This window comes from Triticum urartu, chromosome 2A, assembly GCF_056163025.1.
Source record: "Triticum urartu cultivar PI428250 chromosome 2A, HENAU_Tu73, whole genome shotgun sequence".
Lineage (NCBI taxonomy): Eukaryota > Viridiplantae > Streptophyta > Magnoliopsida > Poales > Poaceae > Triticum > Triticum urartu.
Window position 1 is genome coordinate 40,970,301 of NC_141874.1, and position 54,178 is coordinate 41,024,478.

Here is a 54,178-nt window from a genome sequence, read left to right on the forward strand (position 1 = left end):
TATCTTCTACCTCAGATCCGAAGGCAAGATCTTTGTTGCCAAGAATGGATCCTTTCTGGAGAAAGAGTTTCTCTCGAAAGAAGTAAGTGGGAGGAAAGTAGAGCTTGATGAAGTATTACCTCTTGAATCGGAAAATGGCGCAACTCAAGAAAATGTTCCTGAGGTGCCTGCACCGACTAGAGAGGAAGTTAATGATAATGATCAAGATACTTCTGATCAAGCTCCTACTGAGATTCGAAGGTCCAAAAGGACACGTTCCGCGCCAGAGTGGTACGGCAACCCTGTCTTGGAAATCATGTTGTTAGACAACGGTGAACCTTCGAACTATGAAGAAGCGGTGGCGGGCCCGGATTCCGACAAATGGCTAGAAGCCATGAAATCCGAGATAGGATCCATGTATGAAAACGAAGTATGGACTTTGACTGACTTGCCCGTTGAACGGCGAGCCATAGAAAATAAATGGATCTTTAAGAAGAAGACAAACGCGGATGGTAATGTAACCATCTATAAAGCTCGGCTTGTCGCTAAGGGTTATCGACAAGTTCAAGGGGTTGACTACGATGAGACTTTCTCACCGGTAGCGAAGCTGAAGTCCGTCCGAATCATGTTAGCGATTGCCGCATTCTATGATTATGAGATATGGCAAATGGACGTCAAAACGGCATTCCTTAATGGTTTCCTTAAGGAGGAATTGTATATGATGCAGCCGGAAGGTTTTGTCGATCCTAAGAATGCTGACAAAGTATGCAAGCTCCAACGCTCGATTTATGGGCTGGTGCAAGCATCTCGGAGTTGGAACATTCGCTTTGATGAGATGATCAAAGCGTTTGGGTTCACGCAGACTTATGGAGAAGCCTGCGTTTACAAGAAAGTGAGTGGGAGCTCTATAGCATTTCTCATACTATATGTAGATGACATACTTTTGATGGGAAATGATATAGAACTCTTGGACAACATCAAGGCCTACTTGAATAAGAGTTTTTCAATGAAGGACCTTGGAGAAGCTGCTTATATATTAGGCATCAAGATCTATAGAGATAGATCAAGACGCCTCATAGGTCTTTCACAAAGCACATACCTTGATAAGATTTTGAAGAAGTTCAAAATGGATCAGTCCAAGAAGGGGTTCTTGCCTGTGTTACAAGGTATGAAATTGAGCTCAGCTCAATGTCCGACCACGGCAGAAGATATAGAAGAGATGAGCGTCATCCCCTATGCATCAGCCATAGGTTCTATTATGTATGCCATGCTATGTACCAAACCTAATGTAAACCTTGCCGTAAGTTTGGTAGGAAGGTACCAAAGTAATCCCGGCAAGGAACACTGGACAGCGGTCAAGGATATCCTGAAGTACCTGAAAAGGACTAAGGAAATGTTTCTCATTTCTGGAGGTGACGAAGAGCTCGTCGTAAAGGGTTACGTCGACGCTAGCTTCGACACAGATCTGGATGACTCTAAGTCACAAACCGGATACGTGTATATGTTGAATGGTGGAGCAGTGAGCTGGTGCAGCTGCAAACAGAGCGTCGTGGCGGGATCTACATGTGAAGCGGAGTACATGGCAGCCTCGGAGGAAGCACATGAAGCAATATGGGTGAAGGAGTTCATCACCGACCTAGGAGTCATACCCAATGCGTCGGGGCCAATCAAACTTTTTTGTGACAACACTGGAGCTATTTCACTTGCCAAGGAGCCCAGGTTTCACAAGAAGACAAGGCACATCAAGCGTCGCTTCAACTCCATTCGTGAAAATGTTCAAGATGGAGACATAGAGATTTGTAAAGTACATACGGACCTGAATATAGCAGATCCGTTGACTAAACCTCTCCCTAGGGCAAAACATGATCAACACCAGAATTCCATGGGTGTTCGATTCATCACAATGTAACTAGATTATTGACTCTAGTGCAAGTGGGAGACTGTTGGAAATATGCCCTAGAGGCAATAATAAAAGCATTATTATTATATTTCTTTGTTCATGATAATTGTCTTTATTCATGCTATAACTGTATTATCCGGAAATCGTAATACACGTGTGAATACATAGACCATAATATGTCCCTAGTAAGCCTCTAGTCGACTAGCTCGTTGATCAACAGATAGTCATGATTTCCTGGCTATGGACATTGGATGTCATTGATAACGAGATCACATCATTAGGAGAATGATGTGATGGACAAGACCCAATCCTAAGCATAGCACAAAGATCGTGTAGTTCGTTTGCTAGAGCTTTTCCAATGTCAAGTATCTTTTCCTTTGACCATGAGATCGTGTAACTCCCGGATACCGTAGGAGTGCTTTGGGTGTATCAAACGTCACAACGTAACTGGGTGACTATAAAGGTGCATTACAGGTATCTCCGAAAGTGTCTGTTGGGTTGACACGGATCGAGACTGGGATTTGTCACTCCATATAACGGAGAGGTATCACTGGGCCCACTCGGTAATGCATCATCATTATGAGCTCAAGGTGACCAAGTGGTTGATCACGGGATCATGCATTACGGTACGAGTAAAGTGACTTGCCGGTAACGAGATTGAACAAGGTATTGGGATACCAACGATCGAGTCTCGGGCAAGTAACATACCGATTGACAAAGGGAATTGTATACGGGGTTGATTAATCCTCGACATCGTGGTTCATCCGATGAGATCATCGTGGAGCATGTGGGAGCCAACATGGGTATCCAGATCCCGCTGTTGGTTATTGACTGGAGAGTCGTCTCGGTCATGTCTGCTTGTCTCCCGAACCCGTAGGGTCTACACACTTAAGGTTCGGTGACGCTAGGGTTGTGAAGATATGTATATATGCAGTAACCCGAATATTGTTCGGAGTCCCGGATGAGATCCCGGACGTCACGAGGAGTTCCGGAATGGTGCGGAGGTAAAGAATTATATATAGGAAGTGCTGTTTCGGCCATCGGGACAAGTTTCGGGGTTATCGGTATTGTACCGGGACCACCGGAGGGGTCCCGGGGGCCCACCGGGTGGGGCCACCTGTCCCGGGGGGCCACATGGGCTGTAGGGGGTGCGCCTTGGCCTACATGGGCCAAGGGAACCAGCCCTACTTGGCCCATGCGCCTAGGGTTTCCATGGGGAGGAGTCCAAGTGGTGGAAGGCACCCCTGAGTGCCTTGGGGGGGAGGGAAACCTCCCCTGGCCGCCGCACCAAGGAGATTAGATCTCCTGGGCTGGCGCACCACCCCCCTTGGTCCTCCTATATATAGTTGAGGAGAGGGAGGACTTCATACCTCAGCCTTTGGTGCTTCCTCTCTCCCCGTTACGTCTCTCTCTCGTAGTATAGGCGAAGCCCTGCTACTGTGACGCCCTGCATCCACCACCACGTCGTCGTGCTGCTGGATCTTCATCAACCTCTCTTCCCCCCCTTGCTGGATCAAGAAAGGAGGAGACGTCATCCGTTCCGTACGTGTGTTGAACGCGGAGGCATCGTCCGTTCGGTGCTTGATCATCGGTGATTTGAATCACGTCGTGTTCGACTACATCATCCCCGTTCTTTGAACGCTTCCGCTCGCCATCTACAAGGTACGTAGATGCATCTAATCACTCGTTGCTAGATGAACTCCTAGATGGATCTTGGTGAAACCGTAGGAAATTTTTTGTTTTCTGCAACGTTCCCCAACAGTGGTATCAGAGCTAGGTCTATGCGTAGTTCTCTTGCACGAGTAGAACACAAAGTAGTTGTGGGCGTTGATTTTGTTCAATATGCTTGCCGTTACTAGTCTTATCTTGATTTGGCGGCATCGTTGGATGAAGCGGCCCGGACCGACCTTACACGTACTCTTACGTGAGACAGGTTCCACCGACTGACATGCACTAGTTGCATAAGGTGGCTAGCGGGTGTCTGTCTCTCCTACTTTAGTCGGATCGGATTCGATGAAAAGGGTCCTTATGAAGGGTAAATAGCAATTGGCATATCACGTTGTGGTCTTTGCGTAGGTAAGAAACGTTCTTGCTAGAAACCCATAGCAGCCACGTAAAACATGCAAACAACAATTAGAGAACGTCTAACTTGTTTTTGCAGGGTATGCTATGTGATGTGATATGGCCAAAGTTGTGATGAATGATGAATGATCTATATGTGATGTATGAGATGTTCATGCTATTGTAATAGGAATCACAACTTACATGTCGATGAGTATGACGGTGACAGGATGATCATGGAGCCCCAAGATGGAGATCAAAGGAGCTATGTGATATTGGCCATATCATGTCACTATTATTATTTGATTGCATGTGATGTTTATCATGTTTTGCATCTTGTTTGCTTAGAACGACGGTAGTAAATAAGATGATCCCTCATAATAATTTCAAGAAAGTGTTCCCCCTAACTGTGCACCGTTGCTACAGTTCGTCGTTTCGAAGCACCATGTGATGATCGGGTGTGATAGATCCTTACGTTCACATACAACGGGTGTAAGACAGATTTACACACGCAATACACTTAGGTTGACTTGACGAGCCTAGCATGTGCATAGACATGGCCTCGGAACACAGAAGACCGAAAGGTCGAGCATGAGTCGTATAGAAGATACGATCAACATGAAGATGTTCACCGACGTTGACTAGTCCGTGTCACGTGATGATCGGACACGGCCTAGCCAACTCGGATCATGTTATACTTAGATGACTAGAAGAGGGATGTCTATCTAAGTGGGAGTTCATTAATAATTTGATTAGATGAACTTAATTATCAAGAACTTAGTCTAAAATCTTTACAATATGTCTTGTAGATCAAATGGCCAACATTGTATTCAATTTCAACGCGTTCCTAGAGAAAACCAAGCTGAAAGACGATGGCAGCAACTATACGGACTGGGTCCGGAACCTGAGGATCATCCTCATAGCTGCCAAGAAAGATTATGTCCTACAAGCACCGCTAGGTGATCCACCCGTCCCACAGAACCAAGACGCTATGAACGCTTGGCAGACACGTACTGATGACTACTCCCTCGTTCAGTGCGGCATGCTTTACAGCCTAGAGCCGGGGCTCCAAAAGCGTTTTGAGAGACATGGAGCATATGAGATGTTCGAAGAGCTGAAAATGGTTTTCCAAGCTCATGCCCGGGTCGAGAGATATGAAGTCTCCGACAAATTCTTCAGCTGTAAGATGGAGGAAAATAGTTCTGTCAGTGAGCACATACTCACTATGTCTGGGTTACATAACCGCTTGACTCAGCTGGGAGTTAATCTCCCGGATGATGCGGTCATTGACAGAATCCTCCAGTCACTTCCACCAAGCTACAAGAGCTTTGTGATGAACTTCAATATGCAGGGGATGGAAAAGACCATTCCTGAAGTATTTGCAATGCTGAAATCAGCAGAGGTAGAAGTCAAGAAGGAACATCAAGTGTTGATGGTCAATAAAACCACTAAGTTCAAGAAGGGCAAGGGTAAAAAGAACTTTGAGAAGGACGGCAAGGAAGTTGCCGCGCCCGGCAAGCAAGCTGCTGGGAAGAAGAAGTCAAAGTATGGACCCAAGCCTGAGACGGAGTACTTTTATTGCAAAGGGAAGGGTCACTGGAAGCGGAACTGCCCCAAATACTTAGCGGACAAGAAGGCCGGCAAAACAAAAGGTATATGTGATATACATGTAATTGATGTGTACCTTACCAGTACTCGTAGTAACTCCTGGGTATTTGATACCGGTGCCGTTGCTCATATTTGTAACTCACAGCAGGAGCTGCAGAATAAACAGAGACTGGTAAAGGACGAGGTGACGATGCACGTCGGGAATGGTTCCAAGGTTGATGTGATCGCCGTCGGCACGCTACCTCTACATTTACCTACGGGATTAGTTATAAACCTCAATAATTGTTATTTCGTGCCAAGTTTGAGCATGAACATTGTATCGGGATCTCGTTTAATACGAGATGGCTACTCATTTAAATCTGAGAATAATGGTTGTTCTATTTATATGAGAGATATGTTTTATGGTCATGCTCCGATGGTCAATGGTTTATTCTTAATGAATCTCGAACGTAATATTACACATATTCATAGTGTGAATACCAAAAGATGTAAAGTTGATAACGACAGTCCCACATACTTGTGGCACTGCCGCCTTGGTCACATAGGTGTCAAACGCATGAAGAAGCTCCATGCAGATGGACTTTTGGAGTCTCTTGATTATGAATCATTTGACACGTGCGAACCATGCCTCATGGGTAAAATGACCAAGACTCCGTTCTCAGGAACAATGGAGCGAGCAACCAACTTATTGGAAATCATACATACTGATGTGTGCGGTCCAATGAGTGTTGAGGCTCGCGGTGGCTATCATTATGTTCTCACCCTCACTGATGACTTAAGTAGATATGGGTATGTCTACTTAATGAAACACAAGTCTGAAACCTTTGAAAAGTTCAAGGAATTTCAGAGTGAAGTTGAGAATCAACGTGACAGGAAAATCAAGTTTCTACGATCAGATCGTGGAGGAGAATACTTGAGTCACGAATTTGGCACACACTTAAGAAAATGTGGAATAGTTTCACAACTCACGCCGCCTGGAACACCTCAGCGTAATGGTGTGTCCGAACGTCGTAATCGCACTCTATTAGATATGGTGCGATCTATGATGTCTCTTACCGATTTGCCGTTATCTTTTTGGGGCTATGCTTTAGAGACTGCCGCATTCACTTTAAATAGGGCTCCGTCGAAATCCGTTGAGACGACACCGTTTGAATTATGGTTTGGGAAGAAACCTAAGCTGTCGTTTCTAAAAGTTTGGGGATGCGATGCTTATGTCAGGAAACTTCAACCTGAAAAGCTCGAACCCAAATCGGAAAAATGCGTCTTCATAGGATACCCTAAAGAAACCATTGGGTATATCTTCTACCTCAGATCCGAAGGCAAGATCTTTGTTGCCAAGAATGGATCCTTTCTGGAGAAAGAGTTTCTCTCGAAAGAAGTAAGTGGGAGGAAAGTAGAGCTTGATGAAGTATTACCTCTTGAATCGGAAAATGGCGCAACTCAAGAAAATGTTCCTGAGGTGCCTGCACCGACTAGAGAGGAAGTTAATGATAATGATCAAGATACTTCTGATCAAGCTCCTACTGAGATTCGAAGGTCCAAAAGGACACGTTCCGCGCCAGAGTGGTACGGCAACCCTGTCTTGGAAATCATGTTGTTAGACAACGGTGAACCTTCGAACTATGAAGAAGCGGTGGCGGGCCCGGATTCCGACAAATGGCTAGAAGCCATGAAATCCGAGATAGGATCCATGTATGAAAACGAAGTATGGACTTTGACTGACTTGCCCGTTGAACGGCGAGCCATAGAAAATAAATGGATCTTTAAGAAGAAGACAAACGCGGATGGTAATGTAACCATCTATAAAGCTCGGCTTGTCGCTAAGGGTTATCGACAAGTTCAAGGGGTTGACTACGATGAGACTTTCTCACCGGTAGCGAAGCTGAAGTCCGTCCGAATCATGTTAGCGATTGCCGCATTCTATGATTATGAGATATGGCAAATGGACGTCAAAACGGCATTCCTTAATGGTTTCCTTAAGGAGGAATTGTATATGATGCAGCCGGAAGGTTTTGTCGATCCTAAGAATGCTGACAAAGTATGCAAGCTCCAACGCTCGATTTATGGGCTGGTGCAAGCATCTCGGAGTTGGAACATTCGCTTTGATGAGATGATCAAAGCGTTTGGGTTCACGCAGACTTATGGAGAAGCCTGCGTTTACAAGAAAGTGAGTGGGAGCTCTGTAGCATTTCTCATACTATATGTAGATGACATACTTTTGATGGAAAATGATATAGAACTCTTGGACAACATCAAGGCCTACTTGAATAAGAGTTTTTCAATGAAGGACCTTGGAGAAGCTGCTTATATATTAGGCATCAAGATCTATAGAGATAGATCAAGACGCCTCATAGGTCTTTCACAAAGCACATACCTTGATAAGATTTTGAAGAAGTTCAAAATGGATCAGTCCAAGAAGGGGTTCTTGCCTGTGTTACAAGGTATGAAATTGAGCTCAGCTCAATGTCCGACCACGGCAGAAGATATAGAAGAGATGAGCGTCATCCCCTATGCATCAGCCATAGGTTCTATTATGTATGCCATGCTGTGTACCAGACCTGATGTAAAACTTGCCGTAAGTTTGGTAGGAAGGTACCAAAGTAATCCCGGCAAGGAATACTGGACAGCGGTCAAGGATATCCTGAAGTACCTGAAAAGGACTAAGGAAATGTTTCTCGTTTATGGAGGTGACGAAGAGCTCGTCATAAAGGGTTACGTCGACGCTAGCTTCGACACAGATCTGGATGACTCTAAGTCACAAACCGGATACGTGTATATGTTGAATGGTGGAGCAGTGAGCTGGTGCAGCTGCAAACAGAGCGTCGTGGCGGGATCTACATGTGAAGCGGAGTACATGGCAGCCTCGGAGGCAGCACATGAAGCAATATGGGTGAAGGAGTTCATCACCGACCTAGGAGTCATACCCAATGCGTCGGGGCCAATCAAACTTTTTTGTGACAACACTGGAGCTATTTCACTTGCCAAGGAGCCCAGGTTTCACAAGAAGACAAGGCACATCAAGCGTCGCTTCAACTCCATTCGTGAAAATGTTCAAGATGGAGACATAGAGATTTGTAAAGTACATACGGACCTGAATATAGCAGATCCGTTGACTAAACCTCTCCCTAGGGCAAAACATGATCAACACCAGAATTCCATGGGTGTTCGATTCATCACAATGTAACTAGATTATTGACTCTAGTGCAAGTGGGAGACTGTTGGAAATATGCCCTAGAGGCAATAATAAAAGCATTATTATTATATTTCTTTGTTCATGATAATTGTCTTTATTCATGCTATAACTGTATTATCCGGAAATCGTAATACACGTGTGAATACATAGACCATAATATGTCCCTAGTAAGCCTCTAGTCGACTAGCTCGTTGATCAACAGATAGTCATGATTTCCTGGCTATGGACATTGGATGTCATTGATAACGAGATCACATCATTAGGAGAATGATGTGATGGACAAGACCCAATCCTAAGCATAGCACAAAGATCGTGTAGTTCGTTTTCTAGAGCTTTTCCAATGTCAAGTATCTTTTCCTTTGACCATGAGATCGTGTAACTCCCGGATACCGTAGGAGTGCTTTGGGTGTATCAAACGTCACAACGTAACTGGGTGACTATAAAGGTGCATTACAGGTATCTCCGAAAGTGTCTGTTGGGTTGACACGGATCGAGACTGGGATTTGTCACTCCATATAACGGAGAGGTATCACTGGGCCCACTCGGTAATGCATCATCATTATGAGCTCAAGGTGACCAAGTGGTTGATCACGGGATCATGCATTACGGTACGAGTAAAGTGACTTGCCGGTAACGAGATTGAACAAGGTATTGGGATACCAACGATCGAGTCTCGGGCAAGTAACATACCGATTGACAAAGGGAATTGTATACGGGGTTGATTAATCCTCGACATCGTGGTTCATCCGATGAGATCATCGTGGAGCATGTGGGAGCCAACATGGGTATCCAGATCCCGCTGTTGGTTATTGACTGGAGAGTCGTCTCGGTCATGTCTGCTTGTCTCCCGAACCCGTAGGGTCTACACACTTAAGGTTCGGTGACGCTAGGGTTGTGAAGATATGTATATATGCAGTAACCCGAATATTGTTCGGAGTCCCGGATGAGATCCCGGACGTCACGAGGAGTTCCGGAATGGTGCGGAGGTAAAGAATTATATATAGGAAGTGCTGTTTCGGCCATCGGGACAAGTTTCGGGGTTATCGGTATTGTACCGGGACCACCGGAGGGGTCCCGGGGGCCCACCGGGTGGGGCCACCTATCCCGGGGGGCCACATGGGCTGTAGGGGGTGCGCCTTGGCCTACATGGGCCAAGGGAACCAGCCCTACTTGGCCCATGCGCCTAGGGTTTCCATGGGGAGGAGTCCAAGTGGTGGAAGGCACCCCTGAGTGCCTTGGGGGGGAGGGAAACATCCCCTGGCCGCCGCACCAAGGAGATTAGATCTCCTGGGCTGGCGCACCACCCCCCCTTGGTCCTCCTATATATAGTTGAGGAGAGGGAGGACTTCATACCTCAGCCTTTGGTGCTTCCTCTCTCCCCGTTACGTCTCTCTCTCGTAGTATAGGCGAAGCCCTGCTACTGTGACGCCCTGCATCCACCACCACGCCGTCGTGCTGCTGGATCTTCATCAACCTCTCTTCCCCCCCTTGCTGGATCAAGAAAGGAGGAGACGTCATCCGTTCCGTACGTGTGTTGAACGCGGAGGCATCGTCCGTTCGATGCTTGATCATCGGTGATTTGAATCACGTCGTGTTCGACTACATCATCCCCGTTCTTTGAACGCTTCCGCTCGCCATCTACAAGGTACGTAGATGCATCTAATCACTCGTTGCTAGATGAACTCCTAGATGGATCTTGGTGAAACCGTAGGAAATTTTTTGTTTTCTGCAACGTTCCCCAACAAGGTGCTCATCAACCTTCCGAACTGGACGCCTCCGCCTCCTCCTCCTCCTCCTCCGGCGAGTCAGGGCACTCCGCCTCCTCCACCGCCTCCTCCTCCGGCGAGTGACGATCAGGGCCCTCGGCCGGCTCCTTCTCCGGCGCGTGGCGGCACTCCGCCTACGCCGACGCGCTCGAGCAGCCAGCCTCCTCCTTCTCCGCCTCGTCAGCAAGGGCGGAAGAGACCTGCCGCCGCTCCAGCTGCTCCGGCGCGTCGTAGTCCTTCTCCTCCGCCTCGTAAGCAAGTAAAGAAGACAAACGCTCCGTCTGCTCGGTCGGCGTCTAGCAGTACAACCAGAGGCGGGAGGACATACAGATTCGGTCCTTCTCTGAAGACTCCAGAGAAGTTACCATATGAGAGGACCCCGGAGGAGAACACCGGGATCGCGCGAACCGAAGTGGATGACTGGTTTCAAGGGTTGAGAGCAAAGAGACATCCACCTCCGGAGGATAAGGTAGATCCGGTGAAAGTGAAGCGCACTTTGGCTGCCCTGGCAAAACCACCCAAGTCTCCGCCGAAAGGCTACTATGAGCGCATTATTGCAAAGACATGGGCCGAAGCGGAGCGGTCGGGAAGTACAGTCAGTGATCAAAGGCTGAAAGAACGACGAGCAGCTGGGAAACAAATTGCCCAGCTCGGCGAACAAGCGAAGCAATCGTGCCCCCCCCTCAAGGTGCCTAGCGACATCGTCGATCCGAGGATGGTGCCCGGTTATGGCAATGTTCACGATTACCTGTCCGACGATGTACATTATGATACCATGGAGGTGCAGATACACAGATACGAGTACGGGAAGCCTCTCGTCAAAGATGAAAAATCTTTAACAACGATGATGCGAAGATTACATGATTGGTACTTGAAAATCTGCAGAGAGTCTGGGGGAGGAGTACTTTGTATGCGAGAGTTAAACCGGAGCATGACCTCGTGGAAATTGAACTGTTGCCTATTCCATTTGAGGAGTTCTATCAGTTTTTCAATCAATCGGCCCTCAATAAAACAACGATCACCTGCTACTGTCTGTAAGTACTACTACTTCTGTCATTAAGTCTCTCTATATAGCTCATCTCTTTCATTGCATGTATTTATAATTATCCTCACTATATTATGCAGAATGAAGATCGCCGAATTGAAGAAAAGACAAATCGGTGATATTAGGTTCGTTAACACATATCTCATAGATGCAACTGAGGTTCAACATCGTCCCGGAGATACCGAGGCCAACTTGCTACGATCATTCAAAAAAAATGAAAACAAAGATATAATACTCTTTTCTTACAACTTCAAGTGAGTGTTACTGTCTTGTGCATATTCGGTTTCCCTTATATATTAGTCCAGGTTATAGTAATGTAATTGATGAGTTATGCATGCGTGCGCAGTTTCCACTATATTCTCCTAGAGATTAGGCTTGAGCAGGGAGTAGTAACCGTCTTGGACTCTAAACGAAAAGATCCCCAAGAGTATGCGGACATGACTGAAATCCTCAAGAAGTAAGTTAAATCGATCATTATCCACCATATCAGCAACTTTGTTCATTTCCTGATATCAAGTAATTGTTTTCTTTGTCCGGCAGGGTTTGGAGAAAATTCACCAGAAAAGTTCCGGGACTGCCGAAGGAGCTGGAATTTAGACACCCGAAAGTAAGTACTATAGTAGCATGTTCCGCGCATCTCCTAGTGATTCAAGCGCTAGTTTCATCAATACCATTTAGCATTCTTGCTTATCAGTTTGATTGACCTCTATTTCTTGTAAAGTGGTTGTGGCAGGAATAAGGGAATGATTTCTGTGGATACTACGTCTGCGAGTCCATCCGCCACACGACATGTGAGCGGGGCGGGTACTCTGACGAACAATATGAAGTATGTAAATAACAACATTCACAATTTTATTTTATTACCATCATTTGTATTGAGTTTCATTCATTCATATATATATGTATTGACCCCCTTCTTCAAATTAGATGTTTCGAAAGCGGGATGAACTCCTAGCACCAGCTCGCATGCGAGCAATTCAAGAGGAATTGGCGGCATTCTTTCTTGACCACGTGATCGCTGAAGACGGAGAATACTATGTGGACCATGAGTCCGTATGATTATATTTGTAAGAGATAATTATTGTATATATGTAGCCGGTAGTGTCGGATAGATATACGAGAACTTGTTGTTCGACCAATCTCTCGGAGAAGGAGAGGTGGTCGATATCACTTCTCTCTGTATGCATATATGTTCATGACGATCTTCTGTTTCCTTCGTTTGCTTACTAGCTAACTAGCGTGTCTAGTCCTTTCTATACGTATGTATAGTACGTGGCGTTGACCAAGCACGGACGTAAGAGAGGACACTTCTCTCTATTAATTATAGCTAGCTAACATAATATATGAAACACCTAAATTAACCCCCCAAAACCCCCAAACCCCCCCCCCCTTCAAAAAAAACAAAAACCCCAGCCACAGAAATGCTGACACGTGGATGCCTATTGGTCCCGGTTGGTGCCACCAACCGGGACCAAAGGGTCTCCTGCCTGGACTCTGCGCACTGCCCACGTGGAGGCCCATCAGTCCCGGTTCTGGATTGAACCGGGACTAAAGGGACAGGGCATTAGTACCGACACTTTAGTCCCGGTTCAGGAACCGGGACTATAGGCCCTTTTTCTATCAGTGATTAATAACATTGCATGCAATGAACTTACCATTGCATGTCGTGTTTGGTAGTCTCGAGTCATTGAAAGCATACACACCCCACATCTCTTATTGGTTGGTTCCTTTCTTTTATTTATGTCAAGAAACAAGAAACGAGATGAGAGTTAATGCACCGCGCCTAAGTGTTTTGGGATTATTTGGTTTTCATAAGGCTATTTACAGTGAGGAGCATCATATACTAGTATCATGCATGTATGATACTACATCTCTCTCAGTTTACAGGGCGTGCGCGTGCCCCTAGGTCGTCAATTTGGCCAACCTAATACAAGTCATATATTACAAAAAATATACCAATATAAACTTCAGATGTTTTATTTTCAAACCGTATAATTTTTATGTTATGTAGTTTATATTAAGGTGATAAAATTGGCAACCTAGGTATACGCGTAGGACTTGTAAACTGAAACGGAGGTAGTACTACCTTCATAGTGCATAGTATCATAAATGATCTTATTTATTTCATGCATAACACAAAATAGCATAGCATTTAATATGATACAGTATCTACCTATGTTACTAACCCTCTCTCTCTTCTTTAATTCTCGGCCTATTCCCAAGTGCATGATACTAAGATACCACCACTATGTTCAGCCTAAGATGACTTGTACACCTAGATAGAGGGAGTAAGGGGTAGAATGTGTTACATATGAGCAGTTTCTAATTATGTTTAATAAAAGAAAAAACAGATAGAAGATGATCAACATAGTTTACATGATATTTGAACAAGAGAAGTTTTTTTTAACACGGTATAGACACAGACGCTCATACATACGCATATACACTCACTCTTATAAACGCACAGACGCACACTCTATCCCTATAAGCACCTACGAGAGATTGAGCCGGCACATCATCTTGAGTTTGACGCCATCGTAGTCAACGGGAACGTCTCCTCCCACTGAACACACATCGTCAGAAGGCCTAAAATAAAATCAGAAAAATGCGAGCACCAATGTTAAGTCTAGGACTTGAACTTTGGTGAGATTTGTATATCACTATCCTCATAACCATCCGACCATAGATTGGTTCGCTCGAACAAGAGAAGTTAGTAAGCAAAACAGAAATGCTATTCAACGGGAATGGTAAACATGGCATGTCCAGATCAAATGCTAATGTAGTAAGGAACCGGAAGTAATCCTTAATGGTAAGGGGAAATAATGTATGACGTGGCGGATGAAGAAGCGTTCGCAGTCAATGCATCGCCGACGGTTGACATGGCGTGGGGGGATGGGGAGTCGTGTCGGGGAAGTAGTCTCCGTTGTATGCCGCAATGTCGGTCGCACGAGAGCTCTCCCCAAAGATCATGATCTCCTCTCTCTTATGCATGATCACAATAGATGGGGTACCGGAGTCCTGTTGTTCCACATCGTGGTGCATGGAAGTGGAATGGGAAAGATGCGTGGCGCAAAGATCTGGAACTGAAGGATGGTCTCATGTACATTTCTATGTGGCATCATGTATTGGCAGAGGAGCAACCTCTAATAGGCTCTAACGAGTCGGAGATGAAGAGTCTACAAATGTTCGGTTTCATCTTCTACTAGTGCAAAATAATGTTTTCAATCATGTCACGCACGACAAGAGGAGTGACACACATGTGACATAGGTCATAGTCCAGCTTATTCACGAAACACAAAGCGCGTCAGGCAAGGTGATGTCATGCAAATGCATAGAGTTTAGTTGTAGTTTTTTTTTTAAGTAAGAGTATTGATCCCACAAAGAGGTGAGCAAATGGTATTTTACCCCTTATGGAGGATTATCTGAATTTGCTTGCAAGTTATTTTGTGTGTGTGTGTGCGCGCGCGCGTGTGTGTGCGTGTGCGTGTGTGTGTGTGTGTGTGTGCGTGTGTGTGTGTGTGTGTGCGTGTGTGTGTGTGTGTGTGTGTGTGTGAAAGCAAGAATTAAAGTGCACAAGAATAAGAGAGTAATGATAATGATAAAAACTCCAGTAGGGCTAAAAGGCGTTCTATGGAGTCTGTATTCACCACTTGTATTTATTATACTTAATTGTGTAGAAGCACAACCTTTGGTTCAAATACGTGATCCATGTTATATATGTATTGTGTGGGGAGAGCCAATAAAAAGATACGTGCATATTACCGCAGTTATGTATCATGCACACCATCACTGTCACTCCAATGCATATCGGCAAAGTACAATGGTGATTGGGGGTCTCTTCAACGATGTGGAATAAAACACACGAGTCTCCGTTGTTCCCTTACCAATGATTCAGTAAGGAGAAAGATAGTTTTCGTCATTGTTGTACCTCTAACCCCACATCACAAAGATAATAATATCCGTCAAGTCCCGATGGGCCAAATATTGTGCAATCGGTGTTCGCACAATATCATGAAGAACATTAACACAATTATATAATAAAGATTGTATATATTATCGTCATTAGGATCATATAAATGCTAGTGCTCCCATGTGTCCACAAGAACTGGTGAATTACTCTGACATAGAGGCACAAGACATCGTCGAGGTGTCCATGGCAATGGAAGATGAATTGTTAATGTAACACATGTATAAATTTAGACCAGGGTTTGGGATTACAAGAAGATGAATGAGGGATATTCAATGTCAAGTATGTGGATGATGTTGTTGATGATGATGGTTGATGTTGTGGCCTCGGTGGTCGAAGCTTTGGCGAGGTGGTGCCCTTCTGCTGATTCGCACTTCGGATTCCTTTTGGAGATGAGGTTTTCTGCTTCTATTCTGTGGTCAGTGATCTCTATGTTGGTCATGTCTGAGATCCGATTGCACGGGGTGGAAGTACTCCACCAGGGAGAGGTGGCACCATGCAGTACGATCGCTGGTATGAGCAGTCGCGCTCGCACTGTGCGTCATCTTCTCTCCTAGATAGCTGGACGCGGCTAGTTTTCCTCCCACCTTCTGGTCTCATCGTATAGAAAGTCTTAATTATGTCTAATCAGCATATTTTCCAAACCAAAAATTGATGTTTTACATTTAGTGCTCAAAATATCACAAGATCTTGATGAAATCAAGCAAAAGGGCAAGCAACCATGATAAAGTACAGAAAATTATGTGGTTATTGAGGCCAAGTTCTGACCCCAAGTGCGGTTGAGCCTCGCCCTGATCTAGCGTTGTTCCTTTGGTGTGTTGTCGTGCTCATGGATGATTGCTTTGACGATGCTACCAGTGTTTCTTTTTTGTCTTCAGAATGTTGTTATCTGTGTCATAAGCACTGTGTATCCGCCATCTTATTTTCTTGCTTGTTGTAAGTGTGCTCGATGTAATTACTAATTGGTTAATGACTTTGTTAATTCAAGGTCGGCTCTCCTTAAACTTTTGCTCTGAAAAAAAGGAAAATTTAACAAAGAGAGAATGTCGGACGAGTACTTAGGGAGCAAATTTGAAGGACATGATTGGATGACATCGGACAGGCCGGATGTCCGCGGGCAATTGGTGGCGTCCGTTTGGTGATCGCTCGGGAAAATGAGCGTACTTGGTTGATTCATACTCCCTCCGTTCTGAATTACTTGTCACAGGTATGGATGTATCTAAATGTATTTTAGTTCTAGATACATCCATTTCTGCGACAAGTAATTTGAAACGGATGGAGTATATAGGAACCTCTCATTACAAAAAATCACACCGATATTACAAACCTTGTAAAAAAAACTGACCCATCACCCGTACATTTGCCTGACACACATACTTATCCCTCACAACTGTTATTCTGAATGATAGAAGATCAAGCTAAACCGTGACATAAATAGCAACGTCGCTCACTCACTGACAGCAACAAGCTATGAAATTTCACTGCTAGGCCGGACGGTGGCAGATCGAAGTCAATGGTGTCCGTGGTATCCACCACCGCCGCCGCCATAGGTGGGCGTGGGAGGGACGGGGTGGTAGTCGGGGTGGGGCTGCGGCTTGGGCTCCGGCTTGGGCACGGGGCCGTAGTCAGGGTGGGGCTCCGGCTTGGGCTCCGGCTTCGGTGGCACGGGCTTCTTGTGGTGGAAGTGCTCGATGATGTGCTTCTTGATCGGCCCGCACAGGGTCGCTGACGTGCACTCTGGCGATGCCGCCGCGTCTGTCTTGGCGCCGGCGACCACACCAAAGGTGGTGGTGCCCTCAGACACCGGCACGATCTTAGATGGCTCCTGGCTGGAACACGGTGCGTTGGAGGCGGTGCTGTGGAGCTGCGCGACGCAGTCGGCGCCGTGGAGGTCGGCGGCCAGGGGAACGCTGAAGGCTCCGGTGCCGTCGAGGCCGCCCACCGCCTTGCTCTCATAGTCGCCGTGGAGATTCTTACACTTGATCGCCACCTGGAGACCTGAGGTACGTTGATGGCAATAGGAGTAGGACAACCATGAGCTGGTCTCCATCGTCTATGCATTGACATTTATATAGTACTACTACCACTGAGCTTCAAGCTAGCTTACCTTTGAAGGCCTCCTCGGCCTTGATGTTCTTCCTGGTGCAGTCGGCGCACTTGGCCAGACCGACGACGACGGACGCCGCCTCAGCGTTGGCGACGGCGATCGCCAGCAGGAGGCCGAGGACGAGCGCTCTCGGAGCTGCCATGTCTGAACCTCTACCACTCGCTTGCCTGTGAAGTAGCTGGTCGATGAGTGGATGGATGAATGGAACAGGCGACGCATGGCTTATATAGGCCTCGGCATTGATCGATACAGCTTGATGGATGATCTGGCTGCATGCATGCTCGAAGCTCCACGGGTGGTGGTGGGCGGCGAAGTGATGCGTGACAAGGAGAGGCCGGCTAACTCGCCGAAATTTCAGATGGCGAAGTTAATACGGTGATGGACTTGGTAGGCACCACACGCAGACGCAGGCACCGTGTCTCGCGGCATGCACTTGCGCGCGCGTACATCCACGGCATGCAGCGTGAGTTAGAAGCAGTAGTATCCTATTGGTGCTCTGTGGTACATCTGGTGTTGGATCGACATCAGAATGGCTGTAAAGTGCATGTCCGTTTCGGGGAGTAGTGTGAGTGGTACTTTGTTGTTCATAATTGGAAAGACGGTAGGAGTACTCCAAACGGACTGCTGTTGGATGGATCCACCGATCCACGGTTTCTTCTCAACCCACACTAGCATACCCCATGCGTCCGCATTCACGCAACGTCTACTGTAAACTACTCCCTCCGTTCCTTTCTAGAGATTTCAACAACTGACTACATACGGAGCAAAATAAGTAAATCTACACTCTAAAACATACGAATGTAGACATGTTTTAGAGTAGACATGTATGTAGACATGTATGTAGCCATCTCAAATGGACTACAATATACAAATGTATGTAGACATGTTTTAGAATGTAGATTCACTCATTTTGCTCCGTATGTAGTTACTTGTTGAAATCTCTAGAAAGATAATTATTTGGGAACGGAGGGAGTAACTGGAGCCGTGGAGCATCGGTGTTGATGGAATCACCCATGAGTTTCGGTACAACCGTCCAACCAACGGTTGATTCTTCCGTAAACGTAAATTTGGATTTGGGCTTTGCGCGAAAATGTCTCTTCTAAATTCCTCAAAAATAGCTATTTCCACATGTTGAAAATTTTATTCAAGTGCGTGAGTATTGGGTTTGGGTGTGGCTAGATCTCAGTTGACTGAGACTTAACCCATAACATATAATAAAGAAAAGAGAAATAACTGCAAAGAAAAGGTGCACGGATCTCAATGTAAGATGTCACGGGTACAGCATCGACTGAGACACACTACTAGAAAAAGGCTATAGATGAAATTAACACTAATGGCGCACCAAAGAAGTGGTGCGTCACTACTATATACTAATGGCGCACCATGTGGTGATGTGCCATTAGTGTGGAAGACATTAATGGCGCACCAGACACAAGGTGCACCACTAGGAACATTTTTTTTCATTTTTCCAAACATACTAATGGCGCATCCAGGCAAAGTGCGCCATTAGTATTTCTAACTAGTAATGGCGCATCAGCCACAGAGTGCGCCATTAGTTGTTTTGAAAAAAAATAAAAAAAATTTGTTAGTAATGCCGAGCTCCACCTCCCCTCGCCCCTTCGCCCCCCTTCCCTCGCCCCGTCGCCCCCCTTCCCTCGCCGCCCCCTTGCCCCACCTCCCCTCGCCCCGTCGACGCCCCATCGTCCCAACCACCCGCCGCCGCCGCCACCCACCACCACTACCTAGCTAGCTACTTTAATAATAAATCTCTTGGCAAGGTCTTATGCTCTGGAACTTTTTTTACTCATGGATTTGTCCAGCCGAGAGAGAGAGAGAGTTCGGATCGTGGTTTTTTGATTCATGACTGCTTGTTGATCCAATATTTACTCAAATTAATGTTGTCCAGTATATGTCTACAATATATGCTAATGGTGGATAATGTTGTCCAGTACGAGCCTCCTCTGCAGCAGAGCTCCGGCTGTGTTGGTAGTCACACCGTGGCACTGGTGTGGCTGAGTTTCTGCTACGGCTACAACCCCTCTTGGTGAGCTCCTCCTTTCCTCTCTCTGTTCTCTCTATGATCTAGCCCTAGTTCATGTTTTAGACGCTTTGGTAGTCCTGCTAGTTCTGGCTGTATGTTTCAGATGAGCATCAATTAATTTTGGTGCTCTCTGTGATAGCTATATCTTGATATAGGGTTGCCAGTTGTTGTGATCTAGATCATTTGTGATGGCTCTCTGTGGTGGTCATCTTGCTCACTGAACTTGCTGCATACATGCTGTTTTTCTGCCTATAAGGGCTGAATTCGTTCTACCATGCTGCTAGACATTACTAATGTTTGATTAAATAAGCATGGGAAACATTCAGATGTTAACTTCTTTTCTTTCTACCATGCTGCTAGACATTACTAATGGCATGTTCAAGCTTCTTGGCAGCATGTTAATAAATAATACGGCATCTGATTGAATAACTTTAAACGCATGCAAGATTGGATAAGCATGGGGGGAAGCAGCCACCGCCGCTCTGCCTCACCGGAGTACGAAGTTGGATGCTTTCGAGTTCTTCAGTATCATACTTTCTTCTTCAGTATCAGCCATGAGGCAGGTATATAAAACGAGAGATCTCCCCTTCACCCATCTCATTATGATAACTCTGTTGTTTGCTACATCACTCCTTGTCCCAAATTGCAGAGGCTGCCTGACACTTTTACGAAGATGCTGGGTGAAGATCCGCCAGATAATGTGAAGCTCCGACAGGCCGGCAGCGGGGTTCGCAGGCTGTGGGACGTGGAGTTGGTGATCAAGGAGGGCCACATGTACCTGTGCCGTGGCTGGGAGAAGTTCTACAGTGCCTACGACCTGCGACCGGGTACTTTCTTCTCTTCAGGTACGACGATGACGCCACAATGCTCATCGTGAAGGTTTTCAACGCGACTATGTGTCGCATGCGCTATGCTGACGACGAAGATGCCAATGCGTTCTGCCTCTTCTTATTCCTCTACATTTGGCTTTGTCTCACATCGATTGTTAACGGTCATTGTTGCATTTGGACAGGCAATGGGAGTAGCAGCAGCGACAGTGGCTACAGCCAGAGCAGCAGCGATTATGGCTGTAGCAAAAGCAGCAGCGATTCTGGCTTTAGCGAAAGCAGCAGCGATTCTGACAACAAGAAGGATGATCCGGACTGGAGTGGGGGAGAAGAGGAGCAGAGTGGGGATGAGGAGCTGCATGATGACGATGGGCATCAGGCTGAGGATAACCTAGCGCTGGTGGTGGCTGACCAAGGGCAAGAGATGGTGGTGGCTGACCATGGGCAAGAGATGGTGGTGGCTGACCATGGGCAAGAGATGGTGGTGGCTGAGGATGACCTAGCGATGGTCGTGCCCGTCCTGCCTGAAGGTGGCCTCGCGATGGTGGTGGTGCCTGACAATGATCTAGCGCTGGTGGTGGCACCGGCGGTCCCACAGCTGGGCGACATGACCACGCCAATTGTGGTAGAAGACTACAACCCACAGCTGCCTCCACCGCCTTGCCGCTCTTGGCGCATCAGGCTGAGGAAGGAGAAGGAGAAGAACAATGAGAACTGAACTATGTCAGGTATGTCAGATCTCCAAAATGATATATATATATATATATATATATATATATATATACTTAGTTACCTATGTTATCTCTAATATGCTTAGTTTCCTATAGGTTAGCTCCAAAATAACTTATGTTAGCACAAAATGATCAAGTTTACATAATAAGCTTATAGTCTTCTTCTTATTCTTCTTCTTTTCCAAAATGACATAGGTTAGCTTCATTTTACCTAAGTTGGCTCTAATATGCTAACTTAGAGCTTATATGCTTAGTTTCCTATAGGTTAGCTCCAAAATAACTTATGTTAGCACAAAATGATCAAGTTTACATAATAAGCTTATAGTCTTCTTCTTATTCTTCTTCTTTTCCAAAATGACATAGGTTAGCTTTATTTTACTTAAGTTGGCTCTAATATGCTAACTTAGAGCTTATATGCTTAGTTTCCTATAGGTTAGCTCCAAAATAACTTATGTTAGCACAAAATGATCAAGTTTACATAATAAGCTTATAGTCTTCTTCTTATTCTTCTTCTTTTCCAAAATGACATAGGTTAGCTTCATTTTACCTAAGTTGGCTCTAATATGCTAACTTAGAGCTTATATGCTTAGTTTCCTATAGGTTAGCTCCAAAATAACTTATGTTAACACAAAATGATCAAGTTTACATAATAAGTTTATAGTCTTCTTCTTATTCTTCTTCTTTTCCAAAATGACATAGGTTAGCTTCATTTTACCTAAGTTGGCTCTAATATGCTAACTTAGAGCTTATATGCTTAGTTTGCTATAGGTTAGCTCCAAAATAACTTATGTTAGCACAAAATGATCAAGTTTACATAATAAGCTTATAGTCTTCTTCTTATTCTTCTTCTTTTCTAAAATGACATAGGTTAGCTTCATTTTACCTAAGTTGGCTCTAATATGCTAACTTAGAGCTTATATGCTTAGTTTCCTATAGGTTAGCTCCAAAATAACTTATGTTAGCACAAAATGATCAAGTTTACATAATAAGCTTATAGTCTTCTTCTTATTCTTCTTCTTTTCCAAAATGACATAGGTTAGCTTCATTTTACCTAAGTTGGCTCTAATATGCTAACTTAGAGCCTATATGCTTAGTTTTCTATAGGTTAGCTCCAAAATAACTTATGTTAGCATAAAATGATCAAGTTTACATAATAAGCTGGTAGTCTTCTTCTTATTCTTCTTATTTTCCAAAATGACATAGGTTAGCTTCATTTTACCTAAGTTGGCTCTAATATGCTAACTTAGAGCTTATATGCTTAGTTTCCTATAGGTTAGCTCCAAAATTACTTATGTTAGCACAAAATGATCAAGTTTACATAATAAGCTTATAGTCTTCTTCTTATTCTTCTTCTTTTCCAAAATGACATAGGTTAGCTTCATTTTACCTAAGTTGGCTCTAATAAGCTTATAGTCTCCTTCTTATTCTTCTTCTTATTCTTCTTCTAGTATTCTTCTAGTGTTCTTCTTCTTCTAGTATTCTTCTAGTCTTCTTCTTCTTCTTCTTCTTCTTCTTCTTCTTCTTCTAACTTCTTGTTTATCATTTTGCAGATTTGATTTAATTCACGGAAGCTTGCATGGATTGAGTGCTTCTTTTCCATTTGTGTTTTTATTTTGTATCAATGTGAAACTTTTGTGAATTGATGGATAACGGTGTTGGATGATGAACAATGTGAAACTTTTGTAATATGTAACGATGGAACTATGTGTTGGCTATGTATATATATATGATGAAACTTGTGTGTTGGATATGCTTGTTGTATATATATGTGTTGGATATCTCATATGTGAAATAGTGACCTGAGATTAAGAAAAAAAACGAATTTTTTTTAAAAAAATGTTACTAATGGCACACTTCCATGTGATGCGTCATTAGTATACCAGATACTAATGGCGCACCTGTGGGATACTAATGGCCCACCTGTGGTGCGCCATTAGTATACCAGATACTAATGGCGCACCTGTGGTGCGCCATTACTAAAATATACTAGTGGCGTGGTACTAGTGGCGCAACAGTAGTGCGCCATTAGTAGGCAAAACTGGTGCGTCACTAGTAGCCCTTTTTCTAGTAGTGACATAACCAAGTCTTAGTTGACTAACATTTAGCAAGACTGATTGGGTTTAGTACACCCACCTTATTACTAAAATGTGAAGGTCCTCTCAAATATTGAGCCTAATTTTGGCTACAAATTTTACTAGTAACAAATAGCGACTTAAATGCCATACAAATATAGCATTGGAAACTTTTTTCCAAAAGCAAATCTGGTCGCTTACTTTTCTGCCATACAGCTCATATTTTGTGAGTCAAATTGTGATCAAAATTAGGCTCCAATTCAGAAGGGCCTCGCATTTCAGAAACGAGGGAGAGTACCATATATACTGATTGCTACTTTACGTGCAGACCCCTCAATGTAATACACTACTAAATGTAGAGAAGGAAAAGAATCCACTACTTAACCTCCTGAACTATAACTATAGTGGTCCACTTAATCCACACAGGGGTTAGGGAGGACACGGGATTGCACGGCAGTAAAGCCATCTAACTGCACTGGATACGGGAAATCAGATCGACCCCAGGCCTGGGTGTTTCTCACTGGAGGAACGTTTGGTACCAAATAATCCTTGCTTGATCTCATAGGTCCATACTCACGTGGAATTAAAAGCTAGCTGCATGTGTCTGTAGTGTAGATGTGTAGGTCTTGGCTATGAAGACATACAGCTCAGCCCACTTCACCTCCTCCTTATCTCTTCCACACGGCAAGATCTATCAAGATCTGCAGCCATCAAGGCCTCATACATCCACATTGCTGTATGTGGCAGTGGTATGCAGGGCCATCAAGCTCTACAGCTCAGCTCCCCTCCTCCTGTCTTTGACACGGATAAGAATGTCAAATGGATGATCTACCCTTTTCGACGCTCGCGTTTTAATGAGCCAACGCCATTCCACAGAAGAGAGGGGGGGGGGGGGGGGGGGGGGGGACATGTCCGTGATTCGAACCTAATAGATTCATGAAGTGCCTTCAGCTGGTTTTGTATTCGCCGCGGTCGACAATCTGACTCTTCAAGAGTGAAAACATTCTCCTCAGAGCACAGTTAGCATATAGATACAGGTAAGGATTGAAACCAATCACACACTGTCACTACAATGGGATTGGCTAACACACTGTCACTACAATGGGACTATTCAGACATCTTTATCTTTTACTTCTTTTACTCCTATAAAATACTCATTTGGTGATTATGATGTGCCTGCAATCCATCATTTCTGACCAACAGATCTGCATCTAACGATTGTGATGTAAGTTGTGGCATTTTTGCAACAAGACCCCACTTCTCTACTCCAATTTGCAGAAACCCCTTGGTATCTTGAAACCAACCACATCCCTCTCTTACCTCATCAAAACAGCCACGAGAAATATATTTTGATTGAAACCTAATAGGAGTATATTTTTAGTGATATATATATCAAAACTAGAGTGTTTTTCTTTCAAATTTGTGAACATGTATTATTCTACTTTGGATCCGTTGCAACGCACGGGCACATTGCTAGCTAGTAACAACTAACAAGGCAGTGCACTCAGTAGACAGTGCAGTAAACAGTAAGTACCTAAGGGCTTCCTCTGTGTAGTTAGCATCGGAGCAGGAGAGCCAACTAATGTGGCAGGAAGCTCAAGCACCTGTTTTCTCAAAACAAAAAATCAGACTTAATATCTAAAAATGGAGATGTACACAACATGGAAATCCAATAGAACGCTTATAATATAAGATGGTAAAAAAAATAGGAGCTAGCCAGAAAAGATTTAAGTATAACGTTATGAAAATTGATCTGGTATATTAACTGTTGTAGGATACTGTTCTCCTATGGAAAGCACACATAAGACATAACAGAGCAAAAAACAAATGAGGCAAGACAATATCTTTAGGTTGCCGCTGTCTTTTTATTTTCCTCTCCAAGCATGCTTCTGTTTTGTCGAACCTAAAGCAGGACCACTGTCTTTAGGTTCTCTTTTGCATGTACTCCCCCTGTCCCTCAATATAAGATGTTTTTGCAGTTCAATTTTTGAAAGCACATCTTTTGCTTGGACACACCCAGAACCAAAAGTTCAAAGTGAATTTCAAATTCAGTATAAATCAGGCAGATATTCTAAATACAAGGTCCTTACCAAATCTCCAGGAACCATCAGTACATTTCCCAGTAAAATAACTCCATGTACATTTTGAAGAGTTATATTCAAATCTGTCGGACAACTCATAAGCACAGCAGTAAGGGCCCGTTCGGTGTCACTCCGCTCCCGGAGCGGACGGAGCTGTAGTTAAAAATCTTGGAGCGAGCAAAAAGCTGCTCCGCAGATCCTAGGATTTGAAGCTGGTGGATTGCCGAATGGGTCTTAAGTGATTGTGTTTTTCATCTCTTGAAAACTGTAAGTATGGTTAACTGATTGTAATGATCCATTCTAAATAATTTCACATAATTCATTTAACAAAGATAGCTAAAGCATAAAAAACTAGAATTACAACAAGACTTTTATGTTTAAATAAAATCGAAACGTAAAAAGAGAGGCTTCAACAGGAAAAAAAAGAGACTGGCCGTTCAGGACCCGGGTGTCCCCGCACCCTTCTATCTTTACCGTCCGTGTAAGAGCCAGCGCATTGAGATCTGCACCAGGTCCTGAACCGCTGTTTGATTAACAGGTCTATGAAATTGCTAAGCGCAGGAGGCAGGAATTGTTTGAATCGCATGTGAGCCTAGTGTCGCACTGTTCATTTTAGGCAGTATCAGCCGCGTCTGTGAGCGGCAAGTCTACATCAGAATTGTCACATCGTCCTTGTCGCATGTGAGCCAACGAGTAAAACACATGCTAGAGTGTGTGTGTCTGAAGCAACAAGACTAGAAGAGCAGAGTAAAAAGGCCATTTACTTTTTACTACTTATAGTGGGATCTTCTCTGAGCAATGCATATACACTGTTTACAAAATATTGATCAGGAAATAGATATAGGAGAGGACACTGTTTATGACTTGTCTGGTTCTCACCTCTTTGCTGCTCTACAAGATGGTTTAATAAAGAAATGAGAACCGGCAGTGGTGTGAAACAGCTAGGGACCCATATTGTCTGTGAATTGTCCCTTCAACCTGGGAGACGCGTCACCTCCTGCCAGGCTGATGCTACATCCTACTAGCTGCACCGTTTGTATGGGTAAATAGGCTGCTTAATTAAACCGAGACTGCAAATAGACCACTGCTGGACAGAGAACAGCAAGGGGGTGCCGGGGCTCCCGGGTGCTATCACACCTTTCCGGAAAAAAAATGTGTTCTGTTTTCAAGAAAAAAGAACGCACTGGCACAAGTAACAGAAGTCAATACTATCCATTGGCAAACAAAATAAATATAAACATCGTAAAGAAGTAAATGGCATTCATATAAGAAAAGAAGGACCTCAAGCTCTTCCTCAGCTTTACGCTTACAAGCTGTAGTTTCTGTTTGTCCCAGATTACTCCCAGGGATATGCTTCAGCGATAATATTTGACCTGAAACAGTTAAATCTTACTGATTTGTCTTCACTTGATGAGATGCCATCCGGTGAACTCCATTAGATACTGTTAGAAGAGCTGAAGAGGAAACAGTGTGATTATTTAAAGCAACCTCGGCAGGTTTCTGAAGTGAACTATATAAATAAGAGTCCAATCGATTTGCAGGTGGAAGAACAACAGTTGAATTGGGAACCATGCACCCTGTCAATTTAAAAATATCATACGCGGCATGCTTCTCAGCAACATCTAGATAGTTCCCCAGAAGTCCCCATTCAACCAGTTCTGCGTGGCGATTTGTGCACACTTCTGAAATATGGCTAGTTTCTTCACCGGGCAAAGTAAAAGCCACTACAGAATTTCTTTCAGCAGACGAGGATCTGAAAGAAGTTGCCTGGCATCACTGGGCACACCTCCTGCTTGAGCGTCAGTGGAAACTGTATTTCTTTGCCAGTTGTTCTGGAAGAACAAGGACCCACACCACCAGGAAAAACGAACAATGGTACTGTATTTTTATTTTCTTTTTATGTGGGACACCTGAATTCCCATTCCTTCTTTCCATTGATACAACTTCTAAATTCATCCACAATTACTCTGATGTCAACATTCTCACCTTCTTGAGGTTGGGTGATTCCAGTTCTCCAAAACCCCAAAGAGTAAAAACAACGAACTGGCCTTTAGTAGTCTAAGAAATAACTAGGATTAGGGCGTACAAGAACCTTCTCACGTGAAAATTGCTCCAGCTGAATCAACAAGGAAATTATATATTACTCCCTCCATCCCATAATGTAAGACGTTTTTTGACACTAGTGTAGTGTAGTGTCAAAAAACGTCTTACATTGTGGAACGGAGGGAGTACAACACAGCTCACTGTGTTAGAACTTAGAAGTACTAAATGTATCTGTCAATCTCCTTAATACAAGTGTACGAAGTCGAGATTCGACCCATCCTTTATAAATCCTGAGGTCATCTTCGTTTCTTGCTATGATCTCATCTTTAGATAGTTTTTATAATATTTGAAAAGTGGAAAAATGGCTCAAACAAAGCTTTCCAGTCTGCCCTCATTTCATCTATGGCCTAGAGTGAGTCATTGAATTGAACTGACATTTGAAGCAAAACAAACTAAACAAGCAGAGTTGAGTAAAAGCACTTCTGTTTATATCTGCAAATAGCTCAAGTTCTAAATAAATAATTTCCTTTCTGGGAAAATAAATAAATAAAACAAGTTCACAACTCATTATACAGACAAGAATGCAATGTTCTAAAGAAACAGGCAGACTTAAGACAACTTTGAATGCCTTCGCTCCCTACAAACTCATGATATACATTAAACGCTCTTATATTGTGGGATGGAGGGAGTACTTAACAAGTGAACAGTAGTAAAAACATTTACCTGCCAGATTATATAAAGCAATTTTGTCCATACTCGATCTTAAATTATTTAAGGTTCTTTGCCCACTAACAGTAGCAGTTTTAATTAGTTGACTAAGTCACTAAGCAAATGTAAAACAAATCTACCTATCAGATCATATAGGCCTGTTCAAATTCTTCAAGGATCACATGCTTAGTGCTGATTGATACATTATAGCTGGAATTCATACAAGGATAACCAGGTGCATAATTATAGGCATAAGATAACCCCTGTCCTCATCCGAGCCCCGACCGCGGACAAGTTGGTGCACATTGTGCAGCAGGATGATTATCTGCCCCATGTCCTCATCAGAGCACCTGGAGAGCTTAAGCATATCTATTCAACCTGCTGCTATGTTCAAGCTTGTAGTCTAATATAAAGGACACGTAACCATATGATCCTTGGAGTGTGGAATGGGGCAAGAAACAATTGTGACCAGCTTGCGGAACCAAGCTGACTCGCCGCTGTTGGAGCAAACTGGACCACTTTCCGCCGTGGCAACTCAAGCGATTAAAATTTAGTCTACAAAACTGTGCTTAGAATATATATATAAGAACCTTCTGTTCTGACACTCACTAGCAGAGTCAATCACGCTAGCTTGTAAAAAAGTGCAAAATAAAAAACACTGGTAACGCCATCACTACCTCCACACGCTGTACCAGTCCCTCTCACACGCTCACATACACACACACATCCAAGCTTATCCTAATTAAATAAAAAGTATATATTAGTGCCCCAAATCCTAGACTAGTCAGGAAAACTGCATAAGAAATCGTGTGAAACGGAGAATTTGGTTTCAGATATCGATATCAAAAGAATATAAATATTCATCGACTTTTCATGAAGCCAAAGGTGATCAAGAAGAGTTGCATAGTTTCAGTTACTGCCGTATATCAGAGTACTATGTATTAGTTTTTTGTTTATCTAGGGAGGTTAAAGCTGAAACAATAAATCAGAAGTAAATCTAGAGGGCAAGAGTTGCACGGTTTAAGCACGTTTTGACTGTCATACATGAATATTCTAAGTGTGAACTGAAAGTGACTGGCATCCTTTCATGCCACTCAGCTTGTCTTTGTTGAGATACTAATCCAGCATTAAATTAATAGTGACAGCTGCCTGGAAGTGACTGGCATCCCTTGATGCTACTCAGCTTGTCTTCATTGAGACACTAATCCAGCATTAAACTAATCATGGCAGCTTTCAAGCAGAGAATGAACTAAAACGAATTGTTAAATGAAGAACAAAATCCTTCAGTTCAGACCTGTAGCCTGTGGGCCTCATCCAGTCACTCCACGTAGCTCAAGCCTCATACATACATATATAAATACACATGGTGTGTACGCAGTAGATTGCATCGCAGTATCTGTAGTGCACATCTCCCGGCGATTGTCTTCACCTCAGCAGCTTCATCCCAAGAAGCCATTCACTAGCTTATTGCACAAAGGATAGCTAGCCTTTGCAAGTTTGTGCAAGTTGAAGAACTCGTACCTTTGTGAGATATGGAGAGCAGAAATGATGTCAAAGCAGATGAGATCCTCATGCCTGGGTTCCGGTTCCATCCTACCGATGAAGAGTTGGTTAGTTTCTACCTCAAGAAGAAGATCCAGCAGAAGCCCATCTCCATTGAGCTCATCAGGCAGCTGGACATCTACAAGTTTGATCCATGGGACCTCCCAAGTAATTAAGCTTGCATCCTTGTTTATACTACATCTTTTTTATTTCTCATGAATAGCTAGATTAGGATTCAATAGGCTACTTTTGAGTTTTCAAAGCTTCGTATGGAGGCTGATTCAACACAAGTTGGTTTCCTTGATCCTTAGTTAAGTTGGTTTCATCCGTCTAGTGGAGTTTCAGTTGAAAGAAATCAGCAGTAGTATTAATCATCTTCGCATGGCAAGCTAATCTAGAATAGATGAGTTACTCACCATACTGCAAAGTCTAACAACTTGACTGTTCCTTCTCAACAACAGAGCTTGCGAGCACCGGCAGTGAGACGGAGTCGTACTTCTACTGCCCAAGGGACCGCAAATATCGCAATAGTGCGAGGCCAAACCGGGTCACAGCAGCTGGGTTCTGGAAAGCCACGGGAACAGATAGGCCAATTTACTCCTCCGAGGACACCAGGTGCGTAGGCCTGAAGAAGTCCCTTGTCTTCTACAAAGGCAGAGCAGCAAGAGGGGTCAAAACCGACTGGATGATGCACGAGTTCAGGCTCCCTTCGCTCGCCAATACGTCACTTCCCAAGAGTAGGCCGATCGACAAGAACATCCCGCTCAACGTACGCATTTCAATTCATATTAGTATATATAGTTGCAGAGCTAAATTCCAACGTCATGTCAAATTCTGAAAGCCGCCTTTTCTATTGCCGAAAACAGGACTCTTGGACCATATGTAGGATCTTCAAGAAGACCAGTTCGATGGCGGCGCAACGGGTGCTATCTCACACTTGGGGGGCTCCATTGCCTGGGGCAACTGAGCAAGATCTCTTCTCCGCCCTGCAACCGGTGCAAGCTTTACATTTTGCTTCAGAGAGCTCCTCCAGCTCATTGCAAGTTGCTGCTGCGCTACCATCAAATCAGTTCAACGGCAATTACGGCTTTCAGGGACAGCACCAGCAGTTTCAGAAACCCAGCAACACACAAGAGGATGGCTCTTCATGCAGGGTCATAAGCTTCAACAGTGATCCATCTCTGCAAGTCCTGAAAGGTCCCATAATCTTGCCATTCCAAACACAGCCGCCATCACAGAAGCATGGGCGCGCTGCACCACCGCTCTTCTTCGACATGCAGTCTGGGCAGCCTGAGCAGACTACTGGCTTTTTGACTGGTTCTTCTGCAGATGTAAATGCCGACATGAGCTGCAGGGACCAAGAGTCAGCCACAACAAAGCATGGCAATACTTTCAGCATGAACAGTGAGCGGGAGGATGCAGGTCTGGGGAGACTCAATTTCCCACTCGATTTAGGAGCAGACTCTTCAGATGACTGGGAGTGCAACATACCTTGGGAATCCTTTCTTAGCCCAACAGTCCCTGCTGAGATCACACAGTACTAGATACCTAGCTTGCCCTGCACAGAGTCACCTTCATATTGTTAGCATTTCTGTTAGCAAAGGCAGCAGCTATTGTTTGTTCAGTTTTGGGTTAGATGTATTGTATATACTAGTAGGCTATACCCTTGTTAACAGCAAAGCTAACATAGAGAAGGACGTATATATAGTATATACATACATTGGGCATATTGTGTATATGAAATACGTTTTAAGCTGAGTGCTGCTGTGATGCTCTACTTTGAGTGGAGAGTAATTAACATACGTACAAGTCACATACTTGCACTGGATTGGCAAACCCTGAAACTTGCAAGATACTGAAAAGATGGGAAATGTATCGTCTTTCATTTTCTAACATGTCTAAATTTCGAAGGAAATACTGATTTCGCTTCTCATGGCTTCAGTAGATGACGATGAATCACTTATCAAGATTTTCCAAGGCTCTAGGAAACAATAGGCATCATAGACAGGAATAAAAAGGAAAGTTAGTTCAACAAAAGAAGTGCCTTTGAAAATGCATCCTCATGGCTTTGCTTTGCATTAACTATTATAAAAAGCACATTTTACCACATGCATCAAGATTCTTTTTGGGATTCAGGCTGGTACTATGGGACTACCGACGACGACTGTGCACCTAGTTTAAAGACAATAAAGAATTTCAAGCTTGTGGAAGCAAGGATGCGTGCATACTTTGAAGAAACAAAATAACACAAAACTGGCGGAAAATGGTTAGCGAAAAGAACATGATGCAGTCATAACACGAAACCATGGACCAAGCGTGCAAGCCACTGGAACATAACTTCTTGGATATCTAAAAGCAGAGATGATACTGGGCAACAGCAAAGTCGTGATATGCAGTCATCGCAAGTTGACCTCTCAAATTCCAAGCATTCATCAACCAAGTAGGACCATACAGCTGTGAATCTTCTTGTCATTAAGTCAATTCCCAAGAACTTATATCTGCAGCAGAAAACAACTCTTTGGTAATGATGTTTCAAGGGTTGTACTTGCTTAATAATTTCACTGAGGAAGTTACAAAACACATAAATGAAGAGTGAGAAAATTTTCAAAGATACCGTACATGACCTGAACAAGCATTTTGTGCAAAGGCTGTAGTTTAAATTGAGAAGATATCTGGGGATGGTGGTAAGAAAGTTAATTCTAGATCAAGACTCTAAACATGAACTTGGTGAATGTTGGTTGCACATCTGCACTTGCACATGTTTATTACAACCATAGCAAATAAAAAGCTGAAGTGGATTTGCAGAACACAGGGCACCGCAAATCCACAATCATCCTGGCAACCGGCATCCGACAGAAGTAGCAGGAGCAGCAAAGATAAGCTGTCTTACAAGTTAAGCAAACATCAAATACTGGATACAATTAACAGCGGGTAATGAGAAATTGAGTAGTTGTACAAGTGCTGAGATATGTATGACTAGTCAACTCATGAACAAATATTACTATGATGACTGTACGGGCTTGAATGTGTGCATATTTTGTACTAGTACACTCGAGCAGCAGAGCTGGACATGACCAGCATGTGCGCGGTTAACCAAGCTGATGTACTCACTGTTGGAGCAAAGCTAGACCGTGCGCCTTTCCGCCATGGCAACTCAAGCGATTAAAATTTAGCCTACAAAACTGTGCTTAGAATAAGGACCTTCTGCTCCAACACTCACTAGCAGAGTCACACACGTTAGTTTATACAAAAGTGCAAAAGATCACACTCGGCATCACTAAAAAAATGTAAAAAAGGAAATTACACTGGCAAGGCCATCACTATCTCTGGGTAATCAACCCGTACGCTTTACTCTCTAACACACACGGCGCACACGCATTGAAGCTTATCCTAATCAAATAGTACAAATTACATATGAATGCCCCCAAAGCCTAGATCAGTTAAGTAAAATCACATAAAGTCACGTGAAACGGAGAAATTTGGTTTCAGATATTAAATGAATATAAATATTCATTGACGTTATTTTAAGCCAAAGGTGCTCCAGAAGAGTTCCATAATTCTGGTTACTGCATATACTGGGGTACTATGTATTAAAATAATCGTTTATCTGGGAAGGCTAAAGATGAAACCAAAAAAAAAAAAAATCAAAATCAAATCTAGAAGGCAAGTGTTGTACAGTTTAAGAACGTTTTGACTGCCATACATGAATATTCTAAGTGTGAACTGAAAGTGGCTTGCATCCCTTCATGCTACTCAGCTTGTCTTTGTTGAGATACTAATCCAGCATTAAATTAATCGTGACGGCTGCCTGGATGTGACTGGCATCCCTTGATGCTACTCAGCTTATTAAACTAATTGAAAGTGTAATCGATCCTACACTAATCATGGCAGCTTTCAAAGAGAGAAGGAACTAAAACGAATTATTAAAGGAAGACCAAAATCCTTCGGACCTGTGGCCTGTGGACCTCATCCAGCCGCTCCAGGTAGCGCAAGCCTCGTATATAAATACACGTCGTCTGTACGTAGTAGACTGCATCCCAACATCTGTAGTGCGCATCTCTTGGTGATTGTCTTCACCTTAGCAGCTTCATCCCAAGAAACCATTCACTAGCTCGCTGCACAAGCAGTACAACAAGGACAACTAGCCTTTGCAAGTTTGTCGCCAGTTGCAGAAGTACTCATACTTTTGTGAGAGATATGGAGGGCAGAGATGATGTCAAATCAGATGAGATCCTCATGCCTGGGTTCCGGTTCCATCCTACCGATGAAGAGCTGGTTAGTTTCTACCTCAAGAAGAAGATCCAGCAGAAGCCCATCTCCATTGAACTCATCAGGCAGCTGGACATCTACAAGTTTGATCCATGGGACCTCCCAAGTAAGCAAGCTTGCATCTACATCTTTTTTCTCATGAATAGCTAGATTAGGATGCAATTGACTACTTTTGGGTTTTCAAAGTTTTGTATCTTCCAAGGAGAGGTTGGGAATTAGGATGCCGATTCAACACAAGTTGGTTTCATTCATCTTTAGTCAAGTAGGAAAACCAGGACATTCTTCTGCTCATCCGTCTAGTGGAGTTTCAGTTGAAAGAAATCAGCAGTAGTATTAATCATCTCGCACGGCAAGCTAATCTATATATGGGTTACTCACCTTACTGCAAAGTCTAACAACTTGACTGTTCCTTCTCAACGACAGAGCTTGCGAACACTGGCGGTGAGACGGAGTGGTACTTCTACTGCCCAAGGGACCGGAAATATCGAAACAGCGCGAGGCCAAACCGAGTTACAGCAGCTGGGTTCTGGAAGGCCACTGGAACAGATAGGCCGATTTACTCCTCCAAGGGCACCAGGTGTGTAGGCCTGAAGAAGTCACTTGTATTCTACAAAGGCAGAGCAGCAAGAGGAATCAAAACCGACTGGATGATGCATGAGTTCAGGCTTCCTTCGCTTGCCGATCCATCACTTCCCAAGAGACCAATCGACAAGACCATCCCACTCAACGTACGCATTTCAATTCATATCCTGTAGTTACATAGCTAAATTCCAATGTTATGTGGATTTCTGAAGGGCACTTTTTCTGTTGCCAAAAACAGGACTCTTGGACCATATGTAGGATCTTCAAGAAGACCAGCTCGATGGCGGCGCAACGGGCGCTGACTCACACTTGGGAGCCTCCATTGCCTGGGGCAACTAAGCAAGATCTCTTCTCCGCCATGCAAGCTTCTCATTTTGCTTCAGAGAGCTCCTCCAACTCATTGCAAGTTGCAGCCGCGGCACCATCAAGTCAGTTCGACAGGAAATATGGCTTCCAAGGACAGCAGCAGTTTCAGAAACCCAACAACACACAGGAGGGTGGCTCTTCATGCAAGGTCATAAGCTTCAACTGCAGTCCATCTCCACAAATTCTGAAAGGCCCCATCATCTTGCCATTCCAAACACAGCCGCCATCACAGAAGCCCGTGCCACACACTGCACCACCATTCTTCATTGGGACGCAGTTTGGGCAGCCTGAGCAGATCACTGGTTTTGTGACTGGTTCTTCTGAAGATGTAAATGCCGAAATGAGCTGCAGGGACCAAGAGTCATCCACAATGAAGCATGGTGATACTTCCCGCATGAAGAATGAGTGGGAGGCTCCGGGGAGACTCAACTTCCCATTCGATTTAGGAGCAGACTCTTCAGATGACTGGGAGTGCAACATACCTTGGGAATCCTTTCTTAGCCCAACAGTCCCTGCTGAGATCACACAGTATTAGATACTTAGCTTGCCCTACACAGATTCACCTTGATATGTTAGCATTTCTGTTAGCGAAGGCACCAGCTACTGTTTGTACAGTTTTGGGTTAGATGTATCATATATATACTACTCCCTCCGTCCGGGAAAAGTTGTCCCTGACGACATTTTGCGAAAATCACCTCCCCTTTCTCCCGACAAACTAGGCAGCCCTCCCTCCGTCTGCTTCTCTGCTCCGTCGCCTCGCCACGCGCCGGCCGCCTGCTCCGTCGCCTCGCCGCATGTCGGCCGCCTTCTCCCCCTCGTCTCGCCGCTTCTCTGCGTCCGCACTAGGAGATCAAGAGGGAAGGGATCTCCTTTTCTGTAAAGCTCGTGCCTTGCCGGCTGCGTCGGCGGCGCTCGATGACCCGCTCCTCGTTCTCGAGCACCCCCTCCAGACCTCGACCTCCGGCGGCGGCGCTCAATGGCCCGCTCCTCGTCCTCGAGCACCTCCTCCAGACCTCGAGCTCCGGCGGCGGTGGCATGGGAAAGACGACCAGGGCATGGGGAAGACGAAGACTTGCTCCAGCAGCTCATCTTGCTCCTCGAGCTGGTGGGCTGATGATGGAGGACCTGCACTCTTGGCTCCACCAGCGCCGCCGCTGCCGCTTCTGCTTCTGCTCCCCGCTCGCCCACAGCGCAGGTCTGTCTTCTGAATTTACAGGTGATGTCTGTCTGTTGAAGCAAGCAGGTGAGCTGATTTTTTGCAGCGATTGGTTTGTGCAGAGATTGGAGGAGGAATGGAGTATTGCAGAGGAATGGATGCTGCTTCTTTTGGTGCAGGTGAGCCATGTATTGGGAGTACGAGTACAGTACTGACAAATTTCAGTTAGCCATGGAGATGGAGTACAGTAGATGAACATACAGTATAGATTCAGTTAGCCTTGCACTTTGCATGCTTCCAGTATTGGTGAACATACAGTAGATAAACATACAGTATAAATTCAGTATAAACAGTATTGGTGATAATTGAGTTCAGTTGGTGACAAAGTCACTACTTTGTGTACACATTGCCTGAATTTAACTTGGAGTACAGTCACTACATTGCTTCTCTGCTTACAAAATTCAGATTGAATTTCACTATCAAAAGAAAAGAAGTGGAGATTAAATGCACAAGCACTTCAATTGTGTGCTTAGTAAAATTACCAAGTTCAGTAAAATTCAGTCTATGAATTCAGTTTACTGTGTGCTCAATTGTGTGCATCGCTGGGACAGTTTACTGTTCATGAATTGGAGTAGATCTCTGCTTACATGTTTTAGGTAGCATCATCCATGGATGCATTCACTATTTCAATCAACTCCTGTAGATTGGGTTCAGTACAAAATTCAGTTAACTCCTATAGAAAAGAGAGATTCCAACTTAATCAATTTAATTCAGTAGAATTTTTTTCCACCTAGTCCCCCTGTTTCCAGGTCAAAATTGAATGTTGACAGTAGTAGTAAGAGTAGAAGAAGAATAATTCCAAATAAACTCAAATAAAGTTAGTCAAAAGTGACTATACAAAAATTTAGTCACAAGTTTGCTTTAGTCAACATTAGCATCCCCAGAACATTCCAAGTTAGCTTCTTCTCACCGGCAGCATGATCAATTGTGTTTGAAATTAATGAACAAATGCAAGGATCAGAAATTGGAGCTTCTTCTCAGCGGCAGCAGCACAAGTAGGGTAGCTCCGGGCAGCAGCACGAGCAGGCCCGCCTGGGAGGAGCAGCAACTTGCAGACGAGCAGCAGGTCGAGGAGAGGAGTGGGGGAGACGACAGGGGCCTCGAGGTTGAGGATGAGCTTCCGTTCCAGGCCCGCTGGGAGCTCTAGGTCCAGGCGCTCGAGACCCAGGCGAGTGCAGGTCCTGGCGGCGGCGCAGGCCCTGGCTGGCGGGAGGGGATAGCGGCGCAGCCCTGGGCGGCGGAAGGGGTGACGGCGGGAGAGGATGGCGGCGGTGCAGCGCCATTCAGCCGTGGAGCCGCCGCCCGTCGAGGTGGTCGCCGCGGAGGAGCAGGTGGACGGCGCAGCTCGCCTCGGGCGACGTTGGTTCACAGCGGTGGTGCGGCTCGCCTCGGGTGGCGTAGGTGGGCACGGGCGGCGGTGGTTCACAGCGGCGGCGCAGGTCGTGGCCGTCGTCACGCGCTCGGCCCTACGACGGGTGCCGACGGTGGCTTGGGCGGTGGACGGAGAAAGGAGGAAGAAGCAACCGGGGGCTGATTAGCAAGAGATTTGAAGATGAAAGGTTTTTTTTGCAAATTTGAAAATGAACTAAGCGCTGGACAACTTTCCCGGGACGGAGGGAGTAGTAAGCTATACCATTGTTAACAGCAGAACTAATAGAGAGAAGGATATGGATATATATATATATACATGCATTCGGCGTATTGTGTGTACATTTTAAGCTGAGTGCTGTTAGCATGCTCTACTTTGAGTGGAGAGTAGTGAACATATGTACAAGTCACAAGTTTGCAATGGATTGCCAAACCCTAAAACTTGCAAGATGCTGAAAAGATAGGAAATGTATCACCAAATGGCTCTTTCTGATAATAAAGTAGGAAATGGTGTTTCATTTTCTAACATGTCTAAAGTTTGGAGGAAATACTGATTTTGCTACCCATGGCTTGGGTAGATGACGATGAATCACTCATCGAGGTCTTCCAAGGCTCTAGGAAAGAATAGACATCATAGACAGGAATAAAAAGGAAGGTTAGTTCAACAAAAGAAGCCTTTGAAAATGAATCCTCATGGCTTTGCTTTGCCTTGACTACTATAAAAAGCATATTTTGTCACCTGCGTCAATATTCTTTTTAGGATTCAGTTTGGCACTATGAGGCTACCAATGACTGTGCACCTAGTTTAAAGACAATAAAGAATTTCAAGCTTGTGATGCAGTCATAACGTGAAACCATGGACTAAGCCTGTGAGCCACTGGAACATAACTTCTTGGATATCTAAAAGCGGAGATAACACTGAGCAACGTTGAAGTAGTGATATGCACTCATCGTAAACTGACCTCTCAAATCCCAAGCATTCATCAACAAAGTAGGACCATACAGCTGTGAATCTTCCTGTCATTACAGTCAATTCGCAGAGAACTTATATCTGCAGCAGCAAACAATGCTTAGGTAATAGTACTTCAAGGGCTGCACTTGCTTAACAATTTCACTGAGAGAGTTACAAAATACAAATGAAGGGTGAGAAAATTCAGAAAGATATTGTACATGACCTGAACAAGCATTTAGAGTAAGGCTGCAGTTTAAATTGAGAAGATATTTGGGGATGATGGTAAGAAAAGAAAAATTATGAGATCAAGACTATAAACATGCACTTGGTGAATGTTGGTTGCACATCTACAGTACAGTAGCAGGAGCTGCGGCAACAAAAAATAAACAAGCTGTCTTACAAAGCAAACATCAAATACTGGATATATTTAACAGCAGGTAATGAGTACTTGAGTAGTTGTACAAGTGCTGACATATGCAAGTATGACTAATTAACTCATGAACAAATATTATTAAATAGTATGATGAGTTGATGACTGCACGGGCTTGAATGTGTGTGTGCATATTTCGTACATTCGAATAGCAGAGCTGGACATGAGCCACTATTAATCATGACCAGCATGTGCACGATTGACCAAACTGATGTACTCGCTGTTGGAGCAAAGCTGGACTGCGCGTGGCAACTCAAGCGATTAAAATTTAGCCTACAAACTGTGCTTGGAGTAAGGACCTTCTGTTCCAACACTGCTAGCAGAGTCATTCACGCTAGTTTATACAAAAGTGCAAAAAGATCACACTGGTAAGGCCATCACTATTAAAAAAATGCAAACAAATAAAGTACACTGGTAAGGCCATCACTATCCCTGGGTAATCAGTCTGTACATCTCTCTCACACACGCACGCGCACACATATTGAAGCTTATCCTAATCAAATGCAAATTACATACAAATGCCCCCAAAGCCTAGACTAGTCAGGAAAACTGCATAAAAAACACATGAAACGGAGAATTTTGGTTTCAGACATCAAAATCAAAAGAGTATAAATATTCATTGACGTTTCATGAAGCCTCAAGAAGAGTTGCAGAGTTCCGGTTACTGCCGTAATTGGGGTACTCCTACTATGTATTATTATGATTTTTTTTATCTGGGGAGGCCAAAGATGAAACACTAAAACTCAAAGCTAAATCTAGAAGGCAAGTGTTGTACATTTTAAGAATGTTTTGACTGCCGCACGTGAATATTCTAAGCATGAAGTGTGAACTGAAAATGATTGGCATCCCTTCATGCTATCAGCTTATCTTTGTTGAGATACTAATCCAGCATTAAACTAATCGTGACAGCTGCCTGAAAAGGACTGGCACCCCTTCATGCTACTCAGCTTGTCTTCATTGAGATACTAATCCAGGATTAAATTAATCGCGACAGCTTTCAAACAGAGAAGGAACTAAAACGAATTATTAAAGGGTGGCCTGTGAACCTCATACAGCCACTCCAGGTAGCTCAAGCCTCGTATATAAATAAATACACATGGTGTGTGCCGTAGTACACTGCATCGCAACATCTGTAGTGCACATCTCTCAGTGATTGTCTTCACCTTAGCAGATTCATCCCAAGAAGCCATTTACTAGCTCACTGCACAAGCAGTACAACAAGGACAAGTAGCCTTTGCAAGTTTGTCGCCAGTTGCATTAGTACTCAGACCTTTGTGAGAGATATGGAGGGCAGAGATGATGTCAAATCAGATGAGATCCTCCTGCCTGGGTTCCGGTTCCATCCTACCGACGAAGAGCTGGTTAGTTTCTACCTCAAGAAGAAGATCCAGCAGAAGCCCATCTCCATTGAGCTCATCAGGCAGCAGGACATCTACAAGTTTGATCCATGGGACCTCCCAAGTAAGCAAGCTTGCATCTACATCTCCTTGTTTATACTACACATCTTATTTTCCTCATGAATAGACTGGGATGGAATTAATTGGCTTTTGAGTTTTCAAAACTTGTATCTTCCAAGGAGAGGTTAGGAATTAGGATGCTGATTTGACATAAGTTGTTTCATTGATCTTTAGTTAAGTAGGAACAAGGACAATCTTGTGCTCATCCATCTAGCTAGTAGAGATTCAGTTGAAAGAAATCAGCAGTAGTATTGATCATCTTCGCATGGCAAGCTAACCTAGAATAGATGGGTTACTCACCTTACTGCAAAGTCTAACTTGACTGTGTTCCTTGTCAACGACAGAGCTTGCTAGCACCAGCAGTGAGACAGAGTGGTACTTCTACTGCCCAAGGGACCGGAAATATCGCAAAAGCACGAGGCCAAACCGGGTCACAGCAACTGGGTTCTGGAAAGCCACAGGAACAGATAGGCCGATTTACTCCTCTGAGGGCACCAGGTGTGTAGGCCTGAAGAAGTCCCTTGTCTTCTACAAAGGCAGAGCGGCAAGAGGGATCAAAACCGACTGGATGATGCATGAGTTCAGGCTTCCTTCGCTCACCGATCCATCACTTCCCAAGAGACCGATCGACAAGAACATCCCGCTTAATGTACACATTTCAATTCATATTATGTAGTTGCAGAGCTAAATTCCAATGTTATGTGGAATTCTGAAGGCACTTTTTTTGTTGCCGAAAACAGGACTCTTGGACCATATGCAGAATTTTCAAGAAGACCAGTTCGATGGCGGCGCAACGGGCGCTGTCTCATGCTTGGGGGGCTACATTGCCTGGGGCACCTGAGCAACAACATCTCCTCTCCGCCATGCAACCGGTGCAAGCTTCCCATTTTGCTTCAGAGAGCTCCACATCCTCATTGCAAGTTGCAGCAGTGGCACCATCAAATCATTTCATCAGTTTCAACTGTGGTCCATCTCAGCAAGTCCTCAAAGGTCCCATCATCTTGCCATTCCAAACACAGGCGCCATCAGGCAAGACCATGCGCACTGTGCCACCACCGCTCTTCTTCGATGCGCACTTTGGGCAGCCTGAGCAGATCGCTGGATTTGTGACTGGTTCTTCTGTGGATGTAAATTCCAGCATGAGCTGCAGGGACCAAGAGTCATCCACAACGAAGCGTGGCGGTAATTTCAGGAACAATGAGTGGGAAGCTCCAGAGAGACTCGACTTCCCATTCGGTTTAGTAGAAGATTCTTCAGATGACTGGGAGTGCAACATACCTTGGGAATCCTTTCTTAGCCCAACAGTCCCTGCTGAGATCCCACAGCACTAGATGCCTAGCCTGCCCTACAAGGAGTGGAAGGTGTGCGCCACCTTCATCTGTCAGCATTTCTGTTAGCAAAGGCACCAGCTATTGTTTGTTTAGTTTTGGATCAGATGTACTGTATATACTAGTAAGCTATACCCTTGTTAACAGCAGTGCTAACAGAGAGAAGGATATATACATACATACATTGGGCGTATCGTGTATACATTTTATTTTAAGGTGGGTAATGGTGTACATTGAGTGGAGAGTACTGAACATATGATAAATCAATGGATTAAATACCCTGATAATAGAAAGGTACAACGATTTGGAACGCTCTAAACTCAAGAGGTCTGTCTCTCACCTGCTAAACATTTAACTCGAGGCAATTAAACCTTTCATCACCACCATCAGGAGTATTTTTCATTGTGTACAAAACAGCAGCGCAACGTCAATTTAAAGGAGCTCTACTTTGTGGCTATCTTGTCTTTGGTTTTCTGAATTTTCAGGACCTTCTTGGCAATCTTCTGCTCTTTGACCGAGAAAGCACGAATAATCCTGCACAGACATAGTTGCAACTTATGAGTACAAGATGACAGATTATTGAACTTAAAACATATGCATATATCTAGCTTTTATTTGCTCACCTCTCTCTAAAAGCAGTTCCAGAAAGCCCTCCACCATAAGCACTCCTGCGGTTCCTAAAAACCTGGACCTCTTGTACTCAGTACACCTGAGGCGAGGAATCTGAAAATGAGAACTTGCAGTACAATGCCACATAATTGCTTTCAACGACCAAATTATCTCATTCATCTTGCAGTACAATTTCCTCCTAATGCAACCAAATGAAGTGTATGTGCACACGGGTGATAGATGAAAGCATATTTTACTACATGTATCAAGCTTCTTTTTAGGATTCAGGAAACTTCAGAGTTCATGATTTGGAGTGAAGCAATGGCAGTATGGGGCTACCAACGACTGTGTGCCTAGTTCAAACAGACAACAAGGAATTTCAAGCTTGTGGAAGCTAAGATGCATGCACACTACAAAGAAACAAAAGAAGATAAAATTGGTGACAAATGGCTAGGAAAAACAACATGATGCAGTCATAACGTGAAACTGTGCGCTAAGCTTGTGAGACACCAGAACGTAACTTCTTGGATATCTAAAAGCAGAGATGATACTGGGCAACAATTGAAGTAATGATCTGCACTCATCGTAAGCTGACCTCTTAAATTTCAAGCATTCATCTACAAAGGAGGACCATACAGCATGTGAACCTTCTTGTCATGACAGTCAATTAGCAAGAAATTATATCTCAAGCAGCAAATAATCTTTGGCAATAATAAGGGCTGTACTTGCTTAACAATTTCACTGAGGAAGTTACAGGACGCACAAATGAAGAGTGAAATCACACAAAAATTTCAAATATACTGTACATGCCTGGAACAAGCATTTAAAGTAATGCTGCACATTAAATTGAGAAGATATTTGCGGATGGTGGTAAGAAAATTAATTCTAGTCAAGACTCTAAACATGCACTTGGTGAACGTTGGTTGTACATCTGCACTTTCACTTGTTTATTACAACCATAGCCAATAAAAAGCTAGTGTATCACCAAGTGGACCTGTCAATTACCAGATTCCATGAGCTATTCTTGACCCAAAAACACTTGCAGAACACAGCACACCACACTCATCCTGGCATCGGGCTTCCAAGATAAGTAGCAGGAGCAGCACCACCAGAATCAACAAGCTGTCTTATAAAGCAAACATCAAACACTGGATATAACTAACGGTGGGTAATGAGTAGTTGTAGAAGTGCTGAAATATGCAAGGAACTTGACTAGTCAACTCATGAACAAATATTATTGACTGTACAGGCAAAATGTGTGCATACTTTGTACATTTGAATGGCAGAGCTGGACATGAGCCACTACTACATCATATAGATCATATTTCTTAATTAAGCTACATTAGCCATTAAATAAAAGGCTATTTCCAAAAATTGAACCTTGTGCAGAGTGCAGACTTACTCTTCTAGTAAGATCATCAGCCATGTATCCAATAGACAGCATCCAAAAGTAAGATTGTAGTGGCGTCGACCATCATCTGTTTCAAACAGAAGATTTGGCAACGGCATACCATTGTCAATGGTGAACATGCAGTGCCAATAACAGATATATGGGCTTAATTTCTAGTTCTGGCGTCATTTTAAACATAAAACCAAAAACATGTTATGGAACCAAAACTGAAAGAAACACCAGTCTATGCAATGGACATCTCTGTGATAAAACAATATCATATCAAATTCATACTACGTACAAGGTACTCCAAATAAAATTGCTCATACTGCTAAAACCCTCACTAACTGTTCAGGTGGATCCGATGATCCAACTCATTGTGAATGTGAATTCTCAAGCCCAATTATTACAATCCTATTATTGACCAATGATGGTCAAATGTGCAAATGATGACAGCCAACAAATCTGAAAGTTACTAGAACCCGACCCATTTTAAGCACCCGCTTCCAGCAGTTTTCAATCCACTAACAGACCATTCCATCCGTGCAGCAGCTTGTTAACAAAGATAAGAATTGTTTTTGGCACTTTCCTGCAAGTAGCAGAACATAAACATCAGTTGGGTCTAGAAATAAGATCAAACACTTGCACACATGGAATAAAATGTGAAATCAAATGGCATGAACACTGTTTAATTAGGGACACATGCAGTACCTACTCATTAACTTAGGGTATATTTGGTTTGGAGCCCAGGGTTGCAAAAAAACTAGTAACGCTGACTGTATTTGACAGCCATGTTGTCTGGGGCCTCAGCAGTCTGCGGTGGCTGAGTGCTAAATGCTGGTCCACCTTGACAAGAAGATCCAAGCTGATCATGCTCATTTCCTATGTGGCCATAGTGTGGGAGACTCTGAGCAGAGCCCAAACTAGACCGTGGTGCTTCAGGGGCACCAAATGATGGCTGTGATGGCTGAGAAGCACCATACCCAGGCTGTTGCGCTTGATGAGTACCATACCCAGGCTGATGACCTTGATGAGCCCCATACCTGGGCTGTTGCCCTTGATGAGCCCCATACCCAGGCTGTTGTGCTTGATGAGCCCCATACCCAGGCTGTTGCGCTTGATTGGCGCCATATCTGGGCTGTTGCGCCTGTTGGGCGCCATATCCGGGCTGTTGCGCCTGATGGGTGCCATATCCGGGCTGTTGCGCCTGATGGGCGCCATATCCGGCCTGTTGCGCTTGATGGGCGCCATATCCAGGCTGCTGCGCTTGATGCGCACCATATCCAGGCTGCTGCGCTTGATGAGCACCATATCCAGGCTGTTGCGCTTGATGAGCACCATACCCAGGCTGTTGCGCTTGATGAGCGCCATGGCCTGGCTGTTGTGCTTGGTGAGCACCATACCCTGTCTGCCATGGACGAGATGTGCCAAACCCAGGATGTTGAGTCTCATGAGCAACATGTGGTGGTTGCTGCAGTCGACTACCAAACCCAGGCTGCAGTGGTGTAGCTGAGCCAAAATTAGGTTGCTGAACTTGAGGAGCACCAACTGTTTGCTGCCAAGGGCGAGAGGTACCAAACTCTGGCTGTTTTCCATCTTGAGGCAGGGCAATCCCATGTTGTTTTTCTTGAGGAGAAGAAATACCATGCAGCCATTTATTAGAAGCACCAACATCTGTTTTTTCAACTTGTTGGTTTCCAGACACGGGCTGCTGAAGTTTAGGAGACATCCACTCGGGTTGCCGCACTTGAGATGCAGCATTGGCAGGATGAAATGGTTGTGGAGAACCATAACCTGGTTGGCCTTGGTTAGGTGTGTAGCTGCCCCGTGTCTGATTAGATGCAAATCCTGGCAACCCCTGAGGTGAACTGCGAGGGCGAACCTCTGGTCTTGGCTGAGGAGGCAGTGGCACTGGTTTTTCTTCAAAAGCTTTCTCGATCTCTTCGTGCCGATCGGCATTCTTGAAAATCTCACCGACAGACTCCCGGAACTCAGGAGTTGCGACAACACCACTCCTTGCCATGTCCCTCACCAGGTCCAGTGCTCTATCCAATTCCCCTTCCTTGCACAGTGCATTAACCAGGATTTCAAATGTTGTTGTGTTCGGCTTGATCTCCTTGTCAGACATCCTTCCGTACACCTTCAAGGCATCATCAATCCGGCCAGCTTGTGAAAGTCCTTCAAACATTCTATTGAAAAAGCCGATGTTGAACTTTGGGCCGTGCTCCCTCCCGTCTGCCATTTTGTAAAAGTACTGAATCGTGTCATCCACACGACCTTCCTTGAAGCACAAGTCGACCAGGAAAGTGTAGGTGTACACATCTGGAAGCACCGACTTGCTCTCCATCTCCTCAAAGAGCTTCTCTGCCTCTGCAAGCATCCCCTTCTCACAGAGCTTCCCGATGATGTTGTTGAAGCAGCCGACGTCCATCTGGACGTTCCTCCTCGGCTGGCGGTGGAACACCTCAATGGCATCCTGGAACCTGCCCTCCTTGAAGCACTGGTTGACCATGACATTGTAGGACTCGCTGTTCATGCCGATGAAGCTTGGCGGGCTGTGGTTGTCAATCATGGTCTCCCACAGGTCATTGGCCTCCTTGTGCTTGTCATGCTTGAAGAGTGTCTCGAGCAGAACGTTGCAGGTGGCGGGCGTCATCTTGAAGTTCCTGTCCAGCAGAGACTTGTAATTCTCCATGGCCTCCTTGTCCATGCCTTTCTTCCAGTAGCCCTCCATGAAGCTGGTGTGCACGACGCCGTCGTACACGGTGGCCTTCTCGGTGAGCTCGGCAAAGAGCTCGAAGGCCTTGTCCCAGTCGTCGAGGGCGATGTAGCCGTCGATGAGGTTCTTGTAGACAATGGAGTCGGCGCCCTGGCCGCGGTGGTACATGCTGTGGAGGAGCTCGAGGGCCTCCTGGATGCGTTCCGCGGCGACGAGCCCCTTGGTGAGGTGGCGGTAGCTGACGGCGGAGGGGGAGAAGGAGGTGGCCCCGTCCAGCATCTCCTGGTAGGCCCGGAGCGCCTCGTCGACGCGGCCGGCCTCGCAGTGGGCGAGGATGAGGGTGTTGTAGGAGACGACGTTGGGGACGATGCCGGAGCAGCGGAAGAAGAAGTCGAAGAGCGCCACGGCGTCGTCGTGGCGGCCCGCGCGGCCCATGGAGGCGGCGACGGCGTTGCAGGTGAAGACGGTGGGGCGCACGCGGGAGCTGACGGCGGCGCGGGCGGCCGCCGAGGCCCCGTCGAGGTCGCCCGAGCGGATCAGGGACTGCACGCGGTTGTGGAGGCTGAGGCGCGGGCCGACGAGGGAGGAGGTGGTGTCCGGGAGGCGGGGCGCGTTGGGGTCCCGCGGCGGGGGCGGGGCCGAGGGGTCCCGCCGGAGCGCGTGGAGCGGGGGCTCGATGCGGAGGCGGCGCTTGCGGCGGCGCCGCTCCGCCGCGGCCTCCTCCGCGGAGGAGAAGGAGAAGCCGCGGGCGGGGGCGAGCAGGGCGGGGTGGGGGGTTGGGGTGGTGGTGTGGGGGAGGAGGCGGGGCTGGGGCTGGGGCTGGGGGTGGAGGACGGGGAGGCGGCGGAGGAGGAGGAGACGGCGGAGGAGCGCCGCCATGGTCTTCCGCCGACGAGGAGCAGGGCAGGGGAGGGAAGGGTTGTGGTGGAACGGCGGCCACGGGGGAAGCAGAGCAACCCAAAACCCTTCACCCCCTTTCCTTTCCTTCCCGATGGTTCTCTGTGGGCTTGGGCCATTTCTCCGGGCCATTTCGCTTTCATTTCGCGCTGAAAGGCCTTCGCTTCCTTTAACTAAATGGATATTTTTAGCGCAAATTTAAGAAAAAATGAACTTTAATTAATATGCGTGAAAATTTAAGATACATGAACATTTATTTTAAAAAATTGAACATTTCAATAAAATGTGTGAACAATTTTTGAATAAATATGAACATTCTTCATATCACACTATTATTTTTACCGGTTTAATTTTAAATTTTATATATATATATATATATTAATAAGGAAACTATTTTGAAATAAGATAAAAAAATATTATAAATACATGAACACGTTTTTGCTTCACACACAACTAGTGAAGTAAATAGATTTTCAAAATGTAGTAGTTCAATGGAAAAAAGGGGGTTTTAACCAGGGGAAAAATATAAAAATGGTGGACATCATACGGGTGGAGGCGAGGCGGGCAACCAACACGGTTAGTGGGCTATGTCCTACTTATCACACGCTATTAGAGGCACATAGGAGCCCCACATATGTGCGTGTGTGAGCTCGTATATACGCCCGAAGCGGATGGTAAGGAGGCTTCACTAGATGGAAGAGTAATGTGCTAGCACTCAAGGGGCCCGTTAATACATGTTGTTTTTATTTATTACAGAAATATTCAACCTTCTCTTTAGTGAATTTAAAAGAATAGTAAAAATACAACTGGAATACTAGAGAGGTTTTATGAAAAAATTAATATAATCTTCATATATAGCAAAAGAACATTCATCTCATATTGAAAAATCGTTCTCATGCATGAAAAAAGATTATGTTAGTGTGTGTGGGTGGGGGAGGGGGGTCTTAAAAATTCCATGCATTTGGGAAAAAATCATGTGCCTGAAATAGTTCTTTATGCATGTAAAAATGTAAATTTATAAGAAGGTTCATTACATTTGAGGTAAGTTGTTCATTTGTATCGGAATAAATGGTCATGTCATCTTAAAAGGGTTCAATATTTCTCTCCAATAAAAAGATCAAATAATAAATAAAACAGATACATCAAAAAAGAAAAAGGAGTGAAAGCGCCCAAAGAAACAAAAACATAAAAGAAAATGGGAAGAACAAAAGAGAAAAACGGAGACAAGACAGAATATGAATCAAAATATATTGACTTTTTCGTTTTCAAAATTTTGTGAACATAATAATATCAGTCGATGAACATTACTTTAAATTTTATAAACGTAACTTTTTTAAAATAAGCATTCTCATTCTCATAAATAGGAACTTTTCTAAACATACAAACATTTTTTAAAATTTCATGGACATTATCTTAGGCATTATGCTTTTTTTAAAGTACATATGGATCAACATTTTTTCAGTAATTATTTGTATATTTTTAGAATAAATTTTTTAAATACAAATAAGTTAAATAAATTGGAATTAAAAATTACAAACCTTTATTGGGCTGGCCCTGGTAGCAACCCTGTGCGTTTTTGGGTCTAGAATCGGGGGGGGGGGGGGGGGGGGGCGTCTGGCCGATCCTAACAAACATTTCCGAGACCTACCTACCTACCTACGGTTAGCTACACCGATGGATCTTCTAATCACTTTTACCAAACACTAGCCAAAGTAGCCAGTAAACCAGGGAAGTGGAGATGGCCGGCGACGAGCTTGTGGCGGTGGCGGCGGAGCCCGCGGAGTGTAGCAGGTGGGTACTGATGTGTCTACTGGCTGTCGTCGGTTCTACTCTTTTCGTCGTCGGCACCGGGATGTTCGCCTACGTCGAGCATGTTGAGCAGCTTCCCGACCTCACATGGTTTCCGTCGCCTGACGTCGCGTTCTTCATCTCCTTTTTGTTCACCGTCCTAGGAGCAGTCATTTTTTCCGTTTTCATTGTTCTTTTTCAAGAGTGGCAACGCGGCAATCCAGAAGGAGATAGGCTCGTAGATTCACTGTTGCTCTTCTAGTCAATCTATCTACTGTATTTATCTGTAATTTTACCTGCATCTGCATTCATGCATGGTTACATGAACCAGATCCATCGATCTGTCCATATACACAGCTTATGCACGTCTTTTCCTTATGCACGTCTTAGTTTGTTTGACCGAGAAATCGCCATGCATATAGTCTGCAATACGGACAGAAAGTAATAATAAAGAATCAAAGGCCCCGGGCGTTTCTACTTTCTCGGATTTTTTAGCCGGGTGGGCGATTTCTGTAGAGTTTAGGGTTTAGTTTAGCACTTCATTTTAAGGGAAGGCCTTCATGACACTTTATGGAAACTCAAATAAATTTACATCATTTGCAACGGCATCTAAGATGAAAATAAACGGATCCACATGCCACGTAGTGAACAGAGGTCCCTCCGCATTACTAGCTAACAAATGAGCCACCTTATTTCTTTCCTTAGAACAGTGAAATACAATTTTTGCCTTAAAAAAAACAGTGAAATACAATTTTTTTAGCGTGTAATTTTTTGAGTATTTCTTAGTTTAGCACTTCAGCACGTTCTGTTCCCAGTGAATCTTCAGTCTTCACGTGTTTGTTTCATTTTCAGTTGTTGAGCAATGCCTGGCAGTTCGACTTGTTTCTTCTATTCGCTATGCGGAGTCTCCAATACATATGGACTTGTTTCTTCTATTTGCTATGCGGAGTTTCCAATACATATGGTTGCTCCAAAGCTAAGCTTATATTTGTTTGGCAATAAACTTTGTATTAAAAAATTCTTTATCTACCGGCGCTCACCTGTAGAAAAACTCATTGAGGAAAAAACCTTAGTCGAAACAAAAGATTGACTGCTCAAGTGATATTATATTGCACTAAAGGAAAAAACTATTAAGGCCGAGTATGTAAACCACTCGGCGAAGCCCGAATCAACCTCGGCAACATCTACGCCCAGTGTGACACTCGGCGTATATCCTGTCGGCATACGGACCTTAGCTGAGTGTATTTCGTCGAGGGCTCGGGAAACATGTAAGCCGAGAGAAAAACAACAGCCCACAACAAAAAAGGGTAACCAGGTGGCGGGCCACGTTAGCAGCGTTGAGTAAGCCGAATGTCGGCGCTCGACTTTCATCTGTGGTAGGGGTAAGCCAAGTGCCGCTGCTCGTCTTTTAGTTGGACCCAAGAACTACGCAGAGGCGCCACGTGTATGCCAATATGCCGAGTGTCATGTCGTTGTTCACAGCAAATGTGTTCGCTGAGCAAGCCTGTACGTCGAGCATTTTATATGTTAGTCACGGTTTTGTACGCCGAGGGTCTTCTCAGCTGAACTATTCATGAAACAATGGTGTAGATGCACTAGCATCTTGCATAATTCCACAGATGAATCTAAAGATTTAACAAATGCTGAGTTGTTTTACAACTAATGTGCATGACAAGATACTGTAAGTATTTATATTATCATACATTAGGATATTCTTTTTAGGGTGTACATTAAGATATGTTGGTAGCTGAATCTTCCAGGCTCATTGGTTCATTCTCTTGAAGGCCAGGGTGGAACATGGGATGGGATCCCTTGGTTTAATACAAAGATATCAGTAGATTGTGTGCGATGCGGAAATGTCTTACCCATCGAGGGGGACGTGGTACGTGTTATATAGGGGATTGCGAGTCCCTGATACGCGTACAATTCTGTTGGAGATACATAACTTGAGGGAGAAGAAGTATAGGAGATAAGAAGCATAGTTACAACCGAATACAGAATTTAAACTACCCATGCGGCTATCTATCTTATCTGTCTCCTCATACATATCTCGTTTGACACCCTCCCTTAATCACAACTTCATCAAGTTGAGATTATGCTTGAAATCTTCAAAACTCCTTGTAGGCAAAGCTTTTGTAAACCCATCTGCCACTTGATCCCGTGAATGAATGAAACGAATGTCCAAGAGTTTATTAGCAACTCTCTCTCTGACAAAGTGGAAATCTATTTCAATGTGCTTTGTTCTAGCATGAAATACTGGGTTTGCAGACAAATAGGTGACACCAAGATTATCACACCATAAGCATGGAGCTTGAGAGCTTTTCACACCTAACTCCTTCAAGATTGACTGTACCCAGATGATTTCTGCTGTTGCATTGGCCAAGGCCTTGTATTCTGCTTCAGTGCTTGACCTGGACATTGTGGCTTGTTTTCTGGCACACCATGATATAAGGTGGGGTCCAAAAAATACTGCAAAGCCACCAGTGGAGCGTCTGTCATCCAAGCATCCTGCCCAATCTGAATCAGAAAAGGCACTGACAAGAGTAGAGGGTGACTTGCTGAAGTTTAGACCAACATTCAAAGTATACTTGACATATCTAACAATGCGCTTAGCTGCAGTCAAGTGAACTGTGGTGGGTGCATGTAGGAACTGACATACTTTGTTGACAGCAAAGGAAATATCTGGCCTGGTCAATGTTAAGTACTGAAGTGCACCTACAAGACTTATGTATTTTGTACTATCCTCTGGACCCAAAAGCGTTCCCTCTGTAAGAGATAATTTTTCTATACTAGAGAGAGGAGTGGGTGTGGGTTTACAACCTTGAAAACCTGCCTTCTTTACCAAATCTGTGGCATATTTTTCTTGAGAAAGATGTAGCCCATCCTTCTGCTGCTTCACCTCAATTCCTAGGAAGTAATGCAATTCTTCTAGATTCTTGAGTGCAAATTCAGCACCTAAATCCTTCAAGAGTCCTGATATTGCCTCATTAGATGAGATCGTGACAATAATATCATCAACATATATGAGAACAAACATGGAGGTGATGAACTTGTTATAAATGAACAAGGAGGTGTCAGATTTGGAAGAAACAAAGCCAAGTGTCTGCATCTTTTTACTGAGACGGGAATACCATACCCTTGGAGCTTGTTTCAGTCCATATAATGCTTTATCTAGCTTGCACACGTAGGAAGGTGTATGTTTGCTTTCAAACCCAGAAGGTTGTTTCATGTACACTTCCTCTTCCAGAACACCGTGAAGAAACACGTTCTGTACGTCTAATTGTCGAAGGCTCCATCCCCTGGAAACAAATGTAGACAGTACGAGACGAATGGTAGCAGCTTTTACAACTGGACTAAAAGTATCCTTGTAGTCTATGCCATACCGTTGCTTGAAGCCTTTTGCAACTAGTCTAGCCTTATAGCGATCAATGGTTCCATCAGACTTTCTCTTAATTCTGAATACCCACTTGCAGTCAATGAGGTTTTTACCTTGCTTGGGGGGAACCAAGTGCCACGTTTTATTTCTTTCAAGTGCCTTATATTCTTCTACCATTGCCTTTTTCCACTTGTCATCACTGAGAGCCTCTTCAATTGTGTTGGGCTCACCTGGTTCACCTGTGGAACAAACTAGACCATATTTGGTTATGTGTTTGTAATTTTTCGGTTGAATCAAACCTTGCTGTAGCCTTGTGCAGCGTCTTGGTGAACCAACAGGATCTGCAGCCACAGAGGATCCCGCAGGAGCCAGATCAGCAGCAGAACTCGAGGAAGATTCGCCCGCCACTGTCGGTTCTGGGTGCACGGGATTTTCTGTGGCTGTGGCCCGAGGCGATGGTGGGGGAGACGCCGCAGGGGCCGCAGACGATCCAGGGGAGCCGACCGGCTCATCATGAGCGCGTGATTGCGTGGGCCCGCCTGAATCAGGAGCCGACCCCGCATCCGCCTGGCGCGTGAGGCCGCGCTGCTTGTAGCAAACCGGCTGGTCTGCGAAGCGCGTGCGGTCCGGGCCACTGTCGCGCTGCCGCGTGGCGGCGGGAGACCGATGCGGGCTGGAGAGCGCATCACACAAGATATTCTCTCCAGGTCGAGTGGAGAAGAAATCACAGGACTATGCAGAAGAAAGCCGAAGGAGCGGGCACAATAAACGGAGATAGGATGGGACCGTGTTGTGCTGAACTGATCATAGTACTTCAATTTGCTTGTTTAGTCAAAATTTAAAAAATGAACTTCAAGGTCATTTTTTGTTCAAGGTTATATTTTGTACTGGTGCTATTGTTCAGTTGAAATTTTCTGTTCAAGGTTCAGTTGTGCATTTGATGCCATTTTTGAGAGACTTCATGTGTGATGACTGATTTCTTTGGATGATTTGTGTTGTACAACAGTCCACCATCCTTCGTTTTCCTGTGCACTGGTTCTAGATCTTAAGCTGCTTAGCTATTATTTTGAAATAATTTGAACTTGCAGAAGCGATTCTCATGTGCTGAATATCCTTGTGCCATTTTGGAACCAGAATGTAGAAACATGTCTGAGTCACCCTTAAGAACCTTTTGCCTCACATGCATGTGCAACAACAAAGACCCTTTCCAAATATCACCAGTTGTTGAACAATCTGTACAGTAAAATAGGGGACAACTCTCACATATTCAGCGAACATGAGGTAGCCACACATCATGTTTCCAGGCACCGCTAGATTGTACTAGTAGCGGACCTAGGGCAAATAATTTGATGTCGGCGAGACAAGGTAACATCAACATGAGACAAATGCACCAAACATAAACCTTAAGATTGACCGCAGTTCAAACTGACGCTGAAAAATATTTCTTTATTATCTCAGACCAACGTCTAGCTCCAAATTCTTCCAGACCATCAATTCGTTCAAACACCTCTTCGGTTGTCCAATGTGGTTTATTTGTTCTGTGTCCACCGATTCAGCCTCACTTGCAGAAGGTGCATCCTGGATGCCCTGTTTAAACAACCAATGGCATAAAATTATTTGGCCACTATCCGTTGATGGATTAAGTACAGATGAAAGTTCTGAGCTTAAAAGGGTGCACAATATGAAGAAAACAACAGATACATTTGTAGATATAATGAACATGTCTGATTTACACACACATATGATTTCTGAAGTGTGAT

At 44.5% G+C, this 54,178-nt stretch overlaps 6 protein-coding genes and 1 long non-coding RNA gene across 17 annotated transcripts; 3 read left to right on the forward strand and 4 right to left on the reverse strand.

The window, feature by feature from the left end:
* Window positions 1-16,800: 16,800 nt before the first annotated feature.
* Window positions 16,801-17,835, reverse strand: LOC125535331 (proline-rich protein 4). The gene is made up of 2 exons (XM_048698385.2): window positions 17,627-17,835; window positions 16,801-17,517 (listed from the first exon to the last, which is right to left on the reverse strand). The coding sequence occupies exons 1-2, from the start codon at window positions 17,766-17,768 to the stop codon at window positions 17,030-17,032; spliced, it is 630 nt and encodes a 209-aa protein (XP_048554342.2). The 5' UTR covers window positions 17,769-17,835; the 3' UTR covers window positions 16,801-17,029.
* An 8,741-nt stretch (window positions 17,836-26,576) lies between these two features.
* On the reverse strand, window positions 26,577-40,036 carry LOC125535337 (uncharacterized). Of its 2 annotated transcripts, none has more exons than XR_015615648.1 (4): window positions 31,163-31,302; window positions 30,088-31,019; window positions 29,424-29,722; window positions 26,577-26,832 (listed from the first exon to the last, which is right to left on the reverse strand). It is a non-coding gene; the product is annotated as an uncharacterized LOC125535337 (long non-coding RNA). The 2 variants fall into 2 exon arrangements; XR_015615649.1 differs by lacking the exon at window positions 26,577-26,832 and adding an exon at window positions 38,435-40,036 and having other exon boundaries at window positions 29,372-29,722; window positions 31,163-32,169.
* Window positions 29,662-31,225, forward strand: LOC125535335 (protein FEZ-like). Its single transcript, XM_048698388.2, has 3 exons — window positions 29,662-29,839; window positions 30,133-30,440; window positions 30,538-31,225. Exons 1-3 carry the CDS (start codon window positions 29,662-29,664, stop codon window positions 31,213-31,215), a joined length of 1,164 nt encoding a protein of 387 aa, XP_048554345.2. The 3' UTR covers window positions 31,216-31,225.
* On the forward strand, window positions 33,789-35,425 carry LOC125535336 (protein FEZ-like). Its single transcript, XM_048698389.2, has 3 exons — window positions 33,789-34,046; window positions 34,364-34,668; window positions 34,761-35,425. The coding sequence occupies exons 1-3, from the start codon at window positions 33,869-33,871 to the stop codon at window positions 35,421-35,423; spliced, it is 1,146 nt and encodes a 381-aa protein (XP_048554346.2). The 5' UTR covers window positions 33,789-33,868; the 3' UTR covers window positions 35,424-35,425.
* On the forward strand, window positions 35,449-41,653 carry LOC125535333 (uncharacterized). The gene is made up of 5 exons (XM_048698387.2): window positions 35,449-36,083; window positions 36,167-36,223; window positions 40,026-40,315; window positions 40,656-40,960; window positions 41,052-41,653. Exons 1-5 carry the CDS (start codon window positions 35,683-35,685, stop codon window positions 41,640-41,642), a joined length of 1,644 nt encoding a protein of 547 aa, XP_048554344.2. The 5' UTR covers window positions 35,449-35,682; the 3' UTR covers window positions 41,643-41,653.
* LOC125535332 (uncharacterized) lies at window positions 40,956-43,783 on the reverse strand. Of its 9 annotated transcripts, none has more exons than XR_015615647.1 (6): window positions 43,651-43,783; window positions 43,254-43,370; window positions 42,263-42,348; window positions 41,980-42,173; window positions 41,590-41,656; window positions 40,956-41,430 (listed from the first exon to the last, which is right to left on the reverse strand). XR_015615647.1 is itself a non-coding variant. In XM_087542939.1 (4 exons), the coding sequence occupies exons 1-4, from the start codon at window positions 43,776-43,778 to the stop codon at window positions 42,121-42,123; spliced, it is 384 nt and encodes a 127-aa protein (XP_087399065.1). In that variant the 5' UTR covers window positions 43,779-43,783; the 3' UTR covers window positions 40,956-42,120. The 9 variants fall into 9 exon arrangements, 1 of the variants encoding a protein (XP_087399065.1); XR_015615644.1 differs by having other exon boundaries at window positions 40,956-41,455; XR_015615646.1 differs by having other exon boundaries at window positions 41,590-41,689.
* Window positions 43,784-43,898: 115 nt separating this feature from the next.
* LOC147983418 (pentatricopeptide repeat-containing protein At1g10270-like) lies at window positions 43,899-47,281 on the reverse strand. Of its 2 annotated transcripts, none has more exons than XR_007294646.2 (2): window positions 44,350-47,280; window positions 43,899-44,227 (listed from the first exon to the last, which is right to left on the reverse strand). XR_007294646.2 is itself a non-coding variant. In XM_048698386.2 (2 exons), the coding sequence occupies exon 1, from the start codon at window positions 47,234-47,236 to the stop codon at window positions 44,402-44,404; it is 2,835 nt and encodes a 944-aa protein (XP_048554343.1). In that variant the 5' UTR covers window positions 47,237-47,281; the 3' UTR covers window positions 43,899-44,227; window positions 44,354-44,401. The 2 variants fall into 2 exon arrangements, 1 of the variants encoding a protein (XP_048554343.1); XM_048698386.2 differs by having other exon boundaries at window positions 44,354-47,281.
* Between the last annotated feature and the right edge of the window lie 6,897 nt (window positions 47,282-54,178).

Bases quoted from the DNA above. Each gene is read 5' to 3' on its own strand.
- LOC125535331 (XM_048698385.2), bottom strand. From the start codon at position 17,768: ATGGCAGCTCCGAGAGCGCTCGTCCTCGGCCTCCTGCTGGCGATCGCC. The intron at 17,518-17,626 runs GTAAGCTAGCTT...AACGTACCTCAG, and splicing joins GGCCGAGGAGGCCTTCAAAG to GTCTCCAGGTGGCGATCAAG.
- LOC125535335 (XM_048698388.2), top strand. From the start codon at position 29,662: ATGGAGAGCAGAAATGATGTCAAAGCAGATGAGATCCTCATGCCTGGG. The intron at 29,840-30,132 runs GTAATTAAGCTT...TCTCAACAACAG, and splicing joins TGATCCATGGGACCTCCCAA to AGCTTGCGAGCACCGGCAGT. The intron at 30,441-30,537 runs GTACGCATTTCA...TGCCGAAAACAG, and splicing joins ACAAGAACATCCCGCTCAAC to GACTCTTGGACCATATGTAG.
- LOC125535336 (XM_048698389.2), top strand. From the start codon at position 33,869: ATGGAGGGCAGAGATGATGTCAAATCAGATGAGATCCTCATGCCTGGG. The intron at 34,047-34,363 runs GTAAGCAAGCTT...TCTCAACGACAG, and splicing joins TGATCCATGGGACCTCCCAA to AGCTTGCGAACACTGGCGGT. The intron at 34,669-34,760 runs GTACGCATTTCA...TGCCAAAAACAG, and splicing joins ACAAGACCATCCCACTCAAC to GACTCTTGGACCATATGTAG.
- LOC125535333 (XM_048698387.2), top strand. From the start codon at position 35,683: ATGTCGGCCGCCTTCTCCCCCTCGTCTCGCCGCTTCTCTGCGTCCGCA. The intron at 40,316-40,655 runs GTAAGCAAGCTT...TGTCAACGACAG, and splicing joins TGATCCATGGGACCTCCCAA to AGCTTGCTAGCACCAGCAGT. The intron at 40,961-41,051 runs GTACACATTTCA...TGCCGAAAACAG, and splicing joins ACAAGAACATCCCGCTTAAT to GACTCTTGGACCATATGCAG.
- LOC125535332 (XM_087542939.1), bottom strand. From the start codon at position 43,778: ATGTTCACCATTGACAATGGTATGCCGTTGCCAAATCTTCTGTTTGAA. The intron at 43,371-43,650 runs GTAAGTCTGCAC...TTTATAAGACAG, and splicing joins CTGATGATCTTACTAGAAGA to CTTGTTGATTCTGGTGGTGC. The intron at 42,349-43,253 runs GTAATTGACAGG...TCCTCGCCTCAG, and splicing joins AGAATAGCTCATGGAATCTG to GTGTACTGAGTACAAGAGGT.
- LOC147983418 (XM_048698386.2), bottom strand. From the start codon at position 47,236: ATGGCGGCGCTCCTCCGCCGTCTCCTCCTCCTCCGCCGCCTCCCCGTC.